At 47.3% G+C, this 72089-nt stretch overlaps 1 long non-coding RNA gene across 2 annotated transcripts; it reads right to left on the reverse strand.

The window, feature by feature from the left end:
* Positions 1–15978: 15978 nt before the first annotated feature.
* On the reverse strand, positions 15979–42833 carry LOC135059640 (uncharacterized). 2 transcript variants are annotated; one of them, XR_010246547.1, is made up of 3 exons: positions 42644–42833; positions 39024–39264; positions 15979–16161 (listed from the first exon to the last, which is right to left on the reverse strand). It is a non-coding gene; the product is annotated as an uncharacterized LOC135059640 (long non-coding RNA). The 2 variants fall into 2 exon arrangements; XR_010247062.1 differs by lacking the exon at positions 42644–42833 and adding an exon at positions 42432–42492.
* Between the last annotated feature and the right edge of the window lie 29256 nt (positions 42834–72089).

Raw genomic sequence — 72089 nt, forward strand, 5'->3', positions numbered from 1 at the left:
AGGGTGAGCAGCCAGAATATAAGAATCACCCAAACCCCCAGTAAATATAAATGGAAAAAATTACACCACGCTCACCAATTGGTGACTACAATTATATCATCCACCTACTGGCGGTACACCCCCCAATCCATCCCCTCCTCCATAGACATTACACAGAAGCATTCATGTTTTTAAAAGTGAAAGTACTTTGGGGGTCATTCCGAGTTGATCGTAGCTGTGCTAAATTTAGCACAGCTACGATCAGGCACTCAGACATGCGGGGGGATGCCCAGTACAGGGCTAGTCTGCCCCGCATGTCAGTGCTGCCCTCCCCCGCGCAGAAATGCAAAAGCATTGCACATTGGCCCTCATTCCGAGTTGTTCGCTCGCTAGCTGCTTTTAGCAGCAGTGCACACTCTAAGCCGCTGCCCTCTGGGAGTGTATCTTAGCTTAGCAGAATTGCAAATGAAAGGTTAGCAGTTCTGCTATTAAATATTTCCCTGCAGTTTCTGAGTAGCTCCAGACCTACTCCTAAATTGCGATCAGCTCGGTCCGTTTAGTTCCTGGTTTGACATCACAAAGACGCCCTGCGTTCGGCCAGCCACTCCCCCGTTTCTCCAGCCACTCCTGCGTTTTTCCCTGGCACGCCTGCATTTTTTAGCACACTCCCGGAAAACGCTCAGTTTCTGCCCAGAAACACCCACTTCCTGTCAATCACTCACTGATCAGCAGAGCGACTGAAAAGCGTAGCTCGGACCTGTGTAAAATTGCCGAACGAATGCGCAGAATCACCCATTTTTTGCCTGATCGCAATTCTGCTAAAAACGTCAGCGAGCGAACAACTTGGAATGACCACCATTGGCGATGCTTTTGCATTTCAAGAGTACCTCCTGGCCGGTGCAGCTCCTGCGGCTTGCCGGGAGAACCTCTTCGCTGCCCAGGTCGCAACGGCTGCGTGTGATGTCACGCAGCTGCCGCGGCCCGTCCCCACAATGGTCCGGCCACGCCTTTGTTGGCCGGACCACGCCCCCTAAATGGTTGCTTAATGCCGCCGTCCAGCCCCCTCCCACCCAGCGACAGTCTCTGCCTGTCAATCAGGCAATGGCGATAGCAAGGCAACGATGGCCTTCGGCCATCTGGCATGCGCCGGTGTACTGCGGCGCCAGCGCATCCGCAGTTCTGACCCGATTGCACCGCTGCAAACAACTGCAGTGTGCGATCGGGTCAGAATGACCCCCAGTGTGTAGCTAGAGTTGTTCGCTCGTTATTTTTTTCTCGCAACGGAGCGATTAGTCGCTAATGCGCATGCGCAATGTCCGCAGTGCGACTGCGCCAAGTAAATTTGCTATGCAGTTAGGAATTTTACTCACGGCATTACGAGGTTTTTTCTTCGTTCTGGTGATCGTAATGTGATTGACAGGAAGTGGGTGTTTCTGGGCGGAAACTGGCCGTTTTATGGGTGTGTGTGAAAAAACGCTACCGTTTCTGGGAAAAACGCGGGAGTGGCTGGAGAAACGGAGGAGTGTCTGGGCGAACGCTGGGTGTGTTTGTGACGTCAAACCAGGAACGAAACTGACTGAACTGATCGCACTGGCAGAGTAAGTTTGGAGCTACTCAGAAACTGCTAAGAAGTGTCTATTCGCAATTTTGCTAATCTTTCGTTTGCAATTTTGATAAGCTAAGATTCACTCCCAGTAGGCGGCGGCTTAGCGTGTGCAAAGCTGCTAAAAGCAGCTTGCGAGCGAACAACTCGGAATGAGGGCCAATGAGCTGGCTTTTCCCTATTGTTTGTAGTGTCTGGTTATCAACTCTGAAATGCTACCCCTTTAGAATCACCCTTGGACATACTATATGACAGTCACATTTCTAAGAAACATACAGTATGTATTACTGACTATCAGGTGACAGGTAATATTGCTATACAGTATTTTACATGATACAGGAGGAGATCAAAAGAATATATGTACATTAAATATGTCCGTGCAAAATATCGAGCTTTATAAAAGACAAAAAAAAAATCTGCTACTAAACAATGATATAAAAAAAGTTTCACAAGCCGAGGCAGAAGCCATCAAACATCTTTACGGCAGAGCCTTAACGCAATCACTATTGATTCAGGGTATGTGCTATCACGGGAGTAAAAGGTGGCTCAAATTTACACCTTTGCTACTTTCTTCTCCAGACGAACATTATTCAGTGTAAAGTCCCCCTCAATGCAACGGAAAGACTGTTGTTTCTAATACTGGTTTTACAGTCATTGATCTTAGTGACGAGACCGAGAAACATGGACACCCTGCTTGACTGGAAGCACCGCGTTTGTTTTCTCTAGACGTCTACTGACGTTAAGTAAATGGACCTGTGCCACAGTGCTATAACACAAACTTTACAACACTAATAACAATATGATATCGCCGCTCACACTGTTAGGTATGTAGACAAATGGATATAAATAAACATGCAGACGCTCAAACGCCTTGTACCCAGGAGAACTTTCAAAATCATTTTTTAAAATATGAGTCTTTGAGGCAGACTCTGAATTGGACGCAGTCCTATCATATCGCGTTTGTGACTGTGTTGCTGGGATGTAATGAAGTCCGAGTTCAGCAGACGTTTTGGGATCCTGGCTGAAATCCACGGGTGTATCTATAATGGGTGTAGTATGTGTGGTGCACACGGGCCCCTAGGTCCAGAGGGGGCCCACACCGCACACACTGCACCCATTTCTTCTATACTTACCTTTCCGGCGTCCATCGGCGACTGTGTGCGGGCCCCCTCCTCTCCCGTAGCCGTCACCGCCGCTGCTAGCGCATTGAGCGCTAGAGACTCTGGCACAGTGCCAGGGTCTACAGCGCATGGGCAGGACTCCGGAAAAATGGTGTGGCGGCCATTTTACGGAGTCCTGCACATGCACTGTAGACTCTGACACTGTGCCAGAGTCTCAGCGCTGAGAGCGCTAGCAGCGGCGGTGACGGCTACGGGAGAGGAGGGGGCCCACACACGGAGTCTGCACACGGGTCCCCTCCTCTCTAGAAACGCTGCTGCTGATCTCTGAGGGTTTTTTAAAGGGGCAGTCATTTACAAGGCGTGGTTTAGTCTTGTAAATAATTGCCCCTTTAAAAAAAACTTCCGTGTCCGGCCGGCATCCCGCCCGGCCACTGAACTCGACTTTATTATATCCCACCCCGTGTACTAACAGGAGATGAAGCCTAAAAATGTTACCTGCACTTAAAATCCATGTACAATCCGCCCCCTAATAATCCTGATAGTCAGCATGCCAACTAACCGGGACTGTTCCCACTTGTGGGTGTCCATGGCACCCATAGAGTGGCAATAGAACATATGGCTAGTGTAGCTTGCCACCAAGCCCACGCGGGGATTTGTTACGCTCACACCCCCCGCTGGTCATCTCGCAGCTGGGATCCCGGCGTCGGTATGGTGACCGGCGGTCTCCTGACCGCTGGTCACACATACCTAACCCTTTGTTTTGCACTGCCTTAGGCTACAACAGATGCGCTAAGTATTTCAGATGTTATCAATAAGTTTGTGAACGTACTATGGGGGACACGTACTAAGCAGTGATAAAAGTGGAGAAGTGAGCCAGTAGAGAAGTTGCCCATGGCAACCAATCAGCATTGACATAACATTTCTAATTTGCATACTATACAATTGTACAGAGCAGCTGATTGGTTGACATGGGAAATTTCTCCATTGGCTCACTTCTCCACTTTTATCACTGCTTAGTACATGTCCCCCTATGTCCTGTGTACCCCATTGCTGACTACCTGTCCAGTAGCTGTCATTATCTGCCTCATGTTAATTAATGTAATGCTTTCTGCCCATCAAATACTGTATATTCGTTTTGTAATGATTCAATAAAGTTGCTTTTTAATTTATAAAAAAAAAACACATGGTGCTGCATCTCTTTGCTTCTTCATTGAAATGCGGACTCTGGAGGTGAAGTGTATCCCAAAGGATTATGGGGTGCATGCGCAGATTACCGGAAAGGGGTGTGGAAAGAGCCTGAGTGGTAATGCCAAATGGGTAACTTATCATACACCCTCTTCAGCAGGACATTTATTAGTACATGGCGCGTTAGCAGGCTCCTGCGGCAGCAGGGTAAACAGGAACGGCATTATCTCCACGAAAAGTGGATTATGAGCACATAGAACCGTTTACGCTACAAAGCCCTTCCCTGGTGAACAGCCATGCATCCAAATGTGCATGACTGTGATTCAGGTGCCATTTCACAGAGGATTTATGGAGTGGATGAAGCTGTAGTAAAGACTAATAGGCCCTACACATTGGCCGATCCACCGCCGAGCTGCCCGACGGCGGATACGGCCGACGGACGACCCGGCGGCGGCGGGGGGCAGTGACGGGGGGAGTGAAGTTTCTTCACTCCCCCCGTCACCCGGCTCCGTAGACTTGCTGGCAAATATGGACGATCTCGTCCATATTGACCTGCATGCACAGCCGACATGGCACCAGCGATGAACCAGCGCGGGGCCGCGCATCGTTCATCGCTGGTGCCTCCACACTGCACGATATGAACGTTATCTCGTTCATTAATGAACGAGATCGTTCATATCGTGCAGTGATATCGGCCAGTGTGTAGGGCCCATTAGGGCCTAATCCAGAGTTGATCACAGGAGCAAATTTGTTAGACGTTGGGCAAAACCATGTAGGGCAGATGTAACATGTGCAGAGAGAACTAGATTTGGGTGGGGTGTGTTCAAAATTAAATCTAAATTGCAGTGTAATAATAAAGCAGCCAGTATTTACCCTGCACAGAAACAAAATAACCCACCCAAATCTAACTCTCTCTGCTATATCTGCCACACCTGCAGTGCACATGGGGGGCTCATTCCGACCCGTTCGCACGCTGCTGGTTGGCGCAGCGGTGCGAACAGGTCAGGACTGCGGCTGCGCGGCGCCCGCAAGGCGCACGCCCGTTATTGCCCAGCGACAGCCGTCGCCGGGCAAAGACCAGAAGAAGGAAGAAAGTGATCGCTAACGCGATCGCAAGATGATAGACAGCGGGAAGGCGAACCAGGGCAGAAACTCACCGTTTTTGGGGAGTGGTGAGTCCAACGCAGGCGTGTCCAGGCGTTTGGAGGGCGGATGTTTGACGTCAATCCTGGGACCTGCATCGCTGGATCGATCGCACAGAGTAAGTACTGTAACTCTTACCCTGGTTTTGTTTTAGAGGAATCTCTTTTTGCATAGCAGGGCTGCACAAGCATTCGCTGCCCTGCTATGCAGAAATACACTCCCCCATAGACGGCATCTAGTTGATCGCACGGGCAGCAAAAAGTTGCTACATGCGATCAACTCGAAATGACCTGCATGGTTTTGCCCAACTGCTAACAAATTTGCTACTGCTATCAACTCTGAATTACCCCCTTAAAGCAAGAACACTGTTTGATCAGCACCCACATGTCCCTAGTGTTATTAACAGTGGCCGAGGTAGATGGATGTAGATAGTTAGCAAAACATTCTATGTTATTTTTATAGCACAGGAAATTAACATCTATTTTACTTGCATTTTGGCTGAGTGTGTCACACTGGTGCTGCAGCATTAACTCTTGATGCACAGCACACAGTTTGTTTGTTTTTTGTCACTGGGCAGCATTAACCCTTGGTGCATACTGGTGTTCTTTTTTTTTTTTTTGTCACTGCCTGCAGTGCAGTCCAAAGCTCCTAATACAGAGGCAGCATTAACCCTTGGTGCATGCTGGTGTTTGATTTTTATTGTCACTGCCTACAGTGCTGGCCAGAGCTCCTAATTAACCCTTTACTGGTGCACACAGGTGGGTGCCACCGTTACCATAATATAAGCGCAGTGATTCGCAACACTGTATAAAAAATAAAAAAATAAACAATCTTGTGTGTTTTCAGAGCCAGACTGTGCCACTACATTAACTATATAAGCACCCTAAGTTGCAAAGTGAAGTTATTGTCATTTGTTAAAAAACAGAAAAATTATGTTTTCTTTTTTTTATAACAATTGTGTATGTTCAGGGCCAGGCTGGGCCACAGCATTAATAATTTAAACGCTGTGAGCCACAGTATGAAGTTGTTGTCAATTGGTAAAAAATAAATATTAAAAAAAAATACAAAGAAAAATTTAAAATAACTGTGTGTGTTTAGGGCCAAGCCTTTCCACTGCATTAATAATATGTATGCACTGTGACACTTGGAGTGAGAAGTTGATATTTGCTAAACAGAAAAAAGTGTTTTCTTTTCTTTAAAACTTGTGTGTCTTCAGTGCCAAGCTGTGTCACCACGATAATAATCAAAGCGTTGTGAGTCAATATGGATTCCAATTAGTCGTGAAAGAGCAGAAGTAGCAACCAAGTACTAGTGCTGTGGCTGCTGACAGTCACGATAATCATGATATTAGTAATTCAACATATAATACAGCTAGTGTTTAAGTGCATATAGGGTTTAAGAAAGGGCACCTGAAATTAAAGTAATACTTTAAAATGCTAAAGAAAAAAACATAACCACTGAAAAACAAAAAATTGGCACTATACAATACACCACACGCATGGGCAAGAAAAGGCTCAGGCCTTTGCAAATACAATATCAATATTTATGAGTGGTGGGTCTGCAACTGTCAGTGAGGCATCTTCTTGTGTCTTTCATGATGCAAGACCTTCGCACTAAGAGTCTAGAAGAGGTGTAAAACAAAATGAGAACCAGAAAACCAATGCTGAAAAAACCCACAAAGGCAGTAGAACAAAGTAGAGTCTAAGAGTGTCCACAAGTGCTATTTGTATGCCAGACCTTTCTGATACTGTACTCATAGAGAAGCCTCCATCCGCCATTTCTGCACCCACTACAAATATGGGGATGAGCAGCACAAGTCAACATGCTGACAGAGAAATTGAGAATGATAACTTGGAAGTGCAATATGATGAGGTAGATATTTGTGTAGATGACACCGGTGCTAATGAGAAGGTTGATTTATGAGGATGTTGTTTGTGTAAGTCAGGCACCAGTGAAAGCAGTTCTTGCACATAATAAGAATAAGCCCATTGTCATGCCTGGGCTTAAAACCAAAAAGTCCAGCTCTTACGTGTGGAATGGTTTTTACCCAATTACTGACAACAATTGTCAAGCCATCTCTAGCATTTGTAAAGCCTCAGTAAGTAGAGGTTGGTATATTAACCATCTAGGAACCTCCACTCTGTTACATCATTAGCTTCGAGTTCATTAAAAGTTATTGTCAGAGTCTGAAACTGGTGCTAAATAAATAACAAGCATTCCAGAATCAGCTACTGTAACTCCCTTTTTTCAGCTAGATCCCAGAACCTGCAATCTCTACTGCCAGCACCTTCATTATTAATATCCTCACCAATGATCGGAGGTAGTCCATCATCCAATTTAAAAAGGCTAACTCCTCCCCTATCCAGGATTCTACTGAAGACTCCATGAGCACTAGGTCTGCTACTGCTGCTTGGTTCTCCAGAAGAGAACCAAGAAGACTACTAGTAGTATTTAAAAAAATAAGAATTTACTTACCGATAATTCTATTTCTCGTAGTCCGTAGTGGATGCTGGGAACTCCGTAAGGACCATGGGGAATAGCGGCTCCGCAGGAGACAGGGCACATCTAAAGAAAGCTTTAGGATCACCTGGTGTGCACTGGCTCCTCCCCCTATGACCCTCCTCCAAGCCTCAGTTAGGATACTGTGCCCGGACGAGCGTACACAATAAGGAAGGATTTTGAATCCCGGGTAAGACTCATACCAGCCACACCAATCACACTGTACAACTTGTGATCTGAACCCAGTTAACAGCATGATAATAGAGAAGCCTCTATAAAAGATGGCTCACTACAACAATAACCCGAATTTTTTGGTAACAATAATTATGTACCAGTATTGCAGACAATCCGCACTTGGGATGGGCGCCCAGCATCCACTACGGACTACGAGAAATAGAATTATCGGTAAGTAAATTCTTATTTTCTCTGACGTCCTAGTGGATGCTGGGAACTCCGTAAGGACCATGGGGATTATACCAAAGCTCCCAAACGGGCGGGAGAGTGCGGATGACTCTGCAGCACCGAATGAGAGAACTCCAGGTCCTCCTCAGCCAGGGTATCAAATTTGTAGAATTTTACAAACGTATTTGCTCCTGACCAAGTAACTGCTCGGCAAAGTTGTAAAGCCGAGACCCCTCGGGCAGCTGCCCAAGATGAGCCCACCTTCCTTGTGGAGTGGGCATTTTAAGATTTTTGGCTGTGGCAGGCCTGCCACAGAATGTGCAAGCTGAATTGTACTACAAATCCAACGAGCAATCGTCTGCTTAGAAGCAGGAGCACCCAGTTTGTTGGGTGCATACAGGATAAACAGCGAGTCAGATTTTCTGACTCCAGCCGTCCTGGAAACATATATTTTCAGGGCCCTGACCACGTCAAGCAACTTGGAATCCTCCAAGTCCTTAGTAGCCGCAGGTACCACAATAGGTTGCTTCATGTGAAATGCAGAAACCACCTTAGATAGAAATTGAGGACAAGTCCTCAATTCTGCCCTGTCAGAATGAAATATTAAATAAGGGCTTTTATATGATAAAGCCGCCAATTCTGACACACGCCTGGCTGAAGCCAGGGCTAACAGCATCGTCACCTTCCATGTGAGATATTTTAAGTCCACAGTGGTGAGTGGTTCAAACCAATGTGACTTTAGGAAACTCAACACAACATTGAGATCCCAAGGTGCCACTGGAGGCACAAAAGGAGGCTGTATATGCAGTACCCCTTTTACAAATGTCTGAACTTCAGGCACTGAAGCCAGTTCCTTTTGGAAAAAAATCAACAGGGCCGAAATTTGAACCTTAATGGACCCTAATTTTAGGCCCATAGACAGTCCTGTTTGCAGGAAATGGAGGAAACGACCCAGTTGAAATTCCTCTGTAGGGGCCTTCTTGGCCTCCCACCACGCAACATATTTTCGCCAAATGCGGTGATAATGTTTTGCAGTTACGTCCTTCCTGGCCTTGACCAGGGTAGGGAGGACTTCATCTGGAATGCCTTTTTCCTTCAGGATCCGGCGTTCAACCGCCAAGCCGTCAAACGCAGCCGCGGTAAGTCTTGGAACAGACAAGGCCCCTGCTGGAGCAGGTCCTTTCTTAGAGGTAGAGGCCACGGTTCGTCCGTGAGCATCTCTTGAAGTTCCGGATACCAAGTCCGTCTTGGCCAATCCGGAACCACGAGTATAGTTCTTACTCCTCTCCTTCTTATGATTCTCAGTACTTTTGGTATGAGAGGCAGAGGAGGGAACACATACACTGACTGGTACACCCACGGTGTTACCAGAGCGTCCACCGCTATTGCCTGAGGGTCCCCTGACCTGGCGCAATATCTGTCTAGTTTTTTGTTTAGACGGGACGCCATTATGTCCACCTTTGGTTTTTCCCAACGGTTTACAATCAGGTGGAAGACTTCTGGGTGAAGTCCCCACTCTCCCGGGTGAAGGTCGTGTCTGCTGAGGAAGTCTGCTTCCCAGTTGTCCACTCCCGGAATGAACACTGCTGACAGTGCTATCACATGATTTTCCGCCCAGCGAAGAATCCTTGCAGCTTCTGCCATTGCCCCCCTGCTTCCCGTGCCGCCCTGTCTGTTTACGTGGGCGACTGCCGTGATGTTGTCCGATTGGATCAATACCGCCTGACCCTGAAGCAGGGGTTTCGCTTGACTTAGGGCATTGTAAATGGCCCTTAGTTCCAGAATGTTTATATGAAGAGATGTCTCCAGGCTTGACCATAAGCCCTGGAAATTCCTTCCCTGTGTGACTGCTCCCCAGCCTCGCAGGCTGGCATCCCTGGCCACCAGGACCCAGTCCCGAATGCCGAATCTGCGGCCCTCTAGAAGATGAGCACTCTGCAACCACCACAGGAGGGATACCCTTGTCCCCGGTGACAGGGTTATCCGCTGAAGCATCTGAAGATGCGACCCGGACCATTTGTCCAGTAGGTTCCACTGGAAAGTCTTGCGTGGAATCTGCCGAATGGGATTGCTTCGTAGGAAGCCACCATTTTTACCCAGAACCCTTTTGCATTGATGCACTGAGACTTGGTTCGGTTTTAGGAGGTTCCTGTCGGATAACTCCCTGGCTTTCTCCTCCGGGAGAAACACCTTCTTTCTGGACTGTGTCCAGGATCATCCCTAGGAACAGAAGACAAGTCGTCGGAACCAGCTGCGATTTTGGAATATTGAGAATCCAATCGTGCTGCCGCAACACTACCTGATATAGTGCTACACCGATCTCCAACTGTTCCCTGGATCTTACCCTTATCAGGGAATCGTCCAAGTAACGGATAACTAAAATTCCCTTCCTTCGAAGGAATATCATCATTACGGTCATTACTTCAGTAAAGACCCGGGGTGCCGTGGACCATCCCTACGGCAGCGTCCGAACTGATAGTGACAGTTCTGTACCATAACCTGAAATACCCTTGGTGAGAAGGGTAAATTTTGACATGAAGCTAAGCATCCTTGATGTCCCGAGACATCATGTAGTCCCCTTCTTCCAGGTTTGCAATCACTGCTCTGAGTGACTCAATTTTGAATTTTAACCTCTGTATGCAAGTGTTCAAAGATTTTAGATTTTAGATTTTAAAATCGGTCTCACCGAGCCGTCTGGCTTCGGTACCACAATAGTGTGGAATAATACCCCGTTCCCTGTTGCAGGAGGGGTACCTTGATTATCACCTGCTGGGAATACAGCTTGTGAATGGTTTCCAAAACTGCCTCCCTGTCAGCGGGAGACGTCGGTAAAACAGACCTTTGGAAACGGCGAGGGGGATACGTCTCGAATTCCAATTTGTACCCCTGAAATATTACCTGAAGGATCCAGGGGTCTACTTGCGAGTGAGCCCACTGCGCACTGAAATTCATTGAGAACGGGACCCCACCGTGCCTGAACTTGTAAAGCCCTAGCGTCATACTGAGGGCTTGGCAGAGGCGGAAAAGAGTTTCTGTTCCTTGGAACTGGCTGATCTCTGCAGCCATTTTCCTCTCCCTCTGTCACGAGCAGAAAAGAGGAACCCTTTTGTCCGCTTGCCAACCAGGCCTGCGCCTGATAATACGGCGTCTTATTTTGAGAGGCGACCTGGGGTACATCCCCTCTTTTAAGGCAATACTTCCAAATGCCGTTTGGAATCCGCATCACCTGACCACTTTACTGGTATAATTGGACAACGCACTTATACTTGATGCCAGTCGGCAAATATTCCGCTGTGCATCATGCATATATAGAAATGCATCTTTTAATTGCTCTATAGGCAATAATATACTGTCCTTATCTAGGATATCATATTTCCAGTCAGGGAATCCGACCACGCCAACCCAGCACTGCACATCCAGGCTGAGGCGATTGCTGGTCGCAGTATAACACCAGTATGTGTGTAAATACATTTTAGGATACCCTCCTGCTTTCTATCAGCAGGATCCTTAAGGGCGGCCATCTCAAGAGAGGTTAGAGCCCATGTTCTTACAAGCGTGTGAGCGCCTTATCCCCCCTAGGGGGTGTTTCCCAACGCACCCTAACCTCTGGCGGGAAAAGGTATACTGCCAATAACTTTTTAGAAATTATCAATTGTTATCGGGGGGAAACCCACGCATTTTATTTCTCAGATTCAGGAAAACTACAGGAAGTTTTTCCTCACCAACATAATACCCCTTTTTTTTTGGTGGTATTCATATTATCAGAAAAGTGTAAACTTTTTTCATTGCCTCAATCATGCAATGTGTGGCCCTATTTGGAAATCACGGTTGTCTCTTCACCGTCGACACAGGAGTCAGTATCCGTGTCGGCGTCTGTATCTGAGGTAACGGGCGCTTTAGAGCCCCTATATGAGACGTCTGGACATGCACAAGCTGAGTAGCCGGCTGTCTCATGTCAACCACTGTCTTTTATACAAAGCTGACACTGTCACGCAATTTCCACAGTACATCCACTCAGGTGTCGACCCCCCAGGGGGTGACAACACTATTACAGACACTCTACTCCGTCTCCTCATCATTTTTCTCCTCATACATGTCGACACAAACGTACCGACACACAGCACACACACAGGGAATGCTCTGATAGAGGACAGGACCCCACTAGCCCTTTGGGGAGACAGAGGGAGAGTTTGCCAGCACACACCAGAGCGCTATATATATACAGGGATAACCTTATATAAGTGTTTTTTCCTTTATAGCTGCTGTATTGTTTATACTGCGCCTAATTTGTGCCCCCCTCTCTTTTTTAACCCCTTTCTGTAGTGTAGTGACTGCAGGGGAGAGCCAGGGAGCTTCCCTCCAACTGAGCTGTGAGGGAAAATGGCGCCAGTGTGCTGAGGAGATAGGCTCCGCCCCTTTCTCGGCGTCCTTATCATCCGTTTTCTTGTATGTTTTGGCAGGGGTTAAATGCATCCATATAGCCCAGGAGTTATATGTGATGCATTTATTTTAGCCATAAAAGGTTTTCTAACGATTTATTGCGTCTCAGGGCGCTGCCCCCCCAGCGCCCTGCACCCTCAGTGACCGGAGTGTGAAGTGTGCTGAGAGCAATGGCGCACAGCTGCGGTGCTGTGCGCCTACCTTTATCTGAAGACAGGAAAGTCTTCTGCCGCCGATTTTTCCGGACCTCTTCGCTCTTCTGGCTCTGTAAGGGGGCCGGCGGCGCGGCTCCGGTGACCCATCCAGGCTGAACCTGTGATCGTCCCTCTGGAGCTAATGTCCAGTAGCCTAAGAAGCCCAATCCACTCTGCACGCAGGTGAGTTCGCTTCTTCTCCCCTTAGTCCCTCGATGCAGTGAGCCTGTTGCCAGCAGGTCTCACTGAAAATAATAAACCTAAACTAAAACTTTCACAAAGAGCTCAGGAGAGCCCCTAGTGTGCACCCTTCTCGTCGGGCACAGAAAATCTAACTGAGGCTTGGAGGAGGGTCATAGGTGGAGGAGCCAGTGCACACCAGGTGATCCTAAAGCTTTCTTTAGATGTGCCCTGTCTCCTGCGGAGCCGCTATTCCCCATGGTCCTTACGGAGTTCCCAGCATCCACTAGGACGTCAGAGAAAACAAAAAAACAATTGACTTTGATTGTTGCAAATGGAAGCAAGTAGGAGCTATCACCCAGTCGCGCAATGGATCACTGATGCAGTTATGGCTTTTCTAGTATTAGATCTTCATCCAATTTTAGCCATTTTTGCAGCAGATTTTACAAAGCTCTGGTGTCCCTGCTACCAAATTCCATCTTGGTTCCATTTGACCCGAAAGCCAATTCCTCATCTGTACTAGGACATAAACATAATTATTGACCTACAAAGTACCCATGGTGGCACATGTGTATTACGATTGCAACCACATGCACAGTGGCTCCATTGTGTGAACATTGGCCGTTGCTTACAAACTTGAATTAGGTTCTTGAGATGACCAGGACTCATATGCATGCACAGAATAAAAACATTACTCCATTCCACCCAATATCAGCAGGTTTTTTTTCCTCAGAATCCGGTTCCTTGTATACTAACTACAGTACAAAAAATCAAATACTTATGATAAAATACAGTGCGCCGGTAATGGCTGCCTCTGATTTCAAGAAATGGACAAAGAAGTGTCACCCCACACTCAAGAAATCGTTGTGGTCAAAAGAATGCCATTAGAATCCAGAGGCGCTAAAAAAAAACACATAAACAAACATTCATAGTGCATCATGTATGTGTATGAGAAACTCAATAAATTTAAATTCTTTTGGTTAGTATAGTACCTAAAAATGAGTCTACTTTTTTTAGGAGTAGACAATCACGCTTTTGGGGGGAGTTGGAATTCCACCAATCAGGATTCTGTGTGCCTCTGGTCTTCCTCTCCACAATCAGTACCCAAAAAGGAAAGATAAAAAACCTCCAATGGTGCAATATCTTTTATTCACTGTACTAAAACATATAGGATGGGGATAAGGGTGGTCTCTCACCATATGAAGTGGTCTACAAAGTAGACAATAATAGCAGGTTTTAAAGATGGTTAAATTTGGGCGTCCCCGGAACCAGCCGTTCAACTCCACAGGTGATGTCCCAACCATCTCCCTCACAACAGACAAATCCTCCTTCCGACGCGTTTCGACACAAGCAGTGTCTTCATCAAGGCACTTGCTTGTGTCGAAACGCGTCGGCAGGAGGATTTGTCTGTTGTGAGGGAGACGGTTGGGACATCACCTGTGGAGTTGAACGGCTGGTTCCGGGGACGCCCAAATTTAACCATCTTTAAAACCTGCTATTATTGTCTACTTTGTAGACCACTTCATATGGTGAGAGACCAACCTTATCCCCGTTCTATATGTTTTAGTACAGTGAATAATAGATATTGCACCATTGGAGGTTTTTTATCTTTCCTTTTTGGGTACTGATTGTGGAGAGGAAGACCAGAGGCACACAGAATCCTGATTGGTGGAATTCCAACTCCCACCAAAAGCGTGATTGTCTACTCCTAAAAAAAGTAGACTCATTTTTAGGTACTATACTAACCAAAAGAATTTAAATTTATTGAGTTTCTCATACACATACATGATGCACTATGAATGTTTGTTTGTGTTTTTTTTGAGCGCCTCTGGATTCTAATGGCATTCTTTTGACCATAACTACAGTACATGATTATATTTTTAATAAATTCATTAAAAATAATGAATAGGGCAACCAAGCAAAAGGTGTTAGTTGTATATTGAAAATTGCCACGTTAAATAGGAGTACAAATGTCAACTTGGTTGAGGAGACAAAGGGCTACATGTAATTTCAGGAAGTGTGGGATTTCGTGCGACTAGATTTTTAAAGCGGCAAACATTTACATTCCAAATTCAACCTGGCTTTGCCTTGTATATGATCGCTGCTTTAAAAAAAATGGGCACACTCGCACAAAGTCCTCCGACAACTCAGAGGCTATGTATTTTAACCCTTTATATCTGTTTGAACATACAACATGGATAAATGAACTGCTACTGAATTTTCTAATAAGTAGAAAAAAATCAGAAAGTACTTTAAAAAAAAAAGTGAAACAAAACATAGTATGGGCAAAAGATCTGAACTTTACTTTTATCCTTCTCTTCCAATAGCATCTGGGAACAGTTGAGGAACACTTCTAAGTCTATTCCACAGAACTTAAAGCATCAATAATTCATGGTCCGAAACATGACTGAAAATAACAAATTCTGCACTCGAAAGGGTCCACATGAGCCCTAAAATATACTTGTATATTCTACCATACAGCGCATTAGTAAATAATACAAAATATCCGCAGGATACAATGCCGCCTCTTGTAACCAAACATACTGATAAATCATGACATATCCATATAATTCCCCTACACCAAGCAAAATGTCCCTTAATGTTGTCAGTGATGATAGATAGATAGATAGATAGATAGATAGATAGATAGATAGATAGATAGATAGATAGATAGATAGATAGATAGATAGAATGGAGGCCTGTCACTGACAACATTCAGGGATATATATATATATATATATATATATATACATACATACAAGCGTATGTACGTACGTATGTACATACATTCGTACATATACATATATAGATACTGTAGATTGATATTATTTAAAAAAATAAATCTAAGTAAATATTCGTTTTCCTTTATAATGAATTAGAACTGTGAGTCTTCCAAGACTGAAGAGGACATTTTTATTTTGTGTAATCTGATTAATTTTAAAGCTAAATTCAGAGGTTTTGGCTGCCAGGAAACAGAATAATCCTCTATAATTAATTATAATTAATTAATTATTATAATTAATTCAACAGCTCGTTATACTTGGATGGATAAAAATAAATTAAAAACATATATTTTAAGCAATTAAGCTACTGTACTGTACAGTATATTAAAGTTGGAAATTTGCAAAAATTAAAATTAAATTAAAACCATGTTCGATATATACTGTATGTGAAACATTTTATAAAAGAGAACAGTTTTGGTATTGTAAAAAAAACAGCTAAAAAAAAAAAAAAAGTGTGCAGCATTCCTCAATAGATTTTATTAATTGTATCAAAAATAATAAATGAATGATGGAGTCAGCTGCATTAAGCAGTTTGTGCGTACACAAATCCCTTGTTCAGTACCGCAGGGTGGATCTGTAAGGCGGAATGACATACCCTTCAGTATTGTGGAGGCACAGGAGAACGGGTTGTACTATAAACAAAATAAAATAAATTACAAGAACATGGAAACGAGGGAAATAAGAACAGTCATTGTTACATTGCCCTTCTTTGTAAAACAAATCACAGTTGCCTTCTATCTGCTCCTGTCTGTAGTAATTAGAGTTTCAAAATGTGCATGTTTCTAAAACACATTTAACCTTATGTTGCCTGTGAAACACACATTTGCCAACACTGGTTTATTACCAAAATCAATATATTCATTATTATTCTTTTACGATTGAATATCAGGGTTATAGTAAGTAGCCCTGCTGGTATAACAGTGTTACCCTATCACAGTGGTCCTTTATCATTTTCTACCTTGATACCCCCTGGCAGCCCATTTGTGCTATTTGTACCTCAAACATTTGCAAAGTAACATTGTAATGACAAAAATTAATATAATCACATTGTTTCATATCATCCTTGAAGAAATTACAAATAAATTTCTTCGTTCATGAAATCATTTATATTGGTATTTTTCAATCGAAGTGATTACAAATTCTGACACAGATTCTTCTCTGAAGTTATCAATAATGTTGACAATAACCCAATGCGTTTTGTCCAAAGGACTTCATCAGGGGTTTACGATCTGAGTGGTGCAGAGAGACATCAATGAATTTCAATCTAGTAAATGGATGGTGCCTATACACAGTAGTAGCCAAAAATACAGTGCCACAGAGTAGTACCAGTTCACATAATGCCACACAGTAGTGTCTGTTATTCACATTACACCGCACAGCATTGTCCACTAGTCACATTACACTGCACAGTAGTGTCCGTTATTCACATTACACTGCACAGCATTTTCCACTAGTCACATTACACTGCACAGTAGTGTCCGTTATTCACATTACACTGGACAGCATTTTCTACTAGTCACATTACACTGCACAGTAGTGTCCGTTATTCACATTACACCGCACAGTAGTGTCCGTTATTCACATTACACCGCACAGCATTGTCCACTAGTCACAATACACTGCACAGTAGTGTCCGTTATTCACATTACACCGCACAGTAGTGTTTGTCAGTCACATTACACCGCACAGTAGTGTCCGTTAGTCACATTACACTGCAAAGTAGTGTCCATTATTCACATTACACCACACAGTAGTGTCCGTTATTCACATTACACCGCACAGTAGTGTCCGTTATTCACATTACACCGCACAGCATTGTCCACTAGTCACAATACACTGCACTGTAGTGTCCGTTATTCACATTACACTGCACAGCATTTTCCACTAGTCACATTACACTGCACAGTAGTGTCTGTTATTCACATTACACCGCACAGTAGTGTGCGTTATTTACATTACACTGCAAAGTAGTGTCCGTTATTCACATTACACCACACAGTAGTGTCCGTTAGTCACATTACACTGCACAGTAGTGTCCGTCATTCACATTACACTGCACAGTAGTGTCCGTCAGTCACATTACACCACACAGTAGCGTCCGTCATTCACATTACACTGCACAGTAGCGTCCATCATTCACATTACACCACACAGTATCGTCCATCATTCACATTACACCACACAGCAGTGTCCGTTAGTCACTTTACACCACACAGTAGTGTCCGTTATTCACATTAAACCACACAGTAGTGTCCATTACTCACATTACACAGCACAGTAGTGTCCGTTAGTCACATTACACCGCACAGTAGTACTCCTTATACACATTACGCCACAGTCACATTACACTGCACAGTAGTGTCCGTTAGTCACATTACACCGCACAGTAGTGTCCGTTAGTCACATTACACCGCACAGTAATGTCCGTTATTCACATTACACCGCACAGTAGTACTCCTTATACACATTACGCCACAGTCACATTACACTGCACAGTACTACCCGTATGCACATTACACCACACAAGAGAGCCGCTTATACACGTTATGCCATACAGGAGAGCTGCTTATACACATTACACCATACAGGAGAACCGCTTATACACGTTACATCAGAGTAGAACCCATTATACACATTATGCCAGGTACAGCCCAATATGAAGGTCATTGAGACTCCATTGCAATAGCGGCCCTCAGCGCAGTTTGCCAGTGGCAGCAAACTCTGCATGCGCAGTGGGCATGAGGCCACACACATTGCGGTCGCTACCCCGATGGATGCGACCACAATGTGATTGACAGGCGACAGCATAGCAAAGTTAAGGTGTTGCGGGGTGGCGCAGAAAAAAAGGGGGCGGGCCAGGACATCACACACAGCCCTCCGAAAAAAAATGGCTGCTGACCAGGCTGCACTGCCAGGGGTGAACCTTAGATCAAATTGCGGAAGCATCGGGATGTGGCGCCACACATGCTGCCTTGTGCTGGGTGGCCCTCAGCATGTGCAGAGGTGAACGCAGATCTGGCTGCATATACAGTCATCTGCATTCATCTTTGACTAATCCCCTATGCCAGGTACAGCCCTCATTCCCTCCACAGTGTGCCCCCAGTAACTGCAGGAGGTCCTGGCTCGGGTGCTGCTCCTCCTCTTCCTTCTCCACCTCCGGTTTCTCGCAGGCCCCGTTACTCCAGCAGCAGCTGTAGGATGTCGGCAGTGATGCCGAGGGGGGGGTGGGAGTGGGTAATAATTACCCAGGCCTGGGACTAATGGAGTGGCCCAGCAGGGACCCTGGTCTGCCGCACTCCCACCAGCATCCCTCTTTACTGGACAGCAGCATAAGGCTCTCATCCTGGGAGCACAACACATGCTACAGTTAGGCAGAGAGGCTGCTGCTAATGCTGATCCTCTGCCTGTTCCTGTACATGTGGGAAGGAAGGGGGGGGGGTGATCACACTGATCACGCTTCCCCATTGAATTGACCCTGGCTGAGTGCTCGGGGCTCAGGGATCAGGCAGTACAGATATTTTTTTCTTCCTTTTCCATAAGGGGGCGTGGCCACACCTTCCGCGGTTAGGCCACACCCCCAACCCAAATCGGAGCACTGGATGTCAGCGATGGTAGCGGAGCCATGTGTGGGCTGAGTCTGCACACTGCATACAGTCTCTTTGGGGAGTAGGACGGGGAGAGAGCTGCTCTACCCGCTGCCAGCGCTGCTACCAGTCTGAAAGGCGCAGCGACAGCCGCAGGGTAGCAGAGCAGGGGGAGCGCTGCGCCTCTTCAGCTCAGCGCCTCCCTGCGTTGTATACCCTTGCTGAGTGAATAGCGCCGGCTCTGGAAGTGCGGCTCCTTATATGGAATCCAAACCACGTGAGAATCCGACAGCGGGAAGATGACATTTTGCCTCATTCTGGTTTCCGAGTCAGGCGGGAAAACCGGGTTTGGAGAGTGAAGTCCGGTAGGGTTCGGTTCTCTGAGAACCGAACCCGCTCATCTCTAATAGATACTGTACATATATAGTACATACTGTATATTTCCCAAATTGAACTTTTGTGCTCCATATAACATAATAACTCATCACTTTACAATCAGGGCCGGTTCTTAGCTTTGTGGCGCCCCGGGCAAAATATAGGGGCGTGGCTTCAAATGGGGGCGTGGTCACGACGCTGAAAGAAAAAATGAAATAAAAAAAAAGTATACTTACCATCCCCGTTCCTGATCCAGACCGCTGCAGACCCCTCCGCCGGCGGCGCCGCTCTTCTCCTCTCCTCTCTTCTCTTCGATCTATGGGAGAGACGTTATTACGTCTCTCCCATAGAACAGCATAGACACTAGAGGTCAATTATGACCCCTAGTGTCTGTGCCACTATGCTGTGCGGTGCGCGATGACGTCATCGCGCATCGCACAGCAAAGGTCCTCTACATGAAGGGAAACTAGACCGTAGCATCTAGTTTCCCTTCATGGAGAGGACCTTTGCTGTGCGGTGCGCAATGACGTCATCGCGCACCGCACAACTAAGGTCTTCTCAATGAAGGGAAACTAGACGCTACGCGTCTGGTTCCCTTCAAAGCGGGGGGGGGAAGCAGGGCACTGCGGGGGGCACAGTGGCGGATCTTGCCCTGGTGCGGCGCCATCCGGATGGCGCCCCCCCCGGGCAAAAGTACCGCTTGCCCGTGGCAAGAACCGCCACTGTTTACAATCCATAAATAAATTCCCATAGTTATGCCTCAGCATTAACCAAATTTCAATAACTGACATTAGGGGTCATTCCGAGTTGATCGCTCGCTAGCAGTTTTTAGCAGCCATGCAAACGCATAGTTGCTGCCCATGGGGGAGTTTATTTTCGCTTTGCAGGAGTGCGCAGATTAGCCATTATTTCACTGATCGATACGCAGCGAACAACGGCAGCTAACGATCAACTCAGAATGACCCCCATGGTTACAAAATCCATAGTGTCCTGAGTGTGAATATAAAAACATATCAAACATTATGAGTGACCATGGTAGTGATATACTCACTTTTCACAAGTACATAAGTCAATTGCTCATGTCAGGTGCTCCTCAAGGCAGTAGATAGCAGTCCTGACTAAACCGATATATATACCCCCCTGTGTGTTTACATCACTTACTGTCACTAATTGATGAATAATAATCCCTATCTCGATTACTATGCATTTAAACTTAAAACCTTGCAGTTCTATGGAAGGTATATACTCTATTTCTATATCCATATTGGTATCGGGCAATGGACAAACATTAAACGATGGTGGAAGGTGTTTGGTTCTATATGCGTTCCACCTCATTGGCATGTGCGTTCCACCTCATTGGCATGTGCGTTCCAACTGCCGCACTTAAGGTTTCCAGTTGTTGGGAAGGGCGACTGGTGTTCCACTTGCCACATTTCCGGTTTCCAGTGATAGAAAGGGATAATAAGTAGTGGAGAGAGATCAGAAGGCTTCTAACTCAATGCATTCTACCTTAATAGGGACAAACAATCCCCATATTACACTTCCGGTTTCCGGTTTACGAAAGCTGGAAGAAAAGGGCTTTATAGTGCATCAGCGCTACAATTAGCGCTGCTTAATACATAATAAGGACCACGGAAATTGTAGTGGTTACATATTTGAGATAGGGATTGTATCCCATAGCCCAATAATAACCGCAATCTTTCAAATCTGTACTTCCGGTTTCGGGTTCCCCGGATGTTTGCGTTCCACAGCGGGTCTGCTGTGCGTTCCACCTGACCTATTTCCCATATATCTTAGGGGCTAAACTTTATTTCAACTCACAATTACCCAAAGTATATCACATTAATAAATGTTTCAATTAAGTATTAGACAATTAGAACAAATAACTAATAAATAATATTTAGATATATATTTTGGATTTGGTTCTAATAGGCCCTACACATCTCGCGATGTGCCGCCGAGGTGCCCGACAGCCGATACGGCCGACGGGCGACCTGGCGGCGGGGGGGGCAGTGACGGGGGGAGTGAAGTTTCTTCACTCCCGTCACCCGGCTCCGTAGACGTGCAGGCAAATATGGACGATCTCGTCCATATTGGCTTGCATGCACAGCCGACATGGCACCAGCGAAGAATGAGCGCGGGGCCGCGCATCGTTCATCACTGGTGACTCCACACTGCACAATATGAACGTTATCTCGTTCATTAATGAACGAGATCGTTCATATCGTGCAGTCATGTCGGCCAGTGTGTAGGGCCCATTAGTTTGCAAAACCACCCTCACATGTTTTAGTTTTGGATCTATATAAAAAATAAAAAAATAGCTGAAATCATGTAATTTACGCATATTTTTGTTCCTACTGTATTATTAACCTCAATTTCGACCACCTCACAGCTCACAATACTGTTTTCATCAGTATTGGCCAAAGGCTGCAGAGAGCTAGCTGGTTACTAAGCAACAGAGCAGCAGCACAAACACACAGCAGTTTATAACACATCTATAAGACATTGCCACACAGCAGTGGCAGAAAAGTGGTGCAAGATGGATTTGTCCTTGGGCCCTTCCACCCACCCTTATGTTCGATATTAAAAAGAACATGCACAGTATTTTGTGGCTTATGTTGTTGGTTGGCTTGAGCCAACACAAAAAAGCTGCCAATGGGCATAAAGCAGCTAACAGTGTCATTTGTTAAATGATCTCTTATCTACACTGGGAAAATGTTGTCATTATCATCCTGTCCCTCATTAGTGTTAACATCATCATCATCACCACATAAAATTAACTCATCCACACGGGAATCTACCATTACAGAAGTCTCTGTACTGTACTTTGACATAATTGACAGGAAAGATGTTCCTCATGTTTTTCGGAGGGTGGGGGGGGGGGGGGAATTGGTCCATTTTCATGAACATCATCTTCCACATTTTGAGGAATGTGCCTCCTATGACACTCACAAGGTTTCCAGCTGTGCTGAAAACTCTTTCAGAGTACAAACTGGAAAGTAGGCAGCTTAAGTAAAGCATTGCCAGTTCCTACAAAGGGTTCCAATTTGTATTTTATTACCCCAAAATTCAAAGGTACTGTCTGACATGCTCATTTGTCCATTGTCATTAGAATAATCCTCCACTATTCTATGGATGGTTACCGTATCAGATTGAGTCACGGTAGAGGTGTCACTAATGATGGGCAATTCTCTGAGACCTGACCAGGTGTCAGAATGTTTGTCACTCTGGTGCACTGAGTGGACTCATCCTCATCATCAGTGGGTCTTTTGAGAAAAGGTTTTTTTTTTTTCCTGGAAGCAACCACAGCACTAGTATTTGGCTGCTGCTCCTGCTTTTCTATAGACTGATTGTGATCTCAATCGACTCACTGCACTTATATTTTGGCACGGTACCTACAGAGTGCCACTGCCTGGCCATGAACACACCGGTGTGGATCATAGAGGATCGACAGTAATACCCCTTTCACACCACAAATATATCCCGGAATATTGCCAAGTTGAGCTGGCTTGATCCGGGTCGAGGTGCAGTCTAAAAGCACCACTTTTGAATATCCCGGGTCGAGTAACCCTGCATTTCAGCCCGGTATAAAAGCAGTGTTATACACGGGTTGGACCCGGGTCAATGTGCACTCTAAAGTGTCCAACCCGGGTTATTCAACCCTGCATTCATGTAAAAGTGCTGACTGGTTGTTCTTTGTGTGCCTTGATGATGTCAGCTGCCTGAGCCCTGCTACATAGGAGAGAACAGAGAGCATTAGAGCTATTAAGAATTAGGGGTGAGGCAAAGATTGCTAGGCAGCTTACTGCAGTGGATAACTCCCAACTTATTAAAAGTTCAAAGAGAGCACAACTCCCGCACAAAATATAAACTGTCCTCCCCCTGCTCACCTCTCACCCCTCTCTGGGATAACCCTGCATTCCCCGCTGGGGTTTCGACCCTTCGTTTCACTCCCTGGTATAGCGCAGGAGTTCATGTGGTGCATGACCTCTATCTCCGAGATCATTGGATGACGTTGGAAGATATCACCTACCAGTTATCCACTCTCTCCCCTCTCTTCTTTGAATATTTCCAGATCCGACATTTCCTATTCTCCTTACCTCAACCTGACGTTCAGCGGGATCTTACCCTTTTTGAATCTTTATGCTCCAAAAGACCCATATGTAGAGGACTAATTTCACTAATATACTCAATGTTAGTTGGGGCCTCCTCGGGTCCGCAGACTCGCCATGAGCGGGAGTGGGAGAGGGACTTGGGTCCCCCACCAGATAATACCTGCTGGGAGGAAGTTCGGGAGGGCATTGCTAAAAGCTTAATCTCAACTCGACACAAGGAAACATCCTATAAACTGTATTACCTGTGGTATTACACTACGGATAAGCTGTCTAGGATGTTCCCTTCTGCCACCCCGGTTTGCTGGCGAGGATGTGGACATCGGGGAACTCTCCTCCATATCTGGTGGACCTGTCCCCGTATAGCTCACTTCTGGAATAAGGTGCTTGACTTATTGAAATCCCTCTCTGGCCTTCCCCTCGCGTTGGACCCTTAGGTATTTTTGTTGGCACGTCCTTATCCGGATCTTGACCCGCTTCTAAATAAATTGTTCTCCCATATAGTGGTGGCAGCTAAATACTTGATAGCCAAGAATTGGAAGACCCCCGCTGCCCCCAATGTCTCCGCACTAAATAATTCCGTGTGGTTTGTTGCTAATATGGAAAGGATCACTTATTATCTGCATGGCTGTCCACACAAATTTGAACTCGTTTGGAGTTCCTGGTTGCTTAAGATGTCTCCCTCTACTTGATACTCTGGCTGCCCCTATGTTCAGACCTTCTGGAGCTACTCGCAACACTATACCTGGATCCTCCCTCCGGATGCCCATCTACTTTTCCTAGCAGCTTCTAGATTAATCAGTCGCAATCTATTCACTTATCTTTTTGTATACTGCAATATTTATACACTGCATACTGTTATGTTTGGTATAACCTTCTACCCATGGCATGGTTCGGCCTGGTTTGGCTCATCTATATCTGCCATTTTCTTCTTCTCCCCTCCCTATTTCCTCCTCTTCCTTCTCCTCTGCTCCCCTTTGTTTTCTTACCCCCCGTCTGTCGTCCCCCCTAGTGGGACTCTCCCGTTTCTTGACTGTTAAATTTATTCTTGAAAAAATGTTTAGGAGAACTTTCTGTATTTGTACATCTAAACGTATTTTGTGCACCTGATTGTTTCTCCTATTATAAATAAAGAGTTTAAAAAAAAAAAAAAAGTACAAAGAGAGACCTTGGTGTGCGCTAAATGCACCCTATATGAAAGGGGCGTGGCCTCGTGGCAGAGCCTCAATCGCGAGTAGAGCCCCCTTGTACCATGACTGATGGGGCATGCCCAGTGCTCCCTGAGCTGCTGGCATGCCCCTTCTCCCTCTGTCACCTGTGCATGCGCACAGCGTCTATTCACCGGTGCTCTGCCAAGCAGAGCAGCAGTGACAGGAGCCTTCCAACTACCCCCCACCCACTACGGGACACTGCCGCCCGAGGGTGGGACACCGGGACAGTCCCCCAAAAAATGGGACTATCCCGCGAAAATCGGGACAGTTGGGAGGTAAGTTACAGGAACAGTTAAAGATGCAATTGTGTATAAATACTAGTGATGTGCACCGGACATTTTTCGGGTTTTGTGTTTTGGTTTTGGATTCGGTTCCGCGGCCGTGTCTTGGATTCGGACGCGTTTTGGCAAAACCTCCATGAAAATTTTTTGTCAGATTCGGGTGTGTTTTGGATTCGGGTTTTTTTTTTTACAAAAAACCCTCAAAAACAGCTTTAATCATAGAATTTGGGGGTCATTTTGATCCCATAGTATTATTAACCTCAATAACCATAATTTCCACTCATTTTCAGTCTATTCTGAACACCTCACACCTCACAATATTATTTTTAGTCCTAAAATTTGCACCGAGGTCGCTGGATGACTAAGCTAAGTGACCCAAGTGGCCGACACAAACACCTGGCCCATCTAGGAGTGGCACTGCAGTGTCAGAAAGGATGGCAGATTAAAAAAATAGTCCCCAAACAGCACACAAAAACTGAAATGCACCACAGGTATGGATGGATAGTATACTTGATGACACAGAGGTGGGTAGAGCAGTGGCCTACTGTACCGTACTGCTATATATTATATACTGGTGGTCAGCAAACTGTGCAAAACTTAAATGCACCACAGGTATGGATGGATAGTATACTTGACGACACAGAGGTAGGTAGAGCAGTGGCCTACTGTACCGTACTGCTATATATTATATACTGGTGGTCAGCAAACTGTGCAAAACTGAAATGCACCACAGGTATGGATGGATAGTATACTTGACGACACAGAGGTAGGTAGAGCAGTGGCCTTCTGTACCGTACTGCTATATATTATATACTGGTGGTCAGCAAAATTATGCACTGTACTCCTACTATACACTACAATGCAGCAGTGGCGTGCGGTGAGGTCAGAGGCTGGTGAGGCACTACAGCCATAATGTCCGCCGAATCCTGCCGATGACCCCTACCACCGCTGAGCCAATGCCCGCTACTGCCTCTGAGCCGATGCCTGCTGCCACCGCCAATGGCTTACAAACTTGCCCACATCAACTGACCCAGCCCTCCGCCACTAATTTGCATCTCAATCCGATGCCGCCAATGCCCGCTGCCTGCCTGCTCATCATACTTGTGATATATTGTACATTTTTATAGAAAAAAAATAAAAATTAGTGTTTGGGAAGGGAGTGGGAGGAGGACATGAATGCAATTTTGTTGTCCAGGGCTTTCATTAACTTAATGGAGAAGGGTCTGAATGGGTTAAAAAATGTAAAAAAAGAAAAATGCGTGAGTTCCCCTTCCTAAGTATAACCAGCCTCAAGCTCTTTGAGCCGGTCCTGGTTGTTTAAATACTGGGAAAAAATTGGACAGGGGTTCCCCGTATTTAGACAACCAACACCGGACTCTTAGACCGGTCCTGGTTCCAAAAATACAGGGGACAAAAGATGTAGGGGTCCCCCGTATTTATAAAACCAGCACCGGGCTCCACTAGCCAGGGACATAATGCCACAGCCGGGGGACACATTTATGTAGGTCCCTGCGGCCGTGGCATTACCCCCCCCCCCCCAACTAGTCACCATGGCCGGGGTTCCCTGGAGGAGTGGGGACCCCTTAAATCAAGAGGTCCCCCCCCTCAAGGCACCCAAGGGCCAGGGGTGAAGCCCGAGGCTGTCCCCATCACCCCTGGGCGGTGGGTGCCGGGCTGATAGCCATAAGTGTGTATAAAAAAGAATATTGTTTTTTGTTGTGGAACTACAAGGCCCAGCAAGCCTCCTCTGCTTGCTGGTACTTGGAGAACCTCAAGTACCAGCATGCGGGGAAATAACGGGCCCGCTGGTACCTGTAGTTCTACAACAACAAAAATACCCAAATAAAAACACAACACACACGCCGTGAAAGTAAAAATTTATTAAAACACACTTACCTACATCCCACGCCGGTCACGTCCACTTGTCCATGTAGAATCCAATAGGTTGTTCCTGTAAAAATGAGAGAGAGATTACTTACCTACATCCCACGCCGGTCACGTCCACTTGTCCATGTAGAATCCAATAGGTGGTTCCTGTAAAAATGAGAGAGAGATTACTTACCTACATCCCACGCCGGTCACGTCCACTTGTCCAGTAGAATCCAATAGGGGTACCTGTAAAAATGAAAATTATACTTACAAACAAAGTAATCCACAGGAGGAGAGAGAGAGAGAGAGAGAGAGAGAGAGAGAGAGAGAGAGAGAGAGAGAGAGAGAGAGAGAGAGAGAGAGAGAGAGATGAATGAATATTATGCACTCGCTGATGCGGGAAGACGTTAGCACAGACAGGGGAGAGTGCTGCTGCTAGCTGGGATGATGGAGGAGGCTCCCCCAATAGTTGTGAGCCCAGTAGCTATACCCCTAGTAGCTTTGCCCCCTGTAGCAGTGCCCCCAGTAGCAGTGCCCCGAGTAGTTGCGACCCCTGTAGTTGTGCCCCCAGTCGCTGTGCCCCTTGTAGCTGTGCCCCCTGTAGATTTGCCCCTTGTGGCTGTGCCCCCAGTAGTTGTGACCCCTGTAGCTGTGCCCATTGTAGCTGTGCCCCTTGTAGCAGTGCCCTGAGTAGTTGTGCCCCCAGTCACTGTGGCCCCTGTAGTTGTGATCCCAGTCGCTGTGCCCCTTGTAGCTTTGCCCCCAATAGCTGTGCCCCCTAGCTGTGCCCCGAGTAGTTGTGCCCCCTGTTGCTGTGCCCCCAGTAGCTGTGACCCCAGTCGCTGTGCACCCTGTAGCTTTGCCCCCAGTAGCTGTGACCCCAGTCGCTGTGCCCCTTGTAGCTTTGCCCCCAATAGCTGTGCCCCCTAGCTGTGCCCCCTGTCGCTGTGCCCCCAGTCGCTGTGCCCCCAGTCGCTTTGCCCCCAGTCGCTGTGCACCCTGTAGCTATGACCCCAGTAGCTGTGACCCCTGTAATTGTGCCCCCAGTTGCTGTGCCCCTTGTAGTTGTGACCCCCAGTTGCTGTGCCCCTTGTAGTTGTGCCCCCCAGTTGCTGTGCCCCCCAGTTGCTGTGCCCCCATTGCTGTGCCCCTTTTAGTTGTGCCCCCCAGTTGCTGTGCCCCTTGTAGTTGTGCCTTTTGCTGTGCCCCTTATAGTTGTGCCCCTGTTGCTGTGCCCCTTGTTGTTGTGCCCCCCAGTTGCTGTGCCCCTTATAGTTGTGCCCCTGTTGCTGTGCCCCTTGTTGTTGTGCCCCCCAGTTGCTGTGCCCCTTATAGTTGTGCCCCTGTTGCTGTGCCCCTTTTGCTGTGCCCCTTATAGTTGTGCCCGTTGCTGTGCCCCTTATAGTTGTGTCCCCCAGTTGCTGTGCCCCTTGTTGTTGTGCTCCTGTTGCTCTGCCCCCAACACAAACACATAAAAAAAAAAAACCACACACACATACTTACCGCTCCTGCAGCGCTGTCCTCCGTCTCCGTCCGCCGGCTCGTCCCTGCTGTACTATGGGAGAGACGTCATGACTCATGATGTCTCTCCCATAGTAGCGCCGCTCAGACACCAGGGGTCAATTATGACGTCTGGTGTCAGTCAGCGGCGCCGGCTGCAGCGGGCGCCCACACAGCCCACGGCGCCTGCTGCAGCCAGGAAGGGGGATCGCTAGTGATTGGACAGCGGATCCAGCACTGGATCGGCTGGGCCAATCACATCTGGTGCACTGACAGGGGCGTGCATTCATCGGGGCTGAATGCACGCCCCTGTCATTGCGGCACCAGTATAGGTGCCGCTTCGCCATTCATTTTCAATGGGCTTTCACAGCCCATTGCTGCGCCCCGCCCCCTGCCCGCCCCCCGCTGCCCGGACTTTTAGTGTTAGAAGCGGGAGGCATCTCTCCCGCTGCCTCCCAGCTGTCCCTCACAAGCAGCCACAGGGGGGGGGGGGGAGAATTATTAAAATAATAAAAAAAATAAGAATTTACTTACCGATAATTCTATTTCTCATAGTCCGTAGTGGATGCTGGGGACTCCGTAAGGACCATGGGGAATAGCGGCTCCGCAGGAGACTGGGCACATCTAAAGAAAGCTTTAGGACTATCTGGTGTGCACTGGCTCCTCCCCCTATGACCCTCCTCCAAGCCTCAGTTAGGATACTGTGCCCGGACGAGCGTACACAATAAGGAAGGATTTTGAATCCCGGGTAAGACTCATACCAGCCACACCAATCACACCGTATAACCTGTGATCTGAACCCAGTTAACAGCATGATAACAGAGGAGCCTCTGAAAGATGGCTCACAACAATAATAACCCGATTTTTGTAACAATAACTATGTACAAGTATTGCAGACAATCCGCACTTGGGATGGGCGCCCAGCATCCACTACGGACTATGAGAAATAGAATTATCGGTAAGTAAATTCTTATTTTCTCTAACATCCTAAGTGGATGCTGGGGACTCCGTAAGGACCATGGGGATTATACCAAAGCTCCCAAACGGGCGGGAGAGTGCGGATGACTCTGCAGCACCAAATGAGAGAACTCCAGGTCCTCCTCAGCCAGGATATCAATTTTGTAGAATTTTACAAACGTATTTGCTCCTGACCAAGTAGCTGCTCGGCAAAGTTGTAAAGCCGAGACCCCTCGGGCAGCCGCCCAAGATGAGCCCACCTGCCTTGTGGAGTGGGCATTTACAGATTTTTGGCTGTGGCAGGCCTGCCACAGAATGTGCAAGCTGAATTGTACTACAAATCTAACGAGCAATCGTCTGCTTAGAAGCAGGAGCACCCAGCTTGTTGGGTGCACACAGGATAAACAGCGAGTCAGATTTCCTGACTCCAGCCGTCCTGGAAACATATATTTTCAGGGCACTGACAACGTCTAGCAACTTGGAGGCCTCCAAGTCCCTAGTAGCCGCAGGCACCACCAATAGGTTGGTTCAGGTGAGACGCTGAAACCACCTTGGGGAGAAACTGAGGACGAGTCCTCAATTCCGCCCTGTCCGAATGGAAAATCAGATAAGGGCTTTTTCAGGATAAAGCCGCCAATTCTGACACGCGCCTGGCCCAGGCCAGGGCCAACAGCATGACCACTTTCCATGTGAGATATTTTAACTCCACAGATTTAAGTGGTTCAAACCAATGTGACTTTTGGAACCCAAAACTACATTGAGATCCCAAAGTGCCACTGGAGGCACAAAAGGAGGCTGTATATGCAGTACCCCTTTTACAAACGTCTGAACTTCAGGGACTGAAGCTAGTTCTTTTTGGAAGAAAATTGACAGGGCCGAAATTTGAACCTTAATGGACCCCAATTTCAGGCCCATAGACACTCCTGTTTGCAGGAAATGTAGGAATCGACCCAGTTGAATTTCCTCCGTCGGGCCTTACTGGCCTCGCACCACGCAACATATTTTCGCCAATTGCGGTGATAATGTTTTTGCGGTTACATCCTTCCTGGCTTTGATCAGGATAGGGATGACTTCATCCGGAATGCCTTTTTTCCTTCAGGATCCGGCGTTCAACCGCCATGCCGTCAAACGCAGCCGCGGTAAGTCTTGGAACAGACAGGGTCCTTGCTGGAGCAGGTCCCTTCTTAGAGGTAGAGGCCACGGATCCTCCGTGAGCATCTCTTGAAGTTCCGGTTACCAAGTCCTTCTTGGCCAATCCGGAACCACGAATATAGTGCTTACTCCTCTCCATCTTATCAATCTCAGTACCTTGGGTATGAGAGGCAGAGGAGGGAACACATACCCTGACTGGTACACCCACGGTGTTACCAGAGCGTCTACAGCTTATTGCCTGAGGGTCCCTGGACCTGGCGCAATACCTGTCGAGTTTTTAATCATGTGGAAGACTTCTGGGTGAAGTCCCCACTCTCCCGGGTGGAGGTCGTGCTGAGGAAGTCTGCTTCCCAGTTGTCCACTCCCGGAATGAATACTGCTGACAGTGCTATCACATGATTTTCCGCCCAGCGAAGAATCCTTGCAGCTTCTGCCATTGCCCTCCTGCTTCTTGTGCCACCCTGTCTGTTTACGTGGGTGACTGCCGTGATGTTGTCCGACTGGATCAACACCGGCTGACCTTGAAGCAGAGGTCTTGCTAAGCTTAGAGCATTGTAAATGTCCCTTAGCTTCAGGATATTTATGTGAAGTGATGTCTCCAGGCTTGACCATAAGCCCTGGATATTCCTTCCCTGTGTGACTGCTCCCCAGCCTCGCAGGCTGGCATCCGTGGTCACCAGGACCCAGTCCTGAATGCCTAATCTGCGGCCCTCTAGAAGATGAGCACTCTGCAACCACCACAGGAGGGACACCCTTGTCCTTGGTGACAGGGTTATCCGCTGATGCATCTGAAGATGCGATCCGGACCATTTGTCCAGCAGGTCCCACTGGAAAGTTCTTGCGTGGAATCTGCCGAATGGGATTGCTTCGTAGGAAGCCACCATTTTACCCAGAACCCTTGTGCATTGATGCACTGAGACTTGGCTCGGTTTTAGGAGGTTCCTGACTAGCTCGGATAACTCCCTGGCTTTCTCCTCCGGGAGAAACACCTTTTTCTGGACTGTGTCCAGGATCATCCCTAGGAACAGAAGACACGTCGTCGGAACCAGGTGCGATTTTGGAATATTGAGAATCCAATCGTGCTGCCGCAACACTACCTGAGATAGTGCTACACCGACCTCCAACTGTTCCCTGGATCTTACCCTTATCAGGGAATTGTCCAAGGAAGGGATAACTAAAATTCACTTCCTTCGAAGGAATATCATCATTTCGGCCATTACCTTGGTAAAGACCCGGGGTGCCGTGTACCATCCATACGGCAGCGTCTGAACTGATAGTGACAGTTCTGTACCATAAACCTGAGGTACCCTTGGTGAGAAGGGTAAATTTTGACATGAAGGTAAGCATCCTTGATGTCCCGAGACATCATGTAGTCCCCTTCTTCCAGGTTCGCAATCACTGCTCTGAGTGACTCAATCTTGAATTTGAACCTCTGTACGTAAGTGTTCAAAGATTTTAGATTTAGAATCGGTCTCACCGAGCCGTCCGGCTTCGGTACCACAACAGTGTGGAATAATACCCCGTTCCCTGTTGCAGGAGGGGTATCTTGATTATCACCTGCTGGGAATACAGCTTGTGAATGGCTTCCAAAACTGTCTCCCTGTCAGAAGGAGACATCGGTAAAGCCGACTTTAGGAAACGGCGAGGGGGAGACGTCTCGAATTCTAATTTGTACCCCTGAGATATCACCTGAAGGATCCATGGGTCTACTTGCGAGTGAGCCCACTGCGCGCTGAAATTCATTGAGACGGGCCCCCCACCATGCCTGATTCTGCTTGTAAAGCCCCAGCGTCATACTGAGGGCTTGGCAGAGGCGGGAGAGGGTTTCTGTTCCTGGGAACTGGCTGATTTCTGCAGCCTTTTTCCTCTCCCTCTGTCACGGGGCAGAAATGAGGAACCTTTTGCCCGCTTGTCCACGAAAAGACTGCGCCTGATAATACGGCGTCTTCTCATGTTGAGAGGCGACCTGGGGTACAAACGTGGAATTCCCAGCTGTTGCCGTGGCCACCAGGTCTGAAAGACCGACCCCAAATAACTCCTCCCTTAATAAAGCAATACTTCCAAATGCCGTTTGGAATACGCATCACCTGACCACTGACGTGTCCATAACCCTCTACTGGTAGAAATGGACAACGCGCTTAGACTTGATGCCAGTCGGCAAATATTCCGCTGTGCATCACGCATATATAAAAATGCATCTTTTAAATGCTCTATAGGCAAAAATATACTGTCCCTATCTAGGGTATCAATATTTTCAGTCAGGGAATCAGACCACGCCAACCCAGCACTGCACATCCAGGCTGAGGCGATTGCTGGTCGCAGTAGAACACCAGTATGTGTGTAAATACCTTTTAGGATACCCTCCTGCTTTCTATCAGCAGGATCCTTAAGGGCGGCCATCTCAGGCGAAGGTAGAGCCCTTACAAGCGTGTGAGCGCTTTATCCCCCCTAGGGGGTGTTTCCCAAAGCACCCTAACCTCTGGCGGGAAAGGATATAATGCCAATAACATTTTAGAAATTATCCGTTGTTATCGGGGGAAACCCACGCATCATCACACACCTCATTTAATTTCTCAGATTCAGGAAAACTACAGGTAGTTTTTCCTCACCGAACATAATACCCCTTTTTTGGTGGTACTCGTATTATCAGAAATGTGTCAAACATTTTTCATTGCCTCAATCATGTAACGTGTGGCCCTACTGGAAGTCACATTCGTCTCTTCACCGTCGACACTGGAGTCAGTATCCGTGTCGGCGTCTATATCTGCCATCTGAGGTAACGGGCGCTTTAGAGCCCCTGACGGCCTATGAGACGTCTGGACAGGCACAAGCTGAGTAGCCGGCTGTCTCATGTCAACCACTGTCTTTTATACAGAGCTGACACTGTCACGTAATTCCTTCCAACAGTTCATCCACTCAGGTGTCGACCCCCTAGGGGGTGACATCACTATTACAGGCAATCTGCTCCGTCTCCACATCATTTTTCTCCTCATACATGTCGACACAAAAGCACCGACATACAGCACACACACAGGGAATGCTCTGATAGAGGACAGGACCCCACTAGCCCTTTGGGGAGACAGAGGGAGAGTTTGCCAGCACACACCAGAGCGCTATATATATATACAGGGATAACCTTATATAAGTGTTTTTCCCCTTATAGCTGCTGTATAGTTAATACTGCGCCTAATTAGTGCCCCCCTCTCTTTTTTTAACCCTTTCTGTAGTGTAGTGACTGCAGGGGAGAGACGGGGAGCTTCCCTCCAACGGAGCTGTGAGGGAAAATGGCGCCAGTGTGCTGAGGATAGGCTCCGCCCCTTTTTCGCGGACTTTTCTCCTGCTTTTTTATGGATTCTGGCAGGGGTTAAATGCATCCATATAGCCCAGGAGCTATATGTGATGCATTTTTTTGCCATCCAAGGTGTTTTTATTGCGTCTCAGGGCGCCCCCCCCCCAGCGCCCTGCACCCTCAGTGACCGAAGTGTGAAGTGTGCTGAGAGCAATGGCGCACAGCTGCAGTGCTGTGCGCTACCTTGTTGAAGACAGGACGTCTTCTGCCGCCGATTTTCCCGGACCTCTTCTGCCTTCTGGCTCTGTAAGGGGGCCGGCGGCGCGGCTCTGGGACCCATCCAAGCTGGGCCTGTGATCGTCCCTCTGGAGCTAATGTCCAGTAGCCTAAGAAGCCCAATCCACTCTGCACGCAGCTGAGTTCGCTTCTTCTCCCCTTAGTCCCTCGATGCAGTGAGCCTGTTGCCAGCAGGTCTCACTGAAAATAAAAAACCTAATCTAAAACTTTCACTAAGAAGCTCAGGAGAGCCCCTAGTGTGCACCCTTCTCGTTCGGGCACAGAGATCTAACTGAGGCTTGGAGGAGGGTCATAGGGGGAGGAGCCAGTGCACACCAGATAGTCCTAAAGCTTTCTTTAGATGTGCCCAGTCTCCTGCGGAGCCGCTATTCCCCATGGTCCTTACGGAGTCCCCAGCATCCACTTAGGACGTTAGAGAAAGATATTTATAACAGACTGTGTTATAAATATCTTATTATTATTTTAATCATTATGACAGGGGTGGCACTGCCTCCCCTGACTGCACGTCCCTGCAATGCAGCACAGATATGGAGCGTTTTTCAGGCAGAGAACGTATAATACTGGTGGTCACTGGTCAGCAAAACTCTGCACTGTACTCCTCCTATATAATACTGCTGGTCCCTAGTCCCCACACTAAAGCAGTGAGCACAGATATTTGCAGCCACCTAAATAAAACTGAGAGGACGCCAGCCACGTCCTCTCACTATCATTTCCAATGCACGAGTGAAAAATGGCAGCAACGCGCGGCTTTATATAGAATCCGAATCTCGCGAGAATCCGACCGCGAGATGATGACGTTCGGGCGCGTTCGGGTTAACCAAGCAAGGCGGGAGGATCCGAGTCTGCCTCGGAACTGTGTAAAATGGGTGAAGTTCGGGGGGGGGTTCGGATTCCGAGGAACCGAACCCGCTCATCACTAATTAAAACACAGTCTGTCAGCCATGATTACTGCAATGCTGTGAGCTGTCCCCACCCTCTCTGACACCTCATCTGTCTGAGCCAAAAAAAAGTCCATTTAAAATTACATCCATGGTGTTTTGCTGACCCAGGTTGAGTTAAAAGGAGCCAACCCTGCAATAACCCGGGTTGAAAGTGTAGTGTGAAAGGGTCTGACCTGTGTCCAACCTGGGTCGGACACAGGTTCAAAATACCGGGTCGGACCCGGGTTTGCGGTGTGAAAGGGGTATTACTAGGTTGACAGTCATTAGGTTGACCACTATTGTTCGACAGTGACTAGGTCTACACCTGAAATAGGTCGACATGGTCTTTAGGTCGACATGAACAAGGTCAACATGAGTATTTTAATTTTTTTGGTGTTGTTTTCTTTGTACAGTGACCCTCAGCACACATCTCTTCCTGCATCGGCCCGTCTATATGGGCCATAAATGATTTTTTTTAATGAAAGAGTGCCAACAATGTGCTCCTAATGGAGGTTTTTTATTTCTACAAAGACTCAGTGCCCGCTGCCCCTTGAACACAATGGCCCTCATTCCGAGTTGATCGCTCGCTGCTGTTTTTCGCAGTGCAGCGATCAAGTTACTACTGCACATGCGTATGCACCGCAATGCGCATGCGTGTCATACGGGTACAAACAGCATCGTTGCTGTGCAATGCTTCTAGCGACAAATCCATTCACACAACCGATTGCAAGGAGATTGACAGGAAGAAGGCGTTTATGGGTGCCAACTGACCGTTTTCTGGGAGTGGTAGGGAAAACGCAGGCGTGTCCAGACGTTTGCAGGGCGGGTGTCTGACGTCAATTCCGGGACCTGATACGCTGAAGTGATCGCAAGGGCTGAGTAAGTCCAGAGCTACTCAGAAACTGCAAAAAACTTTTTCGTCCCGCTCGGCTACACAAGCGTTCGCACACTTGCAAAGCGAAAATACACTGCCCTAGAGGCGGCGACTATCTGATCACAGCGCTGCAAAAAAAAGCTAGTGAGCGATCAACTCGGAATGAGAGCCAATGCTCCCTCCCTGAGTCCACAGAGCAGTGCCGTAACTAGACATTTCAGCGCTGTGTGCAAGAAACAGCATCGGCGCCCCCCCCATCCCCTGGGTTGGCCTAGCCTTACAGGACAGAGTATGCAGTGGAAAGGCATCAGAAAACAAAAAACAAAGTTTCTCGACACTCTGCATTGCGGCTCTTCTGCCACCTCCGAATTCCTGAGCAGGCCCGGGATGTATAACACTGCACCGCGTTGATCCTGGCTTGCAGAGGGTCCTTGCAGTTCCTATCTGGCAGCTGGCTCGACTCCTCCGGTTCCGACTCCCACCGGAGTGCTCCTGTTGCCCTCTCTACAGGGTCCTCTGTAAGGGGTTCTTCAGACCGAGTACTCACTGTTGGGGTTCTTCCGCGGGTCCTCACGGGTCTTGAAGCCGGTGGGGGTTGTCTTTTGTGGTGCCTGCACGCCCTTGGTCTCCACTGCCAGGTCTTCTATGGCCACAAGAAAAAGGGGGACTCCTCCACCATTTTGTACCCCTCTGCCACGGCTCCTGAGCGGCTTGATCCTTCCCGTGGTCTCCTCCTGTACGACTTTCTCCCGCGCAGGCACTCCCGAGGACACTCCGGAAGCAGATATGGGGTCTTCTCCAGCTTAGATGCAGTTAGCTCCAGGGTCCTCAACTCTGCTGCCACTCCAATGCGCCGGCTGTATTCTGGAAAGTGCAGACTCCACTCACTGGCTCCCAAACTCCCACTGCTGGTGGTTCCTTTCTGCTTGGGTGGCAGTTGGGGACGGTAGCTCCATGGATGCTCTGATCCTCTTGAGGTGAGCACGACCTTCGCACGGTCCAGGCACCACTTCTTCTTCCACCTACGATCTCTGCAGCGCTGTCTTCAGCAAACAGCGCTGCAACACAAATAGGGCTGCCAATTGGGGTCAATGTGCACTATGCACCCTCAGCTAAAGTGTGCTATGTGCAAAGCACACTTCGCACACACGTAGTTATGACCCTGGTGTGGTGTAGTCTTAGACACAGTGTGTGTGGTGTAGCCTTAGACACAGTGTGAGAGTGTGTGTGTGGTGTAGACTTAGACAGTATAAATGTATGTGTGTGTGTGTTCAGGTGATGGAAAAGCACCAATATCTACTACTGTCAGTGTGTCATTACCGCAGAGCGAAGACGGCTGCTCTCACCCAAACAGAGCCAGCACTAACCAGTTTGATGCCCTAGGCAAGATTTTGGCTGGTGCATCGACGGTAGTTCTGCATCTGACCTGGCACCCTTCACCCAGCAATACAGATCACAGCAGCAGCTAGCAACACCCATTACCTCTCGGAAAGGGGTAGAGAGTGATAGAGAAACAGCAGGGTGAAAGAGTGAGAAAGAGAGTGGGGGGGGGAAGAAAGAGAGGGGGTAGGTAGGTAGAAAGAAAGAGAGAGAGAGAGACAGACAGCAGAGTAGAGAAAGCAGGGTGAGAGAGAGGAAAGAGGGAGAGAGAGGAGGTGAGAGATCGAAAGAGGGGGAGTGAGAGAGGGTTGAGAGAGAGGGGATAGGGGGAGCAGGGAAAGAGAGAGAGAAAGAAAGAGAGAAAAAGGTGAGACGGGACGAGAGAAAGGGTTGAAAGAGGGAGAGGGGGTGGGGGAAGAGAGAGCAGGGCAGAGAGAGATAAGGCGTGAGAGAAAGAGAAAGCATGAAAGAGAGCAAAAGAAGGGGAGGAAGAAAGAGGTGAGAGGGGGTGAGAGAGAGGGAGCTGGGGGAGATAGGCGGGGGAGACAGAGGAAAGAAAGAAAGAAAGAAAGAAAGAAAGAAAGAAAGAAAGAAAGAAAGAAAGAAAGAAAGAAAGAAAGAAAGAAAGAAAGAAAGAAAGAAAGAAAGAAAGAAAGAGGTGAGACAGGCGGGGGTCTGAGAAAGGCGTCAGGTGGAAGAGAGAGAGAGAGAACAGGGGAGAAAGAGAGAAGAAAGAAAGAAAGAAAGAAAGAAAGAAAGAAAGAAAGAGAGAGAGAGAGAGAGAGAGAGAAAGAAAGAGAGAGAGAGAGAGAGAGAGAGAGAGAGAGAGAAAGAAAGAAAGAAAGAAAGAAAGAAAGAAAGAAAGAAAGAAAGAAAGAAAGAAAGAAAGAAAGAAAGAAAGAAAGAAAGAAAGAAAGAAAGAGAAAGAAAAAGAAAGAAGGGGGTGAGAGGGTTAAGAGAGAGATACGGTGGGCAGGGAGTGTGAGAGAGGGGCAAAAAAGAAAGAGGTGAGACAGAGTGGGGGTGAGAGTGAAAGAGAGAGGAGAGAGAGAAAGGGGGGAAAGAGAGTGAGATAGACAGCAGGGAAGAGAAAGCAGTGTGAGAGTAGAGAGAGAGAGGCATGAGGAGGGAGAGAATGAGAGAAGGAGAGAGAGAAAAAAGAAACAGAGAGGGGTAGTGAAAGAGAGGGTTGATAAAGTGGGGGAGCAGAGTGAGGGAGATGAGAGAGAGTGAGGGAGATAATAGAGGGAAAGAGAATGAAGAAGAGAGTGCAAAAGAAAGAGAGAGAGAAGGGGAGAAAGGGTTCGAGAGAGAGAAATAAAGAAAGAGAAGTGAGACAGAGTTAGAGAGTTGAGAGAGAGAGAGAGAGAGAGGCAGGGAGAGAGAGAGAAAAAGAGAGGTTAGACAGGGAGAATGAGAGATAAGGTTCAGTGAGAGGGGGTGAGAGAGAGGGTTGAAAGAGGGAAAGGGGGGCAAGAGAAAGAGCGGGGAGACAGTGTGGGGGTGAGAGAGAGAGGGGGCTGAGGGGAGAGAGAGACCACTAGAGAGAAAGGAGGAGACAGAGAGAGAGAGGGGGTCAGGGTAGAGTGAGAGGGGGGATACATGTGGCACTGTGTACCTCGCTCTGTCCCCCTACCCCCGATATGTGTCACTGTGTGTCGTCGTCCCCTTAAGTACAAGCGGCACTGTGTACCTCGGGCAGCGGCGGGTCCCCCTTCTCATCAGTGTCAGTAGCAACGGGTCCTCCTTTCAGCGCCGGCAGCAGCAGGTCCGCTCTTCTGGTTTTTGTGGGATCATGACGTTGGGCAACAGCGGTGGAGAGAGGAAGAAAAGGTGAGAGGAGGGGCTGGATTGGCAGGACCGCCTCCTCCTGCTAGTACTGCGCTGACAGTGCTGCAGTATGCCCCTTCATTACACCACACTGCCGCAGGTCCCTGTTTAAAGAAAAAAAAAAGTGGCAGAAACGACGTTCCCGTGTGCCTCCAGTCACCACACACACACAGCCTGTTCCCCCCATTAAAAACATACACACAGCCTGGCGTCTCCAATCACTATACACACACACACACACACACACACACACACACACACACAGCCTGTTACCCCTCAGTCACCACACACACACACACAGCCTGTTACCCCCCCAGTCACCATGTACACACACATAGCCTGTCCCTTACAGTCACCACACACACACACACACACACACAGCCTGTTACTGCCCCAGTCACCACACACACACACACACACAGCCTGTCCCTTACAGTCACCACACACATAACCTGTTACCGCAGTCACCACACACACACAGCCTGTTACTCTCCCAGTCACCACACACACAGCCTGTCCCTTACAGTCACCACACACACAGCCTGTTACTCCCCCAGTCACCACACACACAGCCTGTCCCTTACAGTCACCACACACACAGCCTGTTACTCCCCCAGTCACCAGACACACAGCCTGTTACTCCCCCAGTCACCAGACACACAGCCTGTTACTCCCCCAGTCACCAGACACACAGCCTGTTACTCCCCCAGTCACCACACACACAGCCTGTTACTCCCCCAGTCACCACACACACAGCCTGTTACTCCCCCAGTCACCAGACACACAGCCTGTTACTCCCCGTCACCACACACACAGCCTGTTACTCCCCCAGTCACCACACACACAGCCTGTTACTCCCCCAGTCACCACACACACACACAGCCTGTTCCTCCCATTAAAAACATACACGCACACACAGCCTGGCATCTCCAATCACCACACACACACACACACACACACACACAGCCTGTTTCCCCTCAGTCACCACACAGACACAGCCTGTTACCCCCCCAACCCCCCCAGTCACACCACACACACACACACACACACACACACACACACACACACATAGCCTGTCCCTTACAGTCACCACACACACAGCCTGTTACTCCCCCAGTCACCACACACACACAGCCTGTCCTTTACAGTCACCACACACATAACCTGTTACCCCAGTCACCACACACACACACAGCCTGTTCCTCCCATTAAAAACATACACGCACACACAGCCTGGCATCTCCAATCACCACACACACACACACACACACACACACAGCCTGTTTCCCCTCAGTCACCACACAGACACAGCCTGTTACCCCCCCAACCCCCCCAGTCACACCACACACACACACACATAGCCTGTCCCTTACAGTCACCACACACACACAGCCTGTTACTCCCCCAGTCACCACACACACACAGCCTGTCCCTTACAGTCACCACACACACACAGCCTGTTACTCCCCCAGTCACCACACACACACAGCCTGTCCCTTAGTCACCACACACACACAGCCTGTTACTCCCCCAGTCACCACACACACACACACACACACACACACACACACACACACACACACACACATAGCCTGTCCCTTACAGTCACCACACACACACAGCCTGTTGCTCCCCCAGTCACCACACACACACACACACACACACACACACACACACACATAGCCTGTCCCTTACAGTCACCACACACACACAGCCTGTTACTCCCCCAGTCACCACACACACACAGCCTGTCCCTTACAGTCACCACACACACACAGCCTGTTACTCCCCCAGTCACCACACACACACAGCCTGTCCCTTACAGTCACCACACACACACAGCCTGTTACTCCCCCAGTCACCACACACACACACACACACACACACACACACACACACACATATAGCCTGTCCCTTACAGTCACCACACACACACAGCCTGTTGCTCCCCCAGTCACCACACACACACACACACACACATAGCCTGTCCCTTACAGTCACCACACACACACAGCCTGTTACTCCCCCAGTCACCACACACACACAGCCTGTCCCTTACAGTCACCACACACACACAGCCTGTTCCTCCCATTAAAAACATACACGCACACACAGCCTGGCATCTCCAATCACCACACACACACACACACACACACACACACACACACACACAGCCTGTTTCCCCTCAGTCACCACACAGACACAGCCTGTTACCCCCCCAACCCCCCCCAGTCACACCACACACACACACACACATAGCCTGTCCCTTACAGTCACCACACACACACAGCCTGTTACTCCCCCAGTCACCACACACACACAGCCTGTCCCTTACAGTCACCACACACACACAGCCTGTTACTCCCCCAGTCACCACACACACACACACACACACACACACAGCCTGTTTCCCCTCAGTCACCACACAGACACAGCCTGTTACCCCCCCAACCCCCCCAGTCACACCACACACACACACATAGCCTGTCCCTTACAGTCACCACACACACAGCCTGTTACTCCCCCAGTCACCACACACACACACACACACACATAGCCTGTCCCTTACAGTCACCACACACACACAGCCTGTTCCTCCCATTAAAAACATACACGCACACACAGCCTGGCATCTCCAATCACCACACACACACACACACACACACACACACACACACAGCCTGTTTCCCCTCAGTCACCACACAGACACAGCCTGTTACCCCCCCAACCCCCCCAGTCACACCACACACATAGCCTGTCCCTTACAGTCACCACACACACAGCCTGTTACTCCCCCAGTCACCACACACACACACACACACACACACACACACACATAGCCTGTCCCTTACAGTCACCACACACACACAGCCTGTTACTCCCCCAGTCACCACACACACACACACACATAGCCTGTCCCTTACAGTCACCACACACACACAGCCTGTTACTCCCCCAGTCACCACACACACACAGCCTGTCCCTTACAGTCACCACACACACACACAGCCTGTTACTCCCCCAGTCACCACACACACACAGCCTGTCCCTTACAGTCACCACACACATAACCTGTTACCCCAGTCACCACACACACGCACAGCCCGTCACCCCCCCCCAGTCACTACACACACAGCCTGTCCCCTACAGTCACCACACACACACACACACAGCCTGTTACCCCCTTCCCCCCCAGTCACTGACTACACACACACAGCCTGTCCTCACACACACACAGCCTGTCCTCTAAAGTCAACACATGCACACACACACGATACTTCCAGGTCCCACATAGGTAGCACTTGGGGCCTCTGTGGTTGTTTGTGTGTGGCCCAGCCCTGCCTGCTACGGTAGCAGGCAGGGCTGGGCCACACACAAACAACCACAGAGGCCCCAGGCAAAGTCGGAGGCGGGGCCTAATCGCGGACCTCCGTGGCCACGCCCCTTTCAAAAACACAAAACACTAGCATACAGCAGGGGCACCTGGGCTGGAGGCGGAGGCTGATCTGTCTCTGTTCGGGAGATGAGGAGGCATTGGAGTCACGATCTGCTGCCCAGTACCAGCAGGCTCTACTCCCAAGCTCCGCTTCTGTGGTGCTGCCTGCCAGCCTGTCTGTCTGGTTGGCTGGCTGGCTGCCTCTGAGCACGGGGGACTGGCGGCCTGGGTGCAGACCGAGGAGGGGAGGGAGCAGATATTTGCTGCGGCCTGGAGGCCGGGTTATAACACTTTACAGTGAAGCCTGTGGCTGTGTGCCGCACATGCCACGCCCACCAAGGTGTCAGCACTGTTGAACAGCTTTGCATCTGCCAGGGCGGCCAGTCGGGAGCACACAGCACACAATGCGCTCCCACAGCAAGTGCGCTGTGTGCCAGGCACACTGAGCACACACCTAGTTACGGCACTGCCACAGAGTGACACAGTGCCCCTGCCTTTACAGGCTTTTTAGCTGGTGCTAAACACTTTATCACTTTTAAAAGATTTTTTCTTCAATTGCAAACTAAGAGAGCCCTGCCTGCCTGCCTGCCTAGCTACAACCTGTCCATCTGATCTCCAGCGTGAAATAGTGCCCAAATTACCATGGGAGGGACTTCTATCAAATCTAAAACATGCGGGATCTGATGCCGCAAAAATGACGTTTTGCCTCATTTTGAATCCAAGCTTTTTTTCCCCACCTATTGCAAAAATGGTAAATTGTTATTAAACCTTTACTCACATAGGCTTTATTTTACAGGTAGTGGTGGTTTTAGGAGTGGGCTAGCAGGGTGGTTTCCCGGAGCGCTGTGGCCTGAGAATGCGGCCACAGTCACCCCCCCCCCACACACACACACACACACACACCCCCCCCAGAGCCATCTAATTTGACTACACACACCCGCTGCTCACTTCTGCTAGCCAGTTGTACCCACTCCGTCCGTATGAGAAACCTACTGCCACAGTAGGCAGGACCTATAGCTTGTGTGTCGTAAGTGATGTGAACACAGGTGGATGGGAAACACACACTCACTCACTCTCTGTCTCTTTCTCTCTGTATAAAAGTGCTCTACCTGGTGTGTAATGTGTAGAATGGCCTCTACCTGGTGTATTGTGTATAAGAGGCTTTACCTGGCATAATGGCATAAGATGTGTGAGGTGCTCTACCTGGTGGAATATGTATAAAAGGGGTTCTACATTGCATAGCTATAGAGTGTAAGCTTATGAGCAGCGCCTTCCTACCTTTGGAGAACGAAATGACAGACATGGGAATGGAGAGAGTTAAACCTCCTGTGATGGGTGTGGACCAAATTGTTATGAAAGGTTACAGCCAATGGTAGATAGGGGAGGGATCAGCATATATAGGGATGTATAGGTCATCTAGGGGTTGCTGTTAGTTTACCTTTCCACCCCACTTTGTAGATTGCTTGGCACGGAGTGTTTTGGCTTTGGGTTGTTAGTTGTGGTTTCTCGTTGGCTATTTGTTGGTGGAAAAGAACGGCAGGTTCTAGTTTGACTTGTTAGTCACAGTTTTTATAGTATTGGTGTGGTTTAGGTGCACTCACCTCCATTGACTTTTAAGGCCGCTAGATCACCCAACAGGGGGCAGCATCATCACCCATCAGGGTGGGTAGTCAGTGTGAAGGTATGAGTCGGGCACCTATTACCTATGTATGGTTTTTGTGGTAGATTAGGATTGATTGAGTTTTAATGTTTCTGAGGTTATCTTCAGTGGGTTGTAGCCGATCTTTTTTCTGCCACCATATTTCGGTTGATACGACATGCTAACTTAATATTTCCTTTACAGGTTTTTCTAGTGGTTAGGGTACAATAAATAGCTAACAATTTTCTGCCAAATTCAAGTCTCCGTGTCATTATTTCTTGGTATTAAGGGTATAGAATGTTTTACTTTTAGAATGGAGGTCCACACATTAGCATTATGAGGTTAAATGCCTGTTTGTTATCACCCAGTTTTGTTATATCATTGTTATTTCCAATTGTAAAGCACAACGAAATTTGCTGCACTATATAAGAAACTGTTAAATAAATAAAAAATAATAATAACATGTAAAATAGGGGCTCTAGCTGATGTAATGTGTATAAATGGGGCTCTAGCAGGCTTACCATGTAAAAAAGGGTATCTACTTGCCGTAATGTGTATAAGGCGCTCTACCTGGTGTAATGTTTATAAGGGGCTTTACCTGGCATAACGTGTATAAAAGGGACTCTACCTGGCTTAATGTGTATAAGGGACTTTACCTGGCATAACATGTATAAAAGGAACTTTACCTGGCGTAACATGTATAAAAGGGACTCCTGCTGGCATAATGTGTATAAGCAACTCTACCTGGCATACTGTGTGTGAAAGGGGATCTACCTGGTATAATGCATATAAAGGGATCTCTATGGTGTAATGTATATAGGATTTTTCTGTTTTACTGTGGTGTAATGTGTGTAAGGGTCCCTAACATGGCATAATGTGTATAATTGGCACTAATGTGGTGTAATGTGACTAAAAGACACTACTGTGTGGTGTAATGTGAATTGGTACTAGTCTGTAGAATGTCCCTTCCCCATGAAACCATGTCACTACCCCTATTTTGAATTTGCGGGGCACCAAAGGAAACGTTCAAACTGGGCGGCACAAAGTCTAGAACCAGCCGTTTTTACAGGGATACGATATTAGCATACTGTTTAAAATGGTGCTAGCTGCCCAAACTCATTTCTTTATAGGCAAGCTCCAGCAACCTCTATCCCTTCTTATTTTCCTTAAAAAGTAGCCAGTGACGGATTACCAAATAGGCAGAGTAGGCACCAGCCTATGGGCCCTATGCCTTTTAGGGGCCCCACAACAATGGATCAAAATAATATTAATTTAATATTTAAAGACAATTACAATCAAGCTTTCTTAAATTGCTTCCAAAAGATAGAAAAATGAATCAACTCAAAGAAACGAATGCTTTACATCAAACACTCTATACAGAAAATTCTGTATTGATGTAATGTATCCATTAACAACTTAAATTACATAGACCATAGATATCAGATTCACATTACAGCTTCCAGATCCTAGAGTGTTGGTTGGTAAAATTAAAAATGTATTAGGAGATACTTTGTGAGGGGGCCGAGATTTGGACTGCATAGGGGGCTCCACAGGGTTTAATCCTATACTGAGAGTAGCCACATGGTCAGAACATACAGTACACACTGATGTCAATAGCGGGCAGCATTTGGAGGTCATACCTGCTGGTGTCAGTAGGGGCAGCGCTTTGAGATCATACCTGCTGGTGTCTGTAGCGACAGCACTATGAGGTCATACCTGCTGGTGTCAGTAGAGGCAGTACTTTCAGGTCATATTTGCTGATGTCAGTAGGGAGCAGCACTTTGAGGTGATACCTGCTGGTGTCTGTAGGGGCAGCACTTTGAGGTCATATTTGCTGATGTCAGTAGGGAGCAGCACTTTGAGGTCATACCTGCTGGTGTCAGTAGGGGCAGCACTTTGAGGTCATACCTGCTGGTGTCAGTAGAGGCAGCACTTTGAGGTCCTACCTGTTGGTGTCAGTAGAGTCAGTATTTTGAGGTCATACTTGGTAGTGTCAGTAGGGGCAGCACTTTGAGGTCATACCTGCTGGTGTCAGTAGGGGCAACACTTTGAGGTCATACCTGCTGGAATCAGTAGGGGCAGCACTTTGAAGTCATACCTGCTGGTGTCAATAGGAGCAACACTTTGAGGTCATACCTGCTGGAATCAGTAGGGGCAGCACTTTGAAGTCATACCTGCTGGTGTCAATAGGGGGTACCTGCTAGTGTCAGTGTAGGAAGCACTGTAAGGTCATACCTGCTGGTGTCAGTAGTAGCAGCATTGTGAGGTCATATCTGCTGGTGTCAGTAGTAGCAGCATTTGGATGTTATACTTGCTGGTGTCAGTAGCGGCAGCAATGTGAGGTCATACCTGCTGGCAGGGGCGGATTGGGAACAAAAAGCGGCCCTGGAAAAATTTGTACTAGTGGCCCCACATGGGCAGCACCAGAGGTGTAAGGTCTAGCCATGGGCCATGGCAGCAGCACCCTCTCCCCAAGACTTTCCAGACAGTGGGCATGTCCAGCATCAAGGGGGAAATTAAAAATAAATAAAAATAAATATTATGATCACATTATATGATACACCTTCAGAATTTAGGAAACTATATCATTCTTTAGAAAGATATATTTTCTTGCTTATTACACCAACCGTATCCCAATCACTATTCACTCAATCTTATATGTCAGCCAAGCAGGCAGACAGAGCATACACTAGATCATCTGCAATCACAGGCTAAGTGGCAGTCATTTTCATATATGCAAATTATTTTGCATCTTATTCATTATGTCTAAAAAAAGGACCACATGTCCTCAAACAAAACAGGCCCCGCGGGTGCGTCGGCCCACCGGGAATCTTCCCTGTAAACCCTATGCCCAATCCGCCTCTGCCTGCTGGTGTCATTAGGTGGCAGCGCTTTGAAGTCATACCTGCTGGTGTTAATAGGGGTAACAGTTTGAGGTCATACCTGCTGGAATCAGTAGGGGCAGCACTTTGAAGTCATACCTGCTGGTGTCAATAGGGAACACCTGCTGGTGTCAGTGCAGGCAGCCCTGTAAGGTCATATCTGCTGGTGTCAGTAGAAGCAGCATTGTGTGGTCATACCTGCTGGTGTCAGTAGTTTCAGCATTGTGAGGTCATACCTGCTGGTGTCAGTAGTAGCAGCATTGTGAGGTCATACCTGTTAGACAGTGGATCACTCTGTGGTCTGTCTCCGTTCCCAGCATTAGGGGCAGCTTCCCTGCTCTAGTGTTTTCCCTGTTAGTGTCAGCTCAGTGCAGGAGGAGGTGCTTAGTGCACAATCAGAGAGTTCTTCCTGGGAGAGACAACTGCTCTGATGTGCAGCTTCTGCTCTCCTGTGTGTGACCTTGTCTACCCCAAAGCCGCACCCTGTGTGTATACAGCCAGAGCCTGTGTGTACTGAGATGCTGTGTTACCGCTGTACTGCTTCACATGTATACTGTGAGTTCCTGCTGCTGCAGAACATCTTCTATATACTACAAGCTGTTATCTCTGTTATATGAATAAACCAATCCTCCTGGTTAAGTGCCGTTGTGTGGACTAACATTCCTATCCGACACCACAACACTCTGCCAGCAATACCTGCTGATGTCAGTAGGGGCAGCACTTTGAGGTCATACCTGCTGGTATGAGTATGTCCCAGATTTAATAGGCCAGCATACATAACTATAAAATATAAAATACTTTTACTGACATACAAGGCTATTAACCAAACTGCACCAACATACATCTCTTCACTCATCTCAAAATATCTCCCTAACCGACCTCTCCGCTCTGCACAAGATCTACGTTTCTCATCCACATGCATTACTTATTCACACTCAAAATTACAGGACTTTATCCGGGCTTCACCCACTCTGTGGAATGCCCTCCCACGCACAATAAGACTCGCCTCTAGTAGAGATGAGCGGGTTCGGTTCCTCGGAATCCGAACCCGCCCGAACTTCAGGTTTTTTTACACGGGGCCGAGCGACTCGGATCTTCTCGCCTTGCTCGGTTAACCCGAGCGCGCCCGAACGTCATCATCCCGCTGTCGGATTCTCGCGAGGCTCGGATTCTATCGCGAGACTCGGATTCTATATAAGGAGCCGCGCGTCGCCGCCATTTTCACACGTGCATTGAGATTGATAGGGAGAGGACGTGGCTGGCGTCCTCTCCGTTTATAGAGAAGAGAGTGAGACTAGAGTAGAGAGAGACACAGTATTTACTTTAGTAATTTTGGGGAGCATTAGGAGGAGTACTACTACTTGCTGAAGTGATAGTGTGACTGTATATCTGACTTGTGGGGGAGACAGTGGGGAGCAGTTAGAGTCTGAGAGCAGGAGTACATATTTTAACGTACAGTGCACACTTTTGCTGCCAGAGTGCCACACTGCCATTGTGACCACACTGACCACCAGTATATATTGTGATTGTCTGCTTAGGAGTACTACTTGCAAGTTGCTGATAGTGTGACCAGTGACCTGATGTTAGGGTCTCCTGCCCTGTGCTGCCACGTCGTCATGGCAACCGGGGGACAAGTGCTAGTGGAGTAACCTGAGCGCAGCTGATAATCCGGTTCGGGTCTTTTGCTGTGCAGTGGTTATAGGCTCTGTGCACGGCAGGGGATCCGGTGCTGGTTTTTGTGCTCACAGTCTGTGAGGTCTGAGTGGGGCGTGGACAGCACCTGCTTTATAAGGCCTCTTTTCAGGGTAAGCAGATGCTGCTGAATCTTTGTTGGTTAGTCAGTTCATGAAAGTTAGCCAGTACTGTGTAGCTTTGTATTTGTTTGTTGCTTACTGCAAATAGGCCTGGGGATTTGGTATTACACTCTGCCAATCCAGACCTAGCAGTAAGACTGGAGTCAGTCGTTTAGCTTGCTGGGGTTCTGTACTACTCTGTGAACTTAGCAAGTTTGCGGCTGTATTCTAAGACTTGCCTGTCTAATCCTTTAATCCTGTCTCACTGTGCTAGGTGTCAGGGGTCAGTTTAGTGGCAGTAAGCTAAAACCTGTGCACTGCAAGTGAGAATCAGGATTGTGGAGACTCTCCTTGTGTCTATCATTCCATCTCTGACCAAGGAGTTTACTGCCACACCTGTTGGTAACCCTTTAGGGTTTTGCTGTTGCCCTTAGCAACAGCATTTCGGGTTCTCTACGTATTAAAACACAACATCTTGCTTTTTCCATCTGTGCAGTTCTAATACAAGGGAGATACCCAGTTCCTTAGCCTCTGGGCTTCTCTGTTCACTTTGTGTGTATTTTGTTACCCTATCACCTTCTGTGTACGTTATGTCATATTCCCCAGTTTGTCTGTGAGTCCATTTGTTTTGCATAACAGTTCAAACACCAGTACATTCCTGCAGACACTGGAGTGCATAACAGTTCTGACACCAGTACTTTCCTGCAGGCACTGGTGTGCATAACATATTCAGCAGCCTAATACTCCTGTTGAAATTTTGTGGGAATATGGAGCATACCCCTCAAAATACGTTGCAACAGGTGGTCGATCAGGTGCAGGTCCTGACTCGACAATTTAATGATTTGTCCATTAAAATGCACACCTCCCAGGCTGCTGGCGGAGCTCCCGCAGCAGCAGCACCTGCAGGGGTTAAGGAGCCGAAAGTAAATCTCCCGGATCGTTTTTCTGGAGATCGCTCGCAGTTCTTTTGTTTCAAGGAGAGCTGCAAGCTATACTTCCGGCTTAGGCCTCAGTCTTCTGGGTCGGAGATTCAGCGGGTGGGCATAGTGATTTCCTTGCTACAAGGAGACCCACAGGTCTGGGCATATGGGTTGCAACCTGACTGTCCGTCGCTTAAAAGTGTTGATGCTTTTTTTACGGCACTGGGCATGTTGTATGATGACCCTGACAAGACGGCCTCAGCCGAGGCTCAGATTTCGATCCTTAAGCAAGGGCGAAGGCCAGTTGAGGTTTACTGTACGGAGTTTCGGAGGTTGGCCCATGATACCCAGTGGAATGACCCAGCCCTGAGACACCAGTACCGAAGAGGTCTTTCTAACCAGATAAAGGACCAACTGGTACAATATCCCTTGCCTGATAGCTTGGATCAGCTCATGCAGTTATCCATCCGGGTGGATAGACGGCTGAGAGAGCGTAGGCTTGAAAGGGAGACTGAGGTTTCCTTCCTTCCCAAGGGAACCTCAGACTCTGAGGAATTTTCTGAGGAGCCTATGCAGATTGGGGCTACCCGCCTCTCCTCGCGTGAGAAGACGCGGAGGAGACAGCAGGGGTTGTGTTTGTACTGTGGGAATAAAGGTCATGTGGTAGTATCATGCCCAGAAAAGCCGGAAAACTTCAGGGCCTGAGGGTGATGGGAAATATCCTGTCAGGCCAGAAGTCAGAATTTCCCAAGAAGACTTTTATCATTCCGGTGACCTTGAAGATCCTCGGTCAAACTGTCAAGACTGAGGCCTTTGTGGACAGTGGGGCCGACGGGGTTTTTATGGACCGCCAATTCGCCCTGAAACACTCTGTTCCCTTAGTACCCTTGGCATCGGAAATTGAGATTTGTGGGTTAAACGGGGAACCATTATCCCAAGGTAAAATTACCTCTTGCACTAGCCAGATTTCTTTGTTTATTGGAGCCACACACTCTGAAAAATTGTCCTTTTATGTGACTGTCTGTACTTTTGCCCCATTGGTGTTGGGGTTACCCTGGTTAAGGGCCCACAATCCTCAATTTGACTGGGTCTCTGGGGAGATTCTTAGTTGGGGTACTGATTGTTTCAGGAGTTGCTTGAGCCTTCCAGTCAGGCTCTCGCAGCTAAGTTTGCCAGGATTGCCAGGGTGTTATGCAGATTTTGCGGACGTGTTCTCCAAAAAAGTTGCAGAGGTACTACCTCCCCATCGCCCCTATGACTGTGCCATTGATTTGTTGCCAAATGCTAAGCTTCCCAAGAGCAGGTTGTACTCCCTGTCACGTCCTGAGACTCAGGCTATGGCAGAGTACATTCAGGAGAACTTGGCTAAGGGATTTATCAGACCTTCACAGTCTCCAGTTGGGTCGGGGTTCTTCTTCGTGGGTAAAAAGGACGGTTCGTTGCGACCCTGCATCGACTTCAGGGAATTGAACCGTATCACGATTAAAAACTCATACCCACTGCCTCTCATTTCGGTCCTGTTTGACCAGCTTCGTACTGCCACCATTTTTTCTAAGATTGACCTACGCGGTGCGTACAATCTAATCCGAATAAGAGAGGGGGATGAATGGAAGACTGCCTTTAATACCCACTCAGGGCATTATGAATATTTGGTGATGCCTTTTGGGCTCTGTAATGCCCCGGCAGTCTTCCAGGATTTCATGAATGATGTGCTCAGGGAATATTTGGATAGATTCTTAGTTGTATACTTAGATGACATCCTAATCTTCTCCCATTCCCTGGAGGAACATCGGAAGCATGTACGCTTAGTCCTCCAGAAACTCAGAGACCACCGGCTTGGGGCGAAGCTGGAGAAGTGCGAATTTGAAGTTCAGCAAATCGCATTTCTAGGATATATTATCTCCCCAGAAGGTTTCCAAATGGAGGGTTCCAAGGTACAGGCAGTCCTGGATTGGGTGCAGCCCACTAGTTTGAAGGCGCTTCAGCGTTTCCTGGGCTTTGCGAATTTTTATAGACGATTTATCGCTGGATTTTCGTCTATAGTGGCGCCCTTGGTGGCACTCACTAAGAAAGGGGCGGATGTTGCTCACTGGTCTTGTGAGGCTAAAGCGGCTTTTGCCCATCTCAAAAGGGCATTTGTTTCGGCCAAGGTGCTGCGACACCCAGATCCAGAGCGTCCTTTTGTGGTGGAGGTGGATGCCTCTGAGATGGGTATTGGGGCAGTGCTTTCTCAGATGGGAGTGTCTGATAATCGCCTTTATCCCTGTGCTTACTTTTCCCGTAAATTTTCGCCTGCCGAGATGAATTATGACGTGGGTAACCGGGAATTGTTGGCTATTAAGGATGCACTCGAGGAGTGGAGACACTGGCTTGAGGGGGCTAAGTTTGTGGTCTCAATTCTCACTGACCATAAGAATCTGGCATATTTAGAGTCAGCGAAGCGTCTCAATGCCAGGCAGGCACGATGGGCTTTGTTTTTTGCTCGCTTTAATTTTTTGATAACATATCGCCCTGGGTCAAAAAACATCAAGGCTGATGCGCTCTCGCGGAGTTTTGCTCCAATCCAGGAGACCACCGAGGAGCCGTTGCCCATTGTTTCCCCATCATGTATTAAAGTGGGCATTACCCAGGACCTCTTATCATTAGTCCTTAGAGCACAGGAGCAGGCTCCTCCAGACCTTCCGGTAGGTCTTTTGTTTGTGCCTCCTAGGTTAAGACAGCGAGTGTTCCTGGAATTCCATGCCAAGAAGTCGGCAGGTCACCCGGGTATTGCCAGAACTCGGGAGTTGCTATCTAGGGCGGTGTGGTGGCCCTCGGTGGCTAAGGATGTGGATCAGTGGGTTCGGGCATGTGACATCTGTGCCCGAAATAAGACTCCTAGAGGGGTTCCTGTTGGCCCATTACATCCACTCTCTATCCCATCTAAGCCATGGACCCACATTTCAATGGATTTTGTGGTGGACTTGCCCAAATCCTCGGGGATGACAGCCATCTGGGTTGTCGTTGACAGGTTTTCGAAGATGGCGCACTTCGTTCCACTGGTTGGGCTGCCATCAGCCAGACGCCTGTCTGAATTATTTATGCTGCATGTTGTGCGTCTCCACGGGTTGCCACTTGATGTGGTCTCTGACCGCGGATCCCAGTTTGTGGCCAAATTCTGGAGGGCATTTTGTTCCGATCTCCAGATTTCTGTCAGCTTGTCGTCAGGCTACCATCCGCAGTCTAATGGGCAGACTGAAAGGGTGAACCAGTCCTTGGAGCAGTTCCTCAGGTGTTATGTCTCCAAGTGTCAGACTGACTGGGTTGCTCATCTGTCCATGGCGGAGTTTGCCTATAACAACGCGGCTCACTCTGCTACAGGGATCTCTCCCTTCCTTTGTGTGTATGGGCATCATCCTAAGGCCAATTCTTTTGACCCCCTGGACTCCACGCCTGGTGGTTCCTCTGTGGTTTCGGTCCTTAGAGGTATTTGGCGGAAAGTGAAGAAAGCCCTTGTGTCTGTGTCATTAGTGACCAAAAGGGTTTTTGATAAGCGGAAAAGACCCTGCAGCTTCAAATTAGGAGACTTTGTCTGGTTGTCTACCAAGAATTTGAAGTTGAGACAGCCATCTCATAAGTTAGGGCCCCGGTTCATCGGCCCTTATAAGATCACCAGGGTTATCAATCCGGTGGCATTTCAGTTAGATCTGCCCCGTTCTTTGGGTATCAATAAAACATTTCATTGTTCCCTTTTAAAACGGGCGATTAGTAATCCTTCTTCCAGTGGAAGACCTTCCCCTCTTCTGATACGTGGCCAGAGGGAGTTTGTTGTTGAAAGGATTCTTGACTCCAAGGTGGTTCGGGGTCGGCTGTCATTTTTGGTGCACTGGAAGGGGTATGGCCCGGAGGAGCGGTCGTGGGTGCGCAGTTGTGATCTTCATGCCCCCAGACTGATACGCTCTTTCTTCTCGCAGTTCCCCGATAAACCCGGTGGTAGGGGTTCTTTGACCCCTCGTCAGAGGGGGGGTACTGTTAGGGTCTCCTGCCCTGTGCTGCCACGTCGTCATGGCAACCGGGGGACAAGTGCTAGTGGAGTAACCTGAGCGCAGCTGATAATCCGGTTCGGGTCTTTTGCTGTGCAGTGGTTATAGGCTCTGTGCACGGCAGGGGATCCGGTGCTGGTTTTTGTGCTCACAGTCTGTGAGGTCTGAGTGGGGCGTGGACAGCACCTGCTTTATAAGGCCTCTTTTCAGGGTAAGCAGATGCTGCTGAATCTTTGTTGGTTAGTCAGTTCATGAAAGTTAGCCAGTACTGTGTAGCTTTGTATTTGTTTGTTGCTTACTGCAAATAGGCCTGGGGATTTGGTATTACACTCTGCCAATCCAGACCTAGCAGTAAGACTGGAGTCAGTCGTTTAGCTTGCTGGGGTTCTGTACTACTCTGTGAACTTAGCAAGTTTGCGGCTGTATTCTAAGACTTGCCTGTCTAATCCTTTAATCCTGTCTCACTGTGCTAGGTGTCAGGGGTCAGTTTAGTGGCAGTAAGCTAAAACCTGTGCACTGCAAGTGAGAATCAGGATTGTGGAGACTCTCCTTGTGTCTATCATTCCATCTCTGACCAAGGAGTTTACTGCCACACCCGTTGGTAACCCTTTAGGGTTTTGCTGTTGCCCTTAGCAACAGCATTTCGGGTTCTCTACGTATTAAAACACAACATCTTGCTTTTTCCATCTGTGCAGTTCTAATACAAGGGAGATACCCAGTTCCTTAGCCTCTGGGCTTCTCTGTTCACTTTGTGTGTATTTTGTTACCCTATCACCTTCTGTGTACGTTATGTCATATTCCCCAGTTTGTCTGTGAGTCCATTTGTTTTGCATAACAGTTCAAACACCAGTACATTCCTGCAGACACTGGAGTGCATAACAGTTCTGACACCAGTACTTTCCTGCAGGCACTGGTGTGCATAACACCTGACCACCAGTTTAATTAATCACCACCAGTTTAATATATAAATATATATATAATTGTATATAATATATATATAATTGTATACCACCTACCCGTGGTTTTTTTTTTTTCTTTCTTCTTGATACATACTACTGTAGTAGCTTACTGTAGCAGTCTGCGGTGCTGCTGAGCTGACAGTGTCCAGCAGGTCCGTTATCAGTCATTACATAATAAATATATATACCTGTCCGGCTGCAGTACTAGTGATATTATATATATATATATATTAATTTCATCTCATTATCATCCAGTCTATATTAGCAGCAGACACAGTACGGTAGTCCACGGCTGTAGCTACCTCTGTGTCGGCAGTCGCTCGTCCATCCATAATTGTATACCACCTACCCGTGGTTTTTTTTTTTTCTTTCTTCTTGATACATACTACTATAGTAGCTTACTGTAGCAGTCTGCGGTGCTGCTGAGCTGACAGTGTCCAGCAGGTCCGTCATCAGTCATTGCATAATAAATATATATACCTGTCCGGCTGCAGTACTAGTGATATTATATATATATATATTTTAATTTCATCTCATTATCATCCAGTCTATATTAGCAGCAGACACAGTACGGTAGTCCACGGCTGTAGCTACCTCTGTGTCGGCAGTCGCTCGTCCATCCATAATTGTATACCACCTACCCGTGGTTTTTTTTTTTTCTTTCTTCTTGATACATACTACTATAGTAGCTTACTGTAGCAGTCTGCGGTGCTGCTGAGCTGACAGTGTCCAGCAGGTCCGTCATCAGTCATTACATAATAAATATATATACCTGTCCGGCTGCAGTACTAGTGATATTATATATATATATATTAATTTCATCTCATTATCATCCAGTCTATATTAGCAGCAGACACAGTACGGTAGTCCACGGCTGTAGCTACCTCTGTGTCGGCAGTCGCTCGTCCATCCATAATTGTATACCACCTACCCGTGGTTTTTTTTTTTTCTTTCTTCTTGATACATACTACTATAGTAGCTTACTGTAGCAGTCTGCGGTGCTGCTGAGCTGACAGTGTCCAGCAGGTCCGTCATCAGTCATTACATAATAAATATATATACCTGTCCGGCTGCAGTACTAGTGATATTATATATATATATATATATATATATATTAATTTCATCTCATTATCATCCAGTCTATATTAGCAGCAGAAACAGTACGGTAGTCCACGGCTGTAGCTACCTCTGTGTCGGCAGTCGCTCGTCCATCCATAAGTATACTAGTATCCATCCATCTCCATTGTTTACCTGAGGTGCCTTTTAGTTGTGCCTATTAAAATATGGAGAACAAAAATGTTGAGGTTCCAAAATTAGGGAAAGATCAAGATCCACTTCCACCTCGTGCTGAAGCTGCTGCCACTAGTCATGGCCGAGACGATGAAATGCCAGCAACGTCGTCTGCCAAGGCCGATGCCCAATGTCATAGTACAGAGCATGTAAAATCCAAAACACCAAATATCAGTAAAAAAAGGACTCCAAAATCTAAAATAAAATTGTCGGAGGAGAAGCGTAAACTTGCCAATATGCCATTTACCACACGGAGTGGCAAGGAACGGCTGAGGCCCTGGCCTATGTTCATGGCTAGTGGTTCAGCTTCACATGAGGATGGAAGCACTCAGCCTCTCGCTAGAAAAATGAAAAGACTCAAGCTGGCAAAAGCACCGCAAAGAACTGTGCGTTCTTCGAAATCCCAAATCCACAAGGAGAGTCCAATTGTGTCGGTTGCGATGCCTGACCTTCCCAACACTGGACGTGAAGAGCATGCGCCTTCCACCATTTGCACGCCCCCTGCAAGTGCTGGAAGGAGCACCCGCAGTCCAGTTCCTGATAGTCAGATTGAAGATGTCAGTGTTGAAGTACACCAGGATGAGAAGGATATGGGTGTTGCTGGCGCTGGGGAGGAAATTGACAAGTAGGATTCTGATGGTGAGGTGGTTTGTTTAAGTCAGGCACCCGGGGAGACACCTGTTGTCCGTGGGAGGAATATGGCCGTTGACATGCCTGGTGAAAATACCAAAAAAATCAGCTCTTCGGTGTGGAAGTATTTCAACAGAAATGCGGACAACATTTGTCAAGCCGTGTGTTGCCTTTGTCAAGCTGTAATAAGTAGGGGTAAGGACGTTAACCACCTCGGAACATCCTCCCTTATACGTCACCTGCAGCGCATTCATAATAAGTCAGTGACAAGTTCAAAAACTTTGGGCGACAGCGGAAGCAGTCCACTGACCAGTAAATCCCTTCCTCTTGTAACCAAGCTCATGCAAACCACCCCACCAACTCCCTCAGTGTCAATTTCCTCCTTCCCCAGGAATGCCAATAGTCCTGCAGGCCATGTCACTGGCAATTCTGACGATTCCTCTCCTGCCTGGGATTCCTCCGATGCATCCTTGCGTGTAACGCCTACTGCTGCTGGCGCTGCTGTTGTTGCTGCTGGGAGTCGATGGTCATCCCAGAGGGGAAATCGTAAGACCACTTTTACTACTTCCACCAAGCAATTGACTGTCCTACAGTCCTTTGCGAGGAAGATGAAATATCACAGCAGTCATCCTGCTGCAAAGCGGATAACTGAGGCCTTGACAACTATGTTGGTGTTAGACGTGCGTCCGGTATCCGCCGTTAGTTCACAGGGAACTAGACAATTTCTTGAGGTAGTGTGCCCCCGTTACAAAATACCATCTAGGTTCCACTTCTCTAGGCAGGCGATACCGAGAATGTACACGGACGTCAGAAAAAGACTCACCAGTGTCCTAAAAAATGCAGTTGTACCCAATGTCCACTTAACCACGGACATGTGGACAAGTGGAGCAGGGCAGGGTCAGGACTATATGACTGTGACAGCCCACTGGGTAGATGTATGGACTCCCGCCGCAAGAACAGCAGCGGCGGCACCAGTAGCAGCATCTCGCAAACGCCAACTCTTTCCTAGGCAGGCTACGCTTTGTATCACCGCTTTCCAGAATACGCACACAGCTGAAAACCTCTTACGGCAACTGAGGAAGATCATCGCGGAATGGCTTACCCCAATTGGACTCTCCTGTGGATTTGTCGCATCGGACAACGCCAGCAATATTGTGTGTGCATTAAATATGGGCAAATTCCAGCACGTCCCATGTTTTGCACATACCTTGAATTTGGTGGTGCAGAATTTTTTAAAAAACGACAGGGGCGTGCAAGAGATGCTGTCGGTGGCCAGAAGAATTGCGGGACACTTTCGGCGTACAGGCACCACGTACAGAAGACTGGAGCAACACCAAAAACGCCTGAACCTGCCCTGCCATCATCTGAAGCAAGAAGTGGTAACGAGGTGGAATTCAACCCTATATATGCTTCAGAGGTTGGAGGAGCAGCAAAAGGCCATTCAAGCCTATACAATTCAGCACGATATAGGAGGTGGAATGCACCTGTCTCAAGCGCAGTGGAGAATGATTTCAACGTTGTGCAAGGTTCTGCTGCCCTTTGAACTTGCCACACGTGAAGTCAGTTCAGACACTGCCAGCCTGAGTCAGGTCATTCCCCTCATCAGGCTTTTGCAGAAGAAGCTGGAGACATTGAAGGAGGAGCTAACACGGAGCGATTCCGCTAGGCATGTGGGACTTGTGGATGGAGCCCTTAATTCGCATAACAAGGATTCACGGGTGGTCAATCTGTTGAAATCAGAGCACTACATTTTGGCCACCGTGCTCGATCCTAGATTTAAAACCTACCTTGGATCTCTCTTTCCGGCAGACACAAGTCTGCTGGGGTTCAAAGACCTGCTGGTGAGAAAATTGTCAAGTCAAGCGGAACGCGACCTGTCAACATCTCCTCCTTCACATTCTACCGCAACTGGGGGTGCGAGGAAAAGGCTCAGAATTCCGAGCCCACCCGCTGGCGGTGATGCATGGCAGTCTGGAGCGACTGCTGATGCTGACATCTGGTCCGGACTGAAGGACCTGACAACGATTACGGACATGTCGTCTACTGTCACTGCATATGATTCTCTCCCCATTGAAAGAATGGTGGAGGATTATATGAGTGACCGCATCCAAGTAGGCACGTCACACAGTCCGTACTTATACTGGCAGGAAAAAGAGGCAATTTGGAGGCCCTTGCACAAACTGGCTTTATTCTACCTAAGTTGCCCTCCCACAAGTGTGTACTCCGAAAGAGTGTTTAGTGCCGCCGCTCACCTTGTCAGCAATCGGCGTACGAGGTTACTTCCAGAAAATGTGGAGAAGATGATGTTCATTAAAATGAATTATAATCAATTCCTCCGTGGAGACATTGACCAGCAGCAATTGCCTCCACAAAGTACACAGGGAGCTGAGATGGTGGATTCCAGTGGGGACGAATTGATAATCTGTGAGGAGGGGGATGTACACGGTGATATATCGGAGGATGATGATGAGGTGGACATCTTGCCTCTGTAGAGCCAGTTTGTGCAAGGAGAGATTAATTGCTTCTTTTTTGGTGGGGGTCCAAACCAACCCGTCATTTCAGTCACAGTCGTGTGGCAGACCCTGTCACTGAAATGATGGGTTGGTAAAAGTGTGCATGTCCTGTTTATACAACATAAGGGTGGGTGGGAGGGCCCAAGGACAATTCCATCTTGCACCTCTTTTTTCTTTTTTTCTTCTTTGCAACATGTGCTGTTTGGGGAGTGTTTTTTGGAAGGGCCATCCTGCGTGACACTGCAGTGCCACTCCTAGATGGGCCAGGTGTTTGTGTCGGCCACTAGGGTCGCTTATCTTACTCACACAGCTACCTCATTGCGCCTCTTTTTTTCTTTGCGTCATGTGCTGTTTGGGGAGTGTTTTTTGGAAGGGCCATCCTGCGTGACACTGCAGTGCCACTCCTAGATGGGCCAGGTGTTTGTGTCGGCCACTAGGGTCGCTTATCTTACTCACACAGCTACCTCATTGCGCCTCTTTTTTTCTTTGCGTCATGTGCTGTTTGGGGAGTGTTTTTTGGAAGGGCCATCCTGTGTGACACTGCAGTGCCACTCCTAGATGGGCCAGGTGTTTGTGTCGGCCACTAGGGTCGCTTATCTTACTCACACAGCTACCTCATTGCGCCTCTTTTTTTCTTTGCGTCATGTGCTGTTTGGGGAGTGTTTTTTGGAAGGGCCATCCTGCGTGACACTGCAGTGCCACTCCTAGATGGGCCAGGTGTTTGTGTCGGCCACTAGGGTCGCTTATCTTACTCACACAGCTACCTCATTGCGCCTCTTTTTTTCTTCGCGTCATGTGCTGTTTGGGGAGTGTTTTTTGGAAGGGCCATCCTGCGTGACACTGCAGTGCCACTCCTAGATGGGCCAGGTGTTTGTGTCGGCCACTAGGGTCGCTTAGCTTAGTCATCCAGCGACCTCGGTGCAAATTTTAGGACTAAAAATAATATTGTGAGGTGTGAGGTATTCAGAATAGACTGAAAATGAGTGGAAATTATGGTTTTTGAGGTTAATAATACTTTGGGGTCAAAATGACCCCCAAATTCTATGATTTAAGCTGTTTTTTAGTGTTTTTTGAAAAAAACACCCGAATCCAAAACACACCCGAATCCGACAAAAAAAATTCGGTGAGGTTTTGCCAAAACGCGGTCGAACCCAAAACACGGCCGCGGAACCGAACCCAAAACCAAAACACAAAACCCGAAAAATTTCAAGTGCACATCTCTAGCCTCTAGTCTCCAAACCTTTAAACATTCCCTGAAAACTCACCTCTTCTGACAAGCCTATCAAATTCCAGATCCACCCACATAACCTTCAGCGCTTCCCTATCTAATTACATCCTCTCTGTACAGTATATATAACATAACATAACTTGTCTTTCTTTACTCTCACACCCTCCTGACACTTGGCCAACATTGCGGGGTATCATCATACAACCCATTAAGAACCTAGCAATCTGGTGGACCATTATGCAATAGATAGCATCTATCCTTGTGTATCAATGCCTAATTCCCTATAGATTGTAAGCAGTGCCTTCGCCCGGGGCGCTGCGGCCTGGGGGCCCGGCCGCAGGCACCGCCGCCTACCCGCACCCCACTCCCCGCTCCATGGCTGCAGCAGACACCGTGGGCTGTGTGTGTGTCCGCTGCAGCCGGCTCCAGGGACAGACACTAGAGGTCAGCTATATCAAACCTTCTAAAAAGTGGATATGTGAACAAGAGGAAAAGTTGCTCAAAACCAACCAGCATCTATTTAGCACTTTATAGAATGTGCTTAATAAAGTCTAGCAAGACGATAATTGGTTGCTAAGAGCAACTTCTCGACGTGACCACTTTTCAACTCTTTCGAAGGTTTGATAAATCCACCCCCAGATTGTCCAGCTTAGCAACTCTCTGCTTGCCTAGCCGAATTTTAATGTCTGAACTTGCATTTGTCCACCTTAATCCTCAGCACGGGGGACCTGGCTGCCAACGGTTCTCACTTTTAGCCTGCCAATGGTGACATATCTGTATCTCCTATTGGCCTGTAGATGGTAAGATGCTTCACGGATTGGATCAGCACAACCTGAGACTGGCCTATGAGGCTCTGTACCCCAGGGGAGCCAATGTCCACACTGCATTATGTACCAAATCACTACTTTCTATCTGAAAACCCAAATATATACTGTAGTAAATTCAGAAAATCTGGAAAAAAAAAACAGAAAAGAATTAGAACCAGCCCCAGTAATTTGATTTTGGATCTAAATCATCATCGTGTTTTGGTCTTGGTTTTAGCAAAACCACCCTGAAGTGATTTGGTTTTGGATCTGGATTTATTTGACATTGAAAAAAACAGCTAAAATCATGTAATTTTGGACCTGTTTTTGTGGGTACAGTATTAACAAAATCAATAATATTAATTTCCTGTAATTTCTAGTGGGAAATCACACACTGGAGGGACTAACATGCATCCAAGACTAAAGATGTGCGGCAGACACTTTTTGGGTGTTGTGTTTTGGTTTTGGATCTGGATCTCCGTTCGTGTTTTGGATCTGGATTGGTTTTGCCAAAACCACCCTTTCAGGTTTTGGTTTTGGTTTTGGATCTGTATGTTTTTTTGAAACCCCGTCCCCCATGAAAACAGCTAAAATCACAGAATTTGGGGGTAATTTTGACCCTACGGTATTATTAACCTCAATAAGATAAATTTCCACTCATTTAGGCCAAAAAGTTGCACCAAGGTAGTTGGATGACTAAGCTAAGCAACACAAGTGGGCAGCACAAACTTCTGGCCAATCTAGGAGTGGCACTACAGTAGCAGACAGGATGGCAGTTTTAAAAAATAGGCCCCAAAGAGCACCTAAGGCAAAGAAAAAAAAAGAGGTGCAGGATGGAATTGTCCTTGGACCCTCCCACCCATCCTTATGTTGTATAAACAGGATGTACACACTTTAACAAACCAATCATTTAAGCAACAGGGTATGCCGCACGACTGTGGCTGAACTGATTGGTTTGTTTGGGCCCCCTCCTAAAAAGAAGCAATTAATCTCTTCTTGCACAAACTGGCTCTACAGAGGCAAGATGTCATCCTCATCCTCTGAGTCCTCACCCCCTTCAGTGTTTACATCCTCATCCTCACAGAGAATTAATTCCACACCAAAGAGATGGATTTTTTTTTTTTTTTTTGCCCAGGCATGACAATGGGCTCCTCATCCTCACAGAGAATTAATTCCACACCAAAGAGATGGATTTTTTATTTTTATTTTGCCCAGGCATGACAATGGGCTTTTTCATCCCATGGACAACAACTGTCTCCACTGGTGCCTTATTCAAACAAACCACATCACCATCAGAATCCTCATCGTCAACTTCCTCCTCAGTTCCAGCCACACCAATATCCTCCTCATCCTGGTGTACTTCTACAGTGACATCCACAATCTCAATATCAGCAACTGGACTAGCGGTGCTCCTTCCAGCACTTGCAGGGGGCGTGCAAATGGTGGTGGTAGGAGCCTCCTATTTCCATACAGTCTTTGGATGGTCAAGCCTAGACATCGCAAACACGGACACATTTGGACTATCCTTGGGGATTTGTGATATCTCTGAACGAACAGTGTTTTTTCCCTGTGCATTAACAAGCTTTATTTTTTTTATTTTTTTCGAGAAGGAGGAGGGCTTTCATCTTCATGAGAAGCTGAACCACCAGTCATGAACATAGGCCAAGGCCTTAGCCTTTCCTTGCCACTTCGTGTTGTGAATGGCATATTGGGGGTCATTCCGAGTTGTTCGCTCGTTGCCGATTTTCGCAACGGAGCGATTAAGGCAAAAATGCGCATGCGCATGGTACGCAGTGCGCATGCGCTAAGTATTTTAGCACAAAACTTAGTAGATTTACTCACGTCCGAATGAAGAATTTTCATCGTTGAAGTGATCGGAGTGTGATTGACAGGAAGTTGGTGTTTCTGGGCGGAAACTGACCATTTTCTGGGAGTGTGCGGAAAAACGCAGGCATGCCAGGATAAGACGCAGGAGTGGCTGGAGAAACGGGGGAGTGGCTGACCGAACGCAGGGTGTGTTTGTGACGTCAAACCAGGAACAAAATGGGCTGAGCTGATCGCAGTATAGGAGTAAGTCTCGAGCTATGCAAAGAGAATATACCAAGGTATATAGTCGGACGCTAGTATGGGATGTTTTCCTAGCTGCTGTATATGGGAGATAGTCAGTCTCCCTACATGTACATAGAGTAAAGAAAACAGCGCTAGAATCAAATTCCTGAACACATTTAATATATTAGTGTTAAAAAACAAATTTAAAATTCAATTGAACTAACAAATCTCACATGAGAATAAAATGTCCATTGACCATGGGGATGATAAGATTGACTAAATACTGCCACTATTTTGCAACACCTTATGACCGAGTTACTGATAAGTTTGTCAGATTCACACATGAGGACTTTAGTATGACAGATTGTCCATTATTACCAGCCTTGTGTTCCTATGTAAGGATCCGTAGCGATGGTGCCTAAATGCAGCTGGACTCCACGCAATTTTAATTGGTATCCTGGTCCACAGAGGGCTTGAAAAGCTTGGAAATGGAACCGGATTGATGAATTACCGGAAAAGTCCTCCAGAATCTTGTAAAGGCAGCAGTAAAACTCCAGGTCTTTCTTGGTGTAGTGGTGTATGTAGCAGTTGGTTTCTCCTGACGCGTTTCGCTGCTCTAGGCAGCTTTATCAAAGGTCAAAGGCCTTTGATAAAGCTGCCTAGAGCAGCGAAACGCGTCAGGAGAAACCAACTGCTACATACACCACTACACCAAGAAAGACCTGGAGTTTTACTGCTGCCTTTACAAGATTCTGGAGGACTTTTCCGGTAATTCATCAATCCGGTTCCATTTCCAAGCTTTTCAAGCCCTCTGTGGACCAGGATACCAATTAAAATTGCGTGGAGTCCAGCTGCATTTAGGCACCATCGCTACGGATCCTTACATAGGAACACAAGGCTGGTAATAATGGACAATCTGTCATACTAAAGTCCTCATGTGTGAATCTGACAAACTTATCAGTAACTCGGTCATAAGGTGTTGCAAAATAGTGGCAGTATTTAGTCAATCTTATCATCCCCATGGTCAAAGAACATTTTATTCTCACGTGAGATTTGTTAGTTCAATTGAATTTTTTATTTTATTTCTTTTTTTATTTTTTAACATCAATAGTTTTTATTGGATTTTATGTCAAATGCAAAAAGAAAAGGGGGGGGGGTACAGAAAAAAGAAAACAGGGTGGGGAGGGATGTACACGTCAATATAATACATCATACATATAAGACAGATAACATAGCACTAAGCAGGTATTCAGGTATCCTAGTCAAATTAACAGAGGGAAGTGTGCAGATCTAGTTTAATAGGGTTTATCTACTCCGCCCCTAGCAATAGGGTGTAAGCACTTGATAGCATTATAGACGTAACGGCTAGTATAAACAAAAAGGGAAAGCTTGGGAGATGAAGCACTTAAGAAGTAGAAGATTCCTCATTTAGGCTAAATTGTAATGGGGAAGTCTTCCCTGGGTGTGTTATGAGAGCAGATCCTTCCCCCTCCGTGACGTATTCGTGCCATTGGAACCATTTTACAATGGGAGAAGAAGCAGAGGAGGAATAAGGCACATACTCAGTTTCCATGGTATAATGGAAGTGAACTTTATGAAACACTTTTAGAGCAGGAGGGACTACCGCTTGTTTCCAGGCTTGGGCCAAGGTTGCCCTTGCTGCTATACAAATGTGTCCCAATAAGTACCTTTGGGAGGCCGAGACCTCTAGGGGATACATATGTAGGAGAGCTAAAGCTGGGGATGGGCTTAAAGATAGACATAAAACTTTATTTATCAGCGTAAATACTTCTGCCCAGAAAGCATGGAGAAGGGGACATGACCAGAAAATATGGTACAAATGTCCTGTTTCTCCGCAGTTTCTCCAACAGAGTGGTGAGCAGGAAGGCCAAAATGTGTGCAGTCTGTCCGGGGTCAGGTATAATCTATTCAGTAATTTAACATGCATTTCTGAATGGTTTAAACAGCGTGACATGCGGAATGTTAAACAGTATAATTTCTCCCATTGTGACTCTGCTATGGGAATACCCAAGTCCCCCTCCCATCGCCTCTGAGCATTTGACTTGTGGTATGGGACCAATGAGATGAGCGTATTGTACCAATAGGTAATATCTTTAGTTGATGTAAGCAATACCACACGGGATAGGATAGACTGAACTAGAGAGTTGGGGGGAGTTTGTACGATGGGTAGACCCTTAAACCAATGTCTGATTTGAAAGTAGTGAAATAGTTCAGTACTCGGGAGGGAGAATTTATCGTGCAATTGGGCGAATGAAAGAAAGGCGGTTCCCTCTAGTAAGTCTCCAAGGGTATGAATATTACAAGCATTCCACGCAGAGATATGTAGGTTGGGAATTAATTTACTCACTGCTTTAAGTGAAAGGGCCTTGTAGGGGGTAGTAATGCCAGGGAGCCTACTCATCAAACTATCCCATATTTGTAAAGAAGAAGCCGTAGATGGAAGGATGGTCAAGTCGTTGGGACGTAGGGCTTTAGGAGTCCACAACAGATCTGCTAAGGGGTATCCTATGCAACTAACATCTTCTATATGGGCCCACAAGGATACAGGATTGGAGGGGTTCCAGGATTTCAGTTGGGCAAGCACACATGCTTCCTGATACATACTCAGGTCGGGTAACGCGAGACCTCCTCTGTGTCGAGGAAGTATCATTCTAGCATGTGCCAATTTTGGGGGGTGCGATTTCCACAGATATTTCGTCAGGACAATTCTGCATTTATCAAGATATGGTTTGGGGAAAGTATAAGGTATAGTGCGAAATAAATACATAAGTTTGGGTAAAAGGGACATTTTAAAGGCAGATAAACGACCCAGCCAGGATATCTCATACAAAAGCCACGAGGATGTCAGGGTCTGGAGAGTGAGTATCAGGGGAGGGAGATTTAAATCAAAAACAGTAGAGGAGATAGGAGGAATATGTATCCCGAGGCATGTAAGTGAGTCGAGTTTCCAGTTGTATGGGTATTGAGATCGTAAAGCAGCCGTGAGTGTATCGGGTAAGTGGACAGGTAAAGCGTCAGTTTTAGTTGTGTTCAGTTTGTAGTATGAGGCCTCACTGAAGCTATGTAGTATCGAATGTAGATGCGGGAGAGAGGAGGAGGGTCGAGATACAAAGAGAAGAACGTCGTCGGCAAAGAGACACAACTTATGGGAGAGTCTCCCATGGGTCAGGCCGGGGAATGCAGCATCCGCTCTGATTTTAGCCGCCAGGGGTTCAATGCCAAGGGCATATATCAAAGGTGAGAGAGGGCAACCTTGGCGTGTTCCATTAGTGATTGGGAAGGCGTCCGACAAGAATCCATTGTTAAATACTCTTGCTGACGGTAGAGTGTATAATGCTAAGATTGACGTCAGGATCTGGGCTGAAAAGCCAAATTTAACTAAAACAGTACGCATATACAGCCAATTTAATCTGTCGAACGCCTTCTCAGCATCCAATGAGAGTAATAAAAATCCCTCGGTGCCGGGGGCCCTGTCTATCAAGTTGAAGACCCTACAGGTGTTGTCCGATGCCTGTCTTCCAGATACAAATCCAACCTGGTCAGGGTGAATCAACAATGGTAAATAGGCACTAAGTCGGGATGCTATCATTTTAGCATAGAGCTTAACATCACTATTAAGCAATGCGATTGGTCTGTAATTGTGGCAATGGGCAGGGTCTTTCCCAGGTTTGGGGATAGCTACCACCTGGGCCTCCAGCATTTCCTTAGGGATGGTACCAGTACTGGTTATATCATTAAACAGAGCAGTCAAAATGGGGGAGAGACGGTCCGTAAAGGAAGCATAAAAGTCGTTAATAAACCCATCGGGGCCAGGGGCCTTGTCCTTAGGGAGGGATTTAATCGTAGATTCGACCTCTAGTGCGGTCCAAGGGGCATTTAAGGCATCTAACTGACCAGGGGTTAAGGTAGGAAGGTTGACAGAAGAAAGAAACGCTTGTATAGAGTCAGGAGTAAGCTGGAATGTGAGGGGGTCAGAGTGTAAATTGTACAATTTAGTATAGTAGTCTGCGAATTGGTTAGCAATATCTAGAGGGTTTGCAAGCTTAGAGCCTGTAGAGGAGAGAATAAGTTTAATTCTATTGCGAGCTCGATGAACACGAAGTCTGCGAGCAAGCATTTTGCCGGGTCTATTACCTACTAAATAGTATTTCTGTCGTAATCTATTGAGGGCTGCTTGGGTTCTAAAAACCAACAGTTTTTGTAGTTGGCTGCGAATGTCAGATAGTTCCTTACGCAAGAGCCGGGTGGGGTGTTTCTTATTCTTATCTTCAGCTATTTTAAGTCTCTGTTCTAGGTCTAGTTGGAGTTGTTTGGCTTGCTTTTTAAGCGTAGCTCCAGCCTGGATAGCAGAACCGCGGACAACCGCTTTTAACGCACACCAGTAATTTGGCAAGGAGGTGTCCAAAGGGGAATTAGTGTCTGTATACAGGGACATGCTATCGGAGATATTTTTTTTGGCCAGCGGGTCGTGCAATAGGTGGGGAGATAATCGCCATGGTCTGGGGTGCACGGGAGCAGAGTTAATGTGCCATTTCCAATATAGCGGTGCGTGGTCGGACCAGGTGATAGGTAGGATATCGACCGCACCTGAATCCTGTAAGGTCCATTTATCACATAACACAAGGTCAATTCGTGAATATGAATTGTGAACCGGTGAAAAGAACGTGTAGTCTCTACCTGAGGGGTTGTGAATGCGCCAGATGTCATATAGGTCGAACTCTGCTAACACGTTACGTAGCGCTAATGAGGGGCCAGGGCGGGATTTAGATGTAGTTGAAGAGGGTTGGGACGATTTATCAAGTTTGGGATCTAATACTAAGTTAAAGTCTCCTAGGAGGATTAGGGAGCCGACCCGGACCTTTTGGATAAGCAAGCAGAGCTTCCGAATAAAGGCCACCTGGTTTGAGTTAGGTGCGTATAGAGAGACTATAGTGACAGGTTTACTTTCCAAAACACCTGTGAGGATCAAGTATCGGCCTGCTTTATCTGCAATTTGGGAGTGGAGAGTAAAAGGAACATTATCTCTAAACAACAGAGCTACTCCATTTCTTTTAAAGGGGCCGTTAGCGAAATATCCTATAGGGAACCTGTGGTCTTTCAACACAGGGGGATTATGGGAGGAAAAGTGAGTTTCTTGTAAGGCGACTATATCAGCTTTATATTTATGAAAGGAGGATAAAGCTAATCTACGTTTGTTGGGGGAGTTTAAACCCTTAACATTTAATGAGAGAATACCAACCATACTTATTTAGTAAAAATACAATGCAAGTGACGACATCCCATCCGGATTGGGGGGGGGGGGGAGGGATATAAAAAACACGGAGAAGGGGCGATAGATTCAAAAGCAATAAAACAAAGGGGAAGGTAAAGTAAACTGACCCAGTACATCGGGTCTGCATAGCTACTGCAGGGGAAAATGAATGCAGTAGATAAACGAGGGGCAGGCGGACTCTTCAATCCACCCAGAGTCATTGAGTAAACAGATAGCTAAAGTGTAGGGAGAATAAATGCACATCTCCCTCCAAACAAAAGTGGCACATGGGGAACAAACATCTATTAAAGAAACACAAATGCAGCACAAAATGGTATGGCATATCTTACTAGCGGAAATACATCCGACTGCTGTAATCAGCGTGTACTGTAAAGATAGGCCATTTAAACAGATAAACAGGTAAACTGGGGCATGAACTGAACAGCCACTTTTAAGTAGGAGAGTATGCAGTATGAAATCCAGCAAGGAGAGAATGTAACTGACCTAGAGGAATTCAATAACCATAAGAGCAGCAATAAACAGAATTATAGTAAAGTTAATATCTCTAACGAAATATAGAAAGGCATGTTAGAACATTCATTAATTACGTAGTGCGTTCACTCAGTGGACCATTCCGAACGAGGTGGAGGACGTCTTTCGTGAGAAGATGGCAGTTTCACTGAGATGTCCCAGTCTTCGAGTAGTTTCACTCCGGCTTCCAGCTCCGATATAGTAAATGAAGAGCCGTCATAAAATACAATCAGCTTCACTGGAAAGCCCCACCTATATCGGATATCTTGGGCCCGGAGGGCGGAGGTGATCGGAGCTAAACTGCGTCTCTTAGATAGAGTGAGTGCGGAAAAGTCCGGGAACAATTGCAATCCTCCTAGAGTATCAGAGTTCTCTGCATCTCGAGTAGCTTGGAGAATACGTTTTTTGACGGTGAAGAAATGTACCCGGAGTAACGTATCTCTAGGTGAGGAGTTGGAGAGAAACCGAGGTTTAGGAAGGCGATGGATTCGGTCAATTAACAGTTCCGCATCCGCATCAGTTCCGCATCGGGTACTCCAGGTAGCAGTTTACGGAACCATGGCATTTTTCGTCAGATCTGAGTTATCGACTGAATCGGGTATTCCTTGTATTTTAATATTGTTCCGTCTGGAACGATCCTCCACATCTGCCATTTTGTTTTTAAATGTGTCCAACTCGTTTTGTTGTTGGTCATGAGCTGTAATGAGATCATTATGTGACGTCACCAGTTCTTCCAGTTTGCGCTCTAGAGTGTCGGTTCTATCCCCAATGGCTGTCAGCTCAACCTTGACTTCACGTATGGCAGCTGTGAGGTCATAAGTTAAGTCCGATTTGAAGGCCGTCAAGACCTGGCAAAGGGTCTTCACAGTAAGGGGAGCATCAGAATTCGGATCCACGCCCGACACTGAAAGCGAGCTGGTCAGAACAGATGAAGAGGGGCTTTTCGTAGAAGGGGCTGACACTTCTCGAGATGGCGGGGACGCCTGATGTTGTTTCCGGATCGGGAGAGATACCTGAGGAGGTAGTGTGCCTTTTGCTTTTTTAGGCGCCATAATGAAATAGAAGACACAATGGAGAAAAAATAAATGAATGATCTGAGAGTGTTGCAGCAGACGGATCCCTCTAGGCTGGTGCGTTATAAAGTAGACAGGATACTGGTTTTCAAACGTAGTTCCATGTTAAACGGTAAGACTCTGGGTGAGGAGGTCACATATTAGAGGTCACATCGCGACGGGCTGTAGGAGTGTAGAGGCGAGGGTCGTCTCAAACCCGATAGTGGTGGTATGAAAGCACTAGACAGCACTTGAGAGCAGTCTCAGATTAGTATGAGAGGGCACGATTAGATAGCCAAACGTACTGCAGCCAGCAGTGTATTATATGTCTTCAATAGGTTTAGGCCACTTGTATATATATAGCAGGCAGGGTTCGTGAATGGAAATGCTGCTACAGAGCTGCTGTGCAGTGTCCCTGTGTTATGCTGCTTGTGGTGACAAAAGCTGTGGGATGCTTATCAAGATGGCCGCCGCCAGAAGTGCCAGCAAGGAGTCTCTCCTTCTACCTGCTAATCCAGGCACAGGAGAGGAGCCTTCAGCCCCCTGCAGGTACCTGGGGGTCTGGGGAGTGTCTCCGCTGGCCAGGGGATGTGTGGAGCGCCCGCAGGAGGTCCGCTGGGTCCCGCCACGGCCGCGAACGGGTCCCGGAGCTCGTCGCCGGGATGCTTCCTAACTCGAGGCCCCGGCTTCTGGAAGTGGTATAGGCCGCAAGCTCGTAGCGGCGGAAATAGACTCTCAGCGGTGCGGGACTTCTCTCCAGAGAGCCCAACGCTGTCAGCAGCTCACTGGGGTATAAGTCAGGGGCCAATAGAGGGTATATAAGATGCTTTGTGGATGTTTTGAGTTCCTTATTTGCAGGAGCTCTAGCCCGAGGTGACTGCAAAGCACAACGTCCAAGCCACGCCCCCTAAATTTGTTTTTTTAACACTAATATATTAAATGTGTTCAGTAAGTCTCGAGCTACTCAGAAACTGCTATGAAAAATCTATTCTGCTATGCTAAGATACACTCCCAGAGGGCGGCGGCCTAGCGTGTGCAATGCTGCTAAAATCTGCTAGCGACCAAGCAACTCAAAATGAGGGCCATTGTCAGTTTTACATTTCTTATCAGATTCAATTTTTTTTTTTTGGTTCTTAATTTTTGCTTCTTGGATTTTACATGCCTTCTATGACATTGGGCATCAGCCTTAGCAGATGGTCTTGTATATTTATTTTAAAACAGCACCCCTGTCTTTTTATAGCATACAGGACCAGTGTACTTTTATTTTAACAACAGCACCCCTGAATTTTTACAGCATACAAGACAGGGCCAGTGTACCTTTATTTGAACAACAAAACCCCTGAATTTTTACAGCATACAAGACAGGGCCAGTGTAAAGGGCCTAGACAGCACACAATGATCCCATCCAATGCCACCACCCACAGAGAGAGACAGAGGTCTGTCTCCCTCACTCTCCAAATCTGGAGTGAAAATGGCGGCGATGCGCGGCTGTTCATATAGAATCCAAAACCCGTGAGAATCCAACAGCGAGGTGATGACGTTTTGTCTCGTTTTGGTTTCCGAGTCCTGAGCCAAGTTCGGTTCCTGTCTCTTAACATGAAGTTCAGGGGCGTTCGGTACTCTGGGAACTGAACCTGCTCATCTCTATCCAAGTTTCTTAGATCAAAGTTCCGAACTTGTGGGTGTTTGCCACATAACCAAATATCTAGACAGTATATAACTGTGTTATTTATTTTTTGCTCAATAGCATTGCTAGAGAATTCAATGAAGAAGAAAAGCCTGGACAAGTGTGAGAAAAGACAAGGGTTGCTTATAAATTACATTTTATATGCTTCTACAGTATAATGCTTTTGTATATATGTATATATATATATATTAGAGATGAGCGGGTTTGGTTCCTCGGAATCCGA

This window comes from Pseudophryne corroboree, chromosome 1 (assembly GCF_028390025.1).
Source record: "Pseudophryne corroboree isolate aPseCor3 chromosome 1, aPseCor3.hap2, whole genome shotgun sequence".
In the NCBI taxonomy this organism is placed as follows: Eukaryota; Metazoa; Chordata; class Amphibia; order Anura; family Myobatrachidae; genus Pseudophryne; species Pseudophryne corroboree.